Source organism: Mesocricetus auratus, unplaced genomic scaffold, assembly GCF_017639785.1.
Source record: "Mesocricetus auratus isolate SY011 unplaced genomic scaffold, BCM_Maur_2.0 Super-Scaffold_6730, whole genome shotgun sequence".
NCBI lineage: Eukaryota > Metazoa > Chordata > Mammalia > Rodentia > Cricetidae > Mesocricetus > Mesocricetus auratus.
In genome coordinates, this window is record NW_024429184.1 from 56045778 (window position 1) to 56117866 (window position 72089).

Genomic DNA, 72089 nt, shown 5'->3' on the forward strand with positions numbered 1-72089 from the left:
GGCTAGAATCCAAAACAAATGCCTACAATTGTCTGTATCTCTAACTCTAGGGGTAATTAATTCCTCTGGCTTTGGAGGGCATCTTTAGTCATATTCATAAAGACACACACACATATGCACAAATACACATATACACACTCACAATTAAACAATAAAGTGAACATTTAAAATAAATACAACTCATATTAATTTAATATAGGTGACAGTGAAATTATCTGAGCTTTTAAATCACTGCATATTTAATAAAGAGTTCTGTATTCTAGCTACATTTTATAGTCTATAGTCATCCACTGTGCTTAGGTAAGTGATCACATGTTGAAATCACAATAACCCTTTAAGTTGATCATTAGAAATTGGTATCTTCAGCCTGGTTGTGGTGACAGACACCTTTAATCCCAGCACTCAGGAAGCAGAGGCAGGTGGATGCAATTGAGTTCAAGGCCAACCTGGTCTACAGAACGAATGCCAGGTCAGGCTCCAAAGTTGCATAGAGAAAGCCTGTCTTAAACCCCCCCCCCAAAAAAAAGAATTGGGGTCTTCTCAGTTTACCAGGTAGGAACTGAGATTCACATGGATTGAATCATGTGCTAATAAGTGTAGAATCTGGTGGATGAATCCATGATGGTGAACGTTTTATCCCTTCTTATGGCCCAAAGGCAGAAAGATAAATGAAGAAGGCATACAGGAAAATAAAATATGTTATATTTATTTGTATTTGTTTCTTAATTTCTTTATTAATTGGATATTTATTTTTTAACCAAATTGAAGTTTCAAATCTGGAACTTTGAGTAAGAATGGTGTTGGAGATTATTGCCAGATTGGTGAGCTTAATTTACCATGAATTACATCGCATACATTTTCATAAGTTACAAAATAAGCATCCTTCATTGGTCTACCAACATAGAGACACTATGTGTGAATTCCTTATAAATTAGATCTCGCATATATTTTCTTCTCATTATAGAAAGGTAGTGAATTACGAGTGAAACTTTGCTTTTACACATTCTGTCAATGGGATGCAGAAAATGTCTGTGGCAATGGTACAGTGTCAATGGTGAATTCCTAGACTTTTCCATATCCTCATTACTTTTGAGTTTGTGAAACTGCCATTTATTCTACTTGCAAATCAAGCAGTTGGCTTTGATAGAAGCTGGTCTACTTTCATAGATCTTCCCTGATCCTGAATTTCAAGGCAGTTCATCCCAGGGAACTCTCCAATGTTTGAGAATATACTTTTACCTGCTTCCTTTTTCCCCTCCTCTTTTGGTTTGTCTATTTTCATTTGCATATCTGAAAATTTCAAATTTAGCAATTGCTATCTTATTAGAAATTAAAATATTTTGGGGCAATTTTTAAATCATAAGAGCCTTGCATTCTACATGTTTGCACAATTTCCATAAAACATTCCTATGTTTTAAATAAAAAATTAACAATAATTGTTTGGAAAAATATAGTCAGATGCATGTGTCTCTATTAGAGTGTTATGTGTGTCTGTGTATCATAATGACATTTTGCTGGTATTATTAGGGTTACAATAACTTTAGCAGTTCATCTTTTGAACAATCTTCCTGATATAGCAGTGTGTGGTATAGTTTGGATTGAGGGGTTGAAAGTGATGAAACATCTGTAATGGTAAATGCTGTCTGTCCTAAAGCAGAAATGTTGAATATGTCCCATTTGTGGTTACTTAAAATGCTCTGAATAAAATCATAAATGTGATGGTTTTATATTTGTTTTCTTTTCAAATATGTTCATAGAACAATATTACATCCATCCTGCTGGGTAGGGGTTTCTTTGAAAAACAGTTCATGAGTAACTTCTCCTGGGACTAAAGAATGACCATAAAAATAATCAGAGTATTAATTTGACATAGTTCAAACTTTTCTTTTCCTAACTGTGTCAATTTATTAGAGATTGTTAGTGAAGTCAAATGGTACCTCTCAAATACATTTACTCTCATCTATAACTGTCTTTGACTCATGAGATACAATAGATATTTCAATCAGAGTACCTGCTTACAGGAAGGATCCTAGATTTGCTTCTCTTATTCTAGCTGGCATTCTAATTTTCTACTTCCTAAACAACATTTTTGATATTTTTCAGATTTCTGTAACTTTCCTAAACAAAATGTTTGTCAAATGTAATTCTTACCTTTTGTGGGAAGGTATGACCTTTGAAGACTCTTGGGGATGACATGGATGCTTAATGGGGAAGCATGATACTGCTTTCGTATGGAGCTCTCCAGATAACCGATATTTCAATGTTTTGGTTTATGTGGGCCTTCTGATTGCTTCACCTTGCTTTTGACAGCAGCAAATTACCTGAAGACAGCTTTTCAGGCTTGCATGTAGAAATGCAGCAGAAGGTAGAAATTAAATATGCCATGAATGCACTATTCTAGGAGGAGCATAACTGTTCAGTGGCGCCACCTGCTATGCTTACATAGTCATCAATGTGTTGACTTTACTTTCTTTTTCTTTTCCTGGTCATTTTGGGAAGACTGCAGTAGTACTAAGCAGGTCCATCCCACTGAAAATCAAGGTTTATTTCAGCTACAGATTGGTCACGTAAGCCCAGCTGCAACAATCTGAGACTTGTGCTGCAATGAGCGGCTCCTTGTCCCACAACCTTCTCTCCATTGTTTCCTCCTTATGAGACTCATATTTACAGGACATTGTAAAGGATCCTTGGTGCTGCTCTGTCTCACAGGCATTTGACCTTGTTATTTTTGATCAGTGCTAACTAAGACAAGCAGTGATTACATCAGTCCATGAAAGGAGATGGTAAGGTGAAGATTTTCACAAAGATCACTGTCTGCCCTGTTGGCAAGAGGCACACTACACTAACTACTAATTGCAACATACAAAGCTGCGCATCAAGCTAAGTATTGTCAAGTATTTCTATGGCTCACATATACTGGTGGAGAAAGATGCTTGAAAATGTAAATAATTTAGGTGTGTTGTAAGAGATACTGTGAACGATGTATCTGCCAAAAAAAGTTTGCCAGCTATTGCTAGTTGCTATTGAGAATTCTCATAGAGATAATGGAAAATCAATTTCATTTGGCAAACAATTAAAAACTAAGTGTGAGAGTCAAAGTTTTCTTTGGCAGTATACCAAAGTACGTTAAAGGTAGAGATAGAACACAGAACACAGAACTATTAGAGTCATGAATTTCTGCATGTAGACCCCTGGGGATGAAATACAGAGATTCCTGAGATATTGTTTTATAAGGGTACTCATATTTTTTGGTTTTCTTTTTGTTCTTTCCAAAATCCCATACTATGTGATAACGGGAGAATTTTGGGAGAAGCTTCTCTTCAATGTGACGTGCTACCTTCTCAATGCTTTCCCTGCCACTACACTGGCTCTGATGATTATAGCTATATCTTGAAATCCCAAGACAACAAACACAGACACAGAGAGGACCTAATTAAGGAGATAAAACAATAAAATGAAATGAAAATGAAAATGGGAAAATCAGCCAGACTGCACTACCAACAACCAAGGACACAGCACTGGAGTTATATTTTGTAGGTGATTAAGCAAAAGTGTTAGGATAAAGATTGGTAAAAATACATTGACTTATTCACATTCTCTGCCACAGACTACATTGTATCACAACAGAAAAATTAAGATATTGGTTGTATTTACTTCCTACAGTGCTCTTGTAGGCATTGAAAATAGGATGACTAATTTTGACCTTCTGATGTGACATCACTGCTGTTAGTGCAGCTGATACCTGCTAATATCAAGGGTCAAGTTCATCCCCAGCTGCTTCAGCTAATAATCTCCACAGAGGTATATATGAATTGTGAGAAAGAGTTTGTCTTGTATGCCTTTGGAAACTCAAATAATCTGCTGAGGAAATTATGGAATTCCAGACCCATAGAGATAGTGATATGTAGAATAACATCTAAGCAGGAGCCTCATTTTGAAATCAGAAATGTGCATGACTGACTTCATGACCATGAAGGTAACTAGTTATGTCACGGTGTACCAGCTAGAAGTATCTAAATTCATACAATAATTGAATAGAGTGTTCTCCCCTCTCTTCTCTCCCCCCTCTCTCCCTCGCCCCTCTCTACCTTGTCCTTTTCTGTCCTTCACATTGACACGGGATCTCAGGTTTTCTGTGTAGCTAAGGATGACTTTTAGTTCCAGACTGTCTTGCCTTCACTTGTCAAGTAAGAGATTCCACTTTGTGTCACTACTCTCAGCTAGTAGAATGGTTTTTTAAGAATATAGATAAACCACTACCTTGGAGTCAATACTGAAAGAAGAGGCTGTTATCCATCAGGATACATAATATTAGTGTGCACACATTTTATACCTTTATTTACCCCTCAGAAATAATATTTGAATAACATTACTAAGACTTTCTAAAATAAAGATTGAACAATATATGCCAGGAATATGTTCACGTTTTTCCACGTTCAGAGGTTTTTAAGCAAAGTATAGCAGAAATCATTGTAGAGGACATTTGACAAGAAGACATATCTTGGAAATTGGAGACTGAGAATTGCTCCAGAATTGTTTGCTTATATTCTACTGTGTTAAATGAGGATATTTGTTCCTTACCTTTCCCTGAGGTATTTAATTTACCCTGCAAAGTGCATTTCTCTCTTCTTTCCCTTACCCTCTTCCCTACGCCATAACAACCCTATATGTAAATTTCATTTGTGTTCTTATATCTTTTGTAACAGTACACATGGAAGTCTAATTTTTCTTTTTATCTGTTTCTCCATAAGCCCTAGTGTAGGAAACTGGCCATGACAGTCCATCATTGTAATGTCTTGCTTACTTAATAGATATTTGCAATATTTATTAATATAAATGTAAAAGTCTTAATAGACATTTCATATTTGTTAGATTTCATATGAAATAAAAATACACTGGTACCTCAGAAAAATAGGGATGTATCTCATTCAAGATCCAACTATACCACTCTTTGGCATTCTACCACAAGACCCAGAAAGATAAATATGGTATGTATTCATTTATATGTAGATATTAGCTACTAAGTAAATCACAACCAAGCTGTAGACTCAGAGAGGTTAGGTGTAGAGGAAGGAAGAAGTGATCCACATGGACATCCCTGGGAGGGGGAAATACAATAGATTTTATGGGTGGACTGTCATGTGGAATGGACAGGAAAAAAGAGAATTAGGTGAGACAGGAAGGGGAAATGGAGTCAAGGAAGGGAATGTCAGAAGAGATAGCTAAAATTGAGTATTTGAGGAGTGTTATGGAAATCCAGTAGAGTGGAATGTTTCCTATAATATATGAAGAAGACCCTAGTGAAATTTCCAAATAATGGGGGAGACAGAGTGGTCCTCTCTTATTAAGTATGCTTCCAGATCTGGGACTAGGTTACATCCATTTGAATTGTTGGCTAATGAGGTTCAATAGAAATCCCTAAAGAAGTCTGACTCTCAACAAGATATTAGATTTCTCTCTGCAAACTGACATCAAGACCCCATTGCTGAAGTCAATACCCACAGAACTCATGGTGAGGTTGATCTGGTGCCTACATAAAGCCTACAAAGTTCTTGTATCTTTGGTACAGGAAGGTACTCTGCAGGCTACCAAAAGAGAAATGTAAACACCAACATAGCCACAAAGCCTTTGAACTACAATGCTGCCCTTTATGAAAAATATTCTAGGGCAAGGATGCCACAAAGCTTATGTGAGTATCCAACCATTGTTTGATTAAATTTAAGTCCCATACTCAACTCGGCTTGGGTGAACAAGAACCAGAGATTAGATAGTCCAGAGATCTGGACAAAACCAAATATTACATAGCTCTAAATGTGATGTTTATGTAAAAACCTCCCCCTCTCAGGGAACACCTCAGAAGAGAAGGTAGAAAAAATACAAGAACAAGAGGAGATGGGTACAACAAGAACACAAGGTCCACAAAATGAACTGAGCAAAGCTCGTATGAACTCACAGAGAATGAAGCAGGAAGCACGGGTACTGTATGGGTCTTCAGCATGTCCTCTGCATAACGACAGAGGTAGGATGCCAGAACAGCCATCATGAAAAACAAAATGTAGAAACTAAATTTAGAATTATGCCATGTAGTCTATCGATTTCACTATTCTTTATACAGTTACAGGAAACGAAAAGGAGAACATTAAAGATATGTCTTCATTCTGGTTATTGATGCAAGATTCACAATATCTACTTACATGGCTTCAACCTTATGGGATATATTTTGATATATAAAAAAATAAAACCCTGGTACTCATGGCCACCAGGATGCAGATTGGAGTCTAGATTTAATATTTATGTTTTATATATATATACATATATAAAGTGCATTTTTATTTATTTATTTGATGTTGCATGTGTGTATATGAGCCTAAATATTGTGTGTGTGTGTGTGTGTCTGTGTGTGTGTGCATGTGTGCATGTGCGTGCAGGGGTGTGCATGTGTTTATGCCATTATGCCATGGTTTGAATGAGTAGGTTATAGGGCAACATGTGGGAGTGGGTTAATTGATTGCACCGCGTGGGTCATGGGGATAAAACTCAAATTGTCAGTCTTGATGGCAGGTGACTTTACTTTCTGAACCATTTTCCCAAATCTAAATTCTGAATTATAAGAGTAAAACTAACTTTGAAACTGTAGTTGGTATTCAGTGCTGTGCATTGTTAAGGGAAAAAATGATTGCCATGTCTGGTCTGACACAATAAGAACAGGTGAAGTGCTTGAAGCTTCTTTCCTTGTCAAGAGACTTTACATAGCATAGCATTATCATTCTAACTGTACTCCTAAGGAATGAGAAGTGGCATTCTACCTAGGACAAGACGAAGGAAGGAAAAAAAGAAAAGAGAAAAAAATCTAGCAAAGTATAATTGGCAGTGTTGACCTTGAGTGTTAGATATTATCATTAAATGGATTGTTTAAAGTGTCCTAAACCTGTGGGTCCAATTCCTTTGGTATACCTTTATCTCCAAAATATTTACATTATGATTCGCAACAGTAGCAAAAATTACAGTTATGAAGAAGCAACGAAAGTAATTTTATGTTTGGGGGCCACCACAACATGGAGAACTGCATTAAAGGGATGCAACATCAGGAAGGTTGGGACCCCTGATTTAGAGGCTCCTGCTTCACTCTGGGAATTATTCACAGACATGCACGACACACACAACATACTGCCTCTTATGCCGAGTGACTTAATGATCAGCTCCTCTAAAGTGTTCTCGGTGCTTGGAGCTCATTGCTGTCACTTGCAAAGTTTTTAAAATGTTCCTGCTTGGCCCCAAATCCAGGAGATCCCAGCTCAACGTAACCAGCCTGACGGAGTCAGGGCATTAATACTTGTAAAGGGTTCCTGAATGTTTCTGAGTAGCCATGCAGCCAGAATTAAAACCAACTGACAAAAGTAAAGCACAGCTGTGTGAGGTAGAGGGAGATGATTGTTGCCCCCTTTGATGAGGGCAAAGGAAACTGTGTGTTGTCCACTTGAAGCCTTTGCTGAGGTTTAAGCAGGAACTATATTTTATTGGGTTTTTTATTGTTATGAGAGTTTGAATCACCTCTCTCACAATGATTTGTATTAGTTCTGTATTTACTTGGTTATGTGAAATGGTGTGTGTGTGTGTATTTATGCATCATGGAGGTTAGAGGACAGCTGAAGGAATTGGGAGTCTTTCTTTACTTCCACTTGAGTCCAGGGATTGAACTTGGGTCACTTGATTTTAAATTGCACTTATTATTTCTCCATTGACTAAATAAAATCAGATTATCATTTCCACTTACATACCTAAGCCATTCCTTTCAAGTGATAGATAGCCACAAAACACCAATCCTTATACCGTTGAATCCTTGTTAGGGTCTTCCAGTCTACATCCATTCTGTGGACACATCTTGAAAACTGGAACTATTTTTTCCTCTCATGGTTCTTTATTTTTCAAGAATGGAGGCTTATTTTATTCCACAAGGCTTTTAGTTTTTATACCCGATACAGATACAATTAGTAATTCTTAGAATAGCAAGGATACAGGCATGCATATCCCCCAGAACTAGGAAGGCAGATAAACTCTTGAGATGAGGCACGGGGAGACACACATCTCAGGGGATATGTGACTCTCAAAGCATCCTGCAAAACTCAAGAGGTGGGGGAAGGGTTAAATGGAGTGAGGGGCTTATTATCACTAAGAAGGGAGAAAAATGTTAGTGCATAGAGTTATATTTATGTGGTTCGTAAACATAGTGTAGAATTGATAACTGTAAAACAAAGAAGAAATATTAGAAGTGTATAATTAATAAATGTAAGAAAAGGAAGAAACACTGTATGCATTGGGTTTTGTTTCTGTTTTCTTGGTAGCGAAAAACAGCAATGCTGTGTCTCTGGCAACCAGCACACACTGGAAGGAAACCCGGTCTTTAATTCATATTAGCATTTTCGCAAATTGCTAGTGAATTCTCTCAACACTAGATCAAAGGGAGAAGGTAAGTGAGATCCTGAGATCCCGAGGCTGCAGCTTCTAGTAAAGATTAGGGCTAGTAGGTTACACTCTCCTGAGATGGTTGGTGCCTAGTCCTGCTGGTCAGTGGGGGCAGACATGAAAACTGTAACTTTTATTCATTTATTTTCACCCATTAACATCAGGTGATTAGTATTTTTTTCTGTTATTCTTAAATGACATAGGTACTGTGCTGTGTTCACAAGCACATGAAGAATTAAATCTGGGAAAATCGTTGGATATGGGGGTATCAGGCTATAGGGCTCTCTAGTTGACGCATTCACTGAGGCATGGTGCTTGAACATGGCTAATATGGCAGCTATAAGCTATGAATTTTAGTTTGTAACTTAGCTCCTTAAGACTTAGTAATCTGCTGCACAGCAGTCCCCACATGTTCTGTTTTACTTCATTATTCCTGAAAATATCATCCTGGTAAAAGGATGAACAATGTCAGCAGCAGGAGAATCCATGTCCAGGTGGTCGGCGGTCAGCAAGTGGCTGCACGCAGAGAGTGTGTCCCTGAGACATCAGCATCACTCTACATCAACATGTTTCTTGGATAGAACAGCACAATGGTTTCTAATCTCCTGTGTTCCACTCTTGGGTCGCTCCGTCATTTCATAGAGACTTCTGGTAACAATTAATACAGCCATAAAAGAGGGAAAATAACAAGGGAAACATGCACATAAATTGAAAGCAGATATCTGGATGCTGGTGTCCCACAAATTTAGATCAACCACATGTCTGCCTGGAAATGTGTAACTAGCATTCATAAGTGATGTTATCATATAAAGGCTGATGGAGAAATCACAATGGAGCCCATTTGTACATTCTGGAATTAATATCTATGTGCAGATAATTAAGAGAACAATAAAAACACAAAAAATGAATATACACAGGGGAAGATTGAACTGCACATCATCCAAATGTGTCATTTTGTGGAAACCTTAGGGGAAATAAAGCTTTATGGGATACTGGAGGGGAGTATTGCTGCTGGGACTAGGAATGTGAAGTGTTGCAGCTTGGAAATAAAGCTTTCAGCTAATAAGAATGTGTAACAGAATTAAATACACCACTCCTGCTATTATAGTCAGAATTCTTTGCCTGACTCCCATGCGCCATCCTGGAAATAGTTGTTACAAACTTCTCTTATGAGAATGCTCTCAAGAAAGCCATATCAGCATCAAATGAGGTCTAGATGAAGCCCTTCCTGGTGTTGAGGTGCACATTCTTCTAATGTTGCAAAGCTTTTAAGAGGCGCATTGGTTTCAGGAATGCCTTGGTGCATTACAAGTGAGCACATCTTAGTTTTTGACCTAACAGAAACATCTTTGAAAGAGGCAGAGGACACTGAACAGTGATGACAGGACAATAAACTGTGCCTTCACCACAGGGCACTTCCTGGTATTAAGAATCTGTGCTGAAGTGATATAGATATAAAGCCTAGACTGCCTCAGCGGTTTGAATGTTTTTATATACTTTACTGTATAATGCCGCAGCTTTGAGAAAAGCAAGGCTTGGTTTCCAGGCACAATTAAGTGCATAAGTCGCTCTTGGTGCACAATTCCCCACACTTTGCTCTCTTTTGAACATACTAAATTTCTAAATCAAAATGTTTATGTGTATGGCACAAATGTATGCCAATGTGCAACTATGCAACGGTGTATGTATGGAGTATGTAAGTTTACAAATGTACAAGTGTGTATGCATGTAAACTGAAAAGGAGCTCAGATTTGCTATGAGCTGTCTCTGTTATATTTTTAATCAACTACAATGAAATTAAAATGTGTGATGGTATTTATACTTGATTTTTCAAGGAAAATTTTAAAAATCCTTCAACACATTCCAGTTTCTGGATACAGCTTCTAACTACTTCCAGACTCTGCTTCACTTGGAGTGAGTGAGACAAAATGGAGTGAACATATATAATAGTATAGACACAAAGCTTTCAGCCACTAATTGATTTAAAACATATATTCTCAAATCATTTAATTAAAAAATTGTTAACAAAAGAATAAAAACACAGCTATCAGATGTGGGAGAGGAGTAAACAAAGTATCTTAACTTACATATTTTTAGAGCATTAATAATGTATTCTTCTCTCAAAATCAAATAAACCAAAAATAAAAATCAGCCATACCACCTCTGCAGTAGATCTTTCTTATTCCAGTCTTTGTCCTTTGCATTCTTATGATTCATGTTAGATTCATCTGTGTATCAGCATGAGGACCAGAGTTTTCCTCACATCAACAAAACTGGTAAGATGGAGAGTCTATTGCAGTAAGAGGATACATTCCCAAAGATAAATATTGTCAGAGTGTTTGCTTCCCATTATAAAATATAAAGAAATATAAAATATAAAAGAAAACCTTAGTGGGTTTGACTAATCTAACGTAAAGGAGATCCAGTCACCAGAGAAGAGTAGAGGAATGTCTTGTTCAGAAGCAGTAACCCAGAAGAACTTCAGGTCCTGGTTTCAGGGTGCTGGACCAGCCTCTTGCTGGAAAAATTTTCAGAAATGAAGATTTTGAACTCTGATGTGATCTGTGCCCTGATTAGATGTCTAGAATTGATGATTCTAGAAACAATGATTAAACATTTAGCTTATGACACACTCGTGGCAAAGTGGAGTGGTTTGTTATAGAATGGCCCACACTGTCTCTGCTAGGTTTGCTATGTACTCCATCACTAATGCAGCACTCATTTTCTGTAAAATAAATCATCTAAACTTCTGGGAACCAAGGTCACTTATCCATTGAATTTAGGGATTAACAAAACAAATTTCATTTCAACTAAAAACTCACTGTGACTTTCAGATATAAGGAAGGTTATCTGTGTTCATGTGTGTGAGCTGTCCGTCTGTGTCTGGCTTTGTTTCTGTGTGTGTGTCTGTGTGTCTCTCCGTGTGTCTGTGTATATATACGTGTGCATCACTCTCTCTCTCTCTCTCTCTCTCTCTCTCTCTCTCTCTCTCTCTCTCTCTCTCTCTTCTCTCTCTGTGTGTATGTGTTTGACAAAGACATTGGTTCCTTTGAGATAGAGCACACAGGATGGAGATAGCACATGATTCTATTTCCTTAAGAGAACAGTCCTTTCTTGCTTTCTTTAAGAGATTTATTGATTGCTTCCAATTTTTGGTTTGTCTTTTCCTCCATTTCTTCCATTTTTTGTTTGTCTTTTCTTCCATTTCTTTAAGGGAGTTTCTCATTTTCTCTTCAAGGGCCTCTATCATCTTCATAAAGTTATTTTTAAGGCAATTTTCTTCTGCTTCATCTGTGTTGGGATGTTCAGGTCTTGCTGGTGTTGAGCCCCTAGCCTCTGGTGGTGTCATATTACTTTTTATGTTGTTGAATGTTTTCTTATACAGTCGTCTATCCATCTCTTCCTCCACTGGGTTCAGTTGAAGCCTGTGGCTTAGGTGGTGGATCTTCTCCTTCTAGTGGGAGAAGGGGCCAAGGCTCCAATGGTGGGAGATTCAGTCCTGAGTGGTTTGGCGTGTGAGGAGGATGCCCCAAAGTGTCTGGGCTTTCTCTTCCTGTGGTGTTGTGGTCTAGGCTCCAATGGCAGCAGATGCACTGCTGGATGGTTTGGGGTTGTCACAAGATCTCTGGGGATTCTGTTGACAAGATAGGACGATATGCCCCAGTCAAGGTCCTCCAACAGGAGTGGTGGGGAGAGGGAAGTTTTTTTTCAAGTTTTTTAAAATTATTTTTATTTAAATTTTAAACAGTCTTATTTTACAAACCAATCGCACTTGCCCTCCCTTATGTCCTCCCATTCCCCCCACCATCTCTCCATTCTAACCCCCATCCATTCCTCAGAGAGGGTGAGGGCAGTCTTATCATGAGGAACTTTCTCAGATGAAATGTTGCCTTTCAGTTGAAATTACAGCAAAGCAAATAGCTAGCTGCAATCCTTTTCAGAGTATCTGTTTACTAGGGAATAGGAGATAGTATTTGCTCATTTAGTGATTTTTTAAATCACAATTCCTTTTGCATTGCAGGCATTGACACTCATAAATTATTTAAATATGTGAGCTTCCAGAAAGTTGCATTGTGTACATGTCACATTATACAGACTGAACAAGTTGTATTTATTTATTTAGGAATTTGTGTGTGTGTGTGTGTGTGTGTGTGTATAAAAATAATTAAAGAAATAGATGCTTTGAAGTTAAATTTGAACACAACATGGGAGGGCAACTGGGAGATTTTTGAGGCAAGATAAGAAAGGGAAATGAGCCAGGCGGTGGTGGCGCACGCCTTTAATCCCAGCACTCGGGAGGCAGAGGCAGGCGGATCTCTGTGAGTTCGAGGCCAGGCTGGACTGACAGCCTCCAAAACAATACAGAGAAACCCTGCCTTGTAAAACCAAAAAAAAAATTCTTGGTACATAAATGTTATATAGAATCAAAAAACGAATGTAATTCCTTATGTTGATAAATTCTGTCATCTGGAACAAAGAAGAATATGTATTTAAATACTATTATTACCATGTGATGTGATGTTTTTCCCTAGAAGTAGTACTAAGTACACTGAAAATATTGAAATGAGGCAATTCACAAAGTCGATAATATTTCACAAGATAATCAAGGTATCAAAAAGGCCCTTTATATGCCAAAATGATAGTAGGCAAAGGCAGGACACCAAGCAAAAATGTATTTCAAAGAAATGTTGACCTAGTTGGAGGATAAATAAATTAAGGGAAGACAGAAAAAAAAACAATAGAAGTAGCCATGAGGGGTTAGATTAGGTAGATGACTAATCTGCACATGAAAGTAGATGGATATTTTACATAACAAAAATGTATTAATGTAAACCAATAATAACCTTTAAAAAGGTTTTTTACTTTAATTATTTGCATACGTATGTGTCTGTGTTTAGATTTGTGCACATGTGTGCAGGTGTCAATGGAGTCCAGAAGAAGGTGTCACGTCCCTTGGAGCTGGAGTTATAAAAGTCTGTGAACAGTCTGATATTTAAAAAAAACACCAAAATTGGGATTTCTGCAAGAATAGTTTGGACTCTTAATTGCTGAGCCATTTCTTCAGTCACTGATCACTTTTTCTCTTATGAAAGTGCAAATGTTGTTATGCAGAAAGGTTTAGGTAAAAGAAAAAATGATGAACCAATAAGTGCTGATAGGTTTGGAGATTTTATTTCTGGTTTATATATATATAGACACAATCTTGGAAGAAATGAAGCAGCAGATTGTCAAGTATCCACTCTCCAGATAAGGGGCAGGCAAGACCAGTGGGCGCTTCACAGTGCTGGGAGGTGGTGGTTCTGCCTTGCATATTATCAAAGCACACAGAACACATCTCTAATACCAAAATGTCAATGGGTTGTCATTAATTCCAATGCAAAATGTGTTTATTATGGAATATCAATGGAGGTACAGGGGATAGTAAAAGTGTATACACAATCTTGTATTATTATCTAGACAAAAATTTCAGTAATTGTGACTTCAATACTGTGTCTTAGGCAGATATAAATAGCCTTCCCAGGTTCATGGGACTATAGAGTGGTCTCCGCACAAAATCAGTAATATACCATGTATAACATATTATCACATAAATGAGAAAAAAATTTTCCAGTCACAAACTCTGAAGTATATTTCATAAACAAAAGACCTTCAAAAATAATCCAAATCTACACCTGAGTTCTGAATCAAGAAGGAAATACAACATGACACTCATCCATTCATCACATACTGTCATATAATTGAGCACTACAAATAGCTTTATTAAACAGTGTACAGAAAATGAGTATAATTTAATGTCCATAATAAATTTTCAGACAAATAAGGATGAAAGGTGGACAAGTGCACATGAATATTGTGAATAAAAACAGTTAATGCTTCTAAATATACTCTGATCATTCTGATAATGTATGTTGTATGTCTTTCTGTCCATTTCAGAGCTGACAATTCATCTTTGGATAACCAACTAGTGTGCTATTTCCCAGAGAAGACTGCATCTCCCACTTTCAGCATTCTTTAATGATATGTAGTTCTTTCTGGAGGTTATATTTAAGAATATCTATCTATCCATCTACCTATGTGCATGCAGTAAGAAATAATAAAAAGAGATTATGATTTTGAAATAGAGCAAAGAGGGGGTATATGGGAGGGTTGGGACGGAGGAAAGGGTAGGGAGAAATGTAATTATATTATGATCTCCAAAATGTCTAAAAAACAGTTAATAACTTTTCTAGTTTTTGGCTTTAAATTCAGTAGTTGGTTAAAGTTTTAACATATAAACAATTGTATAGTGATAGCAAATAAAAAGTAGGTCTCAAAACCTGCTTGATTTGCTTTAATTCATAAGTCTAGGGTCAGGGAACCAATCCCTTGGACATATTTGCTTAATTATGCTGTTCTTTCTTCAGTGACACTAGGCTTCCTTCTACATTTCCAGAGGTATTATTTCTGGCAATATGGATGAGAGGCTCTAACAAAGTCATGTATTAAGATTTGGCATAAAGACCTACGCATACACAAAGTGTCATTGCTATCATTTTTCCAGAAAATTCTGGTGTCATTCATATAACAGATATTGTTTGAATTCATGCGTATCTCTGCCTTCTTAATATCCATTTAAAATTTTATAGTGTCATAATGCCAAAATTATGACAATTATGATAAACATTGTCCTTAGTTTTTTATGCTTTCCTTATTCATGGAAAGTTTAGTTTTATTCCAATATGTAAACTAAGCTATCAACATTTGTCTTTTAAGAAATAAAATAACCATTGGCATTCCTCTTATGTCTGGTTCTCACACTTAGGCTCAGCTCCCTTATGTTTTCTTATAAGCTATGGCATTCTCAAAGAATTAGCTGTGGGCAAGGAAGAAATCTTGACTCCGCTGGAATAATCAAGTGCATTCCCTCAGGATAGGCAAACAGGAGTGAAACAAGGACTTGAGTATTTTCAAGTGCAGACTTGGATTTGGGGCCCTTGTCCTCTTACACGAAGGGATTTTAAACAAAAAGATATCGGCTTACCTTAAGAAGTACAAAGTTTATTTAAGAGCCCCTGATTTCTTTAGAATATGATCTGAGTATTGGCAATGAACAGAAACACGTGATTTTTGCAACATGTGTCCACATGTGGCTCATGAACTCCACATGTGCTCTTTCCCTGGGTCCTGTGACCTTGCTGCGGATCACATGTGCTTTACATATGCTTTCTATGGTTCACATCTGCTTTCAACATTTCTCCCTGACAGTAGACACCCTTGTTATATTACCATTTGCTGTAATAATTAAATTCAAGGAACTGAACTTGAGAGGGCTTTGTGGGGGAGGGTGTTTGTTAGTTTTGATTTATATTTGGTGTGTGTTGAGTGATACCTATTATAACTGCTTATCGTTTCTTTGTGGGCATACTGTTGCTCCGTTTAACCTCACTGAAGACAGACTAATCCAAAGATGTCCTTAAGCTTCTGTGACTCATAAAGGTTATCATTTTAGAAGAGACCTTGAAAACTTATTCTGGATTTAAACCAAAAAGTAAATAAACAAGATGACATTTCCAAGAGGCAAGGTTTCTTTCAGTTTTATACTGTAGATACAGAACTAAGAGCATGTAAATATACACTCTGAATAACAGGATATTAACCACATAAAATGAAATTTAAAGGAGACACATTTACATTAGGTCCAAGAACAAATGCAAAAAAGTATTAACATAGGCATCTGCCTGCTTTATTTAGACCAGGAGAAAGTGAAACTCTTTGCAATTGAATGAATTATTTTCAGTTGGAATAAACATGCTAATTATCTTTTCTTTCACCTCCAGAAAGGATTTTTGCATCCACAGTTGTGTATAAATGTATGCTACCTATTAAACAGAGAAGAAATGCCTTTATTAATTACAGAGCATTTGTTTTCATCTACCTTTGAAAAACATTTTAAAGTTAGTCTTGCTCCCATGAAATAAAAGTATCTAGCATTTAATAAAGTCTAGGAAGCCAGGACTCCATTCTCTATCCTTGATGCATGGATATAATGCTCATTAACGTTAATAATACTTGGAAGTAAATGAAGTGTATCGGATTGTAGTCACCTTATCCATACCCAAAATAGGAATGTGGCGCCCCTTAGCCAACAAGTTACCTAATGCTCAGTTGGCCAAATGTTAAAAGAGATTTGGTGCTGTAGGCGATTAAATCCAGTCTGCCCCTGAGGACCATGCAGCCGTAAATAAGCATTTTAAAAGACTCTCAGGTTCTAATGAAGAACAGGGGAATTTTCAATCAGTAATCAGAAACAGCTTTGGAAGTACAGGCATAACGGTATGCATATTTTGATTTGGTGCATAGAACACGCATTGTGTGTGCGACATTCCAAAGGATGGATCTCGATGTGTTGCTAAATATCTAGTGGATTTTGAACATTTCAAGAATTTACAGGCAGCATGATAAAATAAAACAAGGACTTCTAGTGAAAAAAGGTTATGTCTAATTAAAGAGAAATGACAAAGGAAATAATGAGAGAAATAATAGGCACAGCCAGCAAACAAAATATGTAAAGTGCAAATTATGTCTATGATAATCCATGAAGACCTTGCATGTTGTTTTGTGTACAAGTAGAAACAATCTGGTAAATAAGAAGAAAGCATATTTTCTCATAACTTATACTAACAAGTGCATTCACGTAGCCTACAAATTGCTCTGGTTAATGAGTCTTCAGAATTCTCTGGAGGACACACAATTCCATTCCTAAGTGTTCTGTTGTTCAAAACATTAAAGGAAGCAAAACATTAAAGCAAGGGTAGGTCAGAGGTAGAAATGTGAAAGCTCCCAATAAGAGAGGAAGACTTAGACTGTTGGAATGGACATGATCTTCTCCAGAGATCATTTGTGTACTTAACTGGACACTCAAAACTAGCCAATTGTTTTGTTTCATTTTTTTCTCCTGTTCAGTGTCCATATCACCCGATACATCTTGCTGAGTGTGGGCTTAAAGATTAGTGTAACGTAGATTCAGAAATATCATGGGATACAGGTAATGGCCAAGTGTGAAGCAGTGGCACAAAATTGGAAGCAAGAGTTGATAAAGCATCTTTGACTTACACCATGGCTCACTTTCTGTTTTAGGAATACCTCTTGCAGCTCTGACAACACTGTCTCAGAGCAAATAGGAGTGAAGGCCTTAGTATATCACGTACTGTCATACTGAATTGCATGGGTATCATGAGGGACATGACCAAGGATATGAGGTCAGTGTTTGACAGTGATGGACAAGTAGAAATACTGTGAAGATCATGAGACTTCCCAAAGTAGCCTTCTCTCTTTAATATTGCAATAAATAAATAATAGCCATCACTAACATTTCCCATGCATCTGCTGCTTTAGTCACCACAGCAAAGAACTGCAATCCACCTAGATATCCACCAGCAGATGAATGGACACTGGAATTATATATATGTATGTATACATATATATTATACAATTATACAGCTATAAAGAGAAAGGCAATAATACAATTTGAAGGAAATCATGTAATTTAGACTGCATAATTTTAAGGAGAGTCATGCAAGCTCAGAAAGCCAAAACAATAAACAAACAAACAAAATGATCCTCCTCATTTGCAGAACCTAGCATAATGATAAGCATATTCACATGCAAACATATGAACATGTGGCACAGTATAACACGTAGAAAATAGAAACAGAAGGACTACGTATTAGAGGATGAGAAAGGACTGAATTTAGGTGATGAACATGATTCATGAGAGAAGATATATATATATATATATATATATAATTGTTTTTCTAGTTTTAAATCTATCATGAATTGTATGTGTTTTATGTGCTGTATAAGTGTATAAAATGCATTTGATAGTGAAAGTTTAAAATACAACGTGAAGCTCTCCATATTAAGAATGTCTGTTCTAATTGTATAGAAATTTAATGACATGTATAGACTTTATTTAGGTCTGATTAATTCCCATGTAAGATTTATTTTTACTTGTTTCTAAGGTTTGTTTTTTTATAACAAATGAAATTACTTTTTAAGTAGCCACTCAAAATCTAAAATTCATACCAGACTTCAGACTCTCTCAAATTCACCCAAACCTTACTCACCTATATTTTTGCATTGCCTTAAAACTCATTTATGTCATTTCAGATAATCATACCCAACTGTTGAGTTATTCTTAATATCTTTCTCACGTTCACATCTAATCTGTGAACAAACTCTGCCAGATTTGTTCTCAGCTCTGTAGAGATTTAACCCTAAGTCTTCTTACATCTTACTTTTTGAAATTCTTGTCCATGTTTGTGATTATTTCTCATCTAGCTTTCTATTATCTCATTTACTTCTATATTGCATTAGCACTCATCTTATAATCTATGTGCGATATAGCCACAAAATGGTTGCTATTCTGTTTTTTAAAAACCATATCTGATTATACCATTTTTTTTCTGTTCAAAATATTCTAGAGTTTCACCTTTCAGAGAGCATAAAAGTCACACTTCTTTCAAAGTTGTACCTGATCTCATTTTCTGGACCCTCACAATCACTTTTCTTAACTCAATTTGCTGCAGACTTTCTGGCTTCTGTGATTCCCCAAACACTAGGCATGATGCTGACAAGAGGGCATTAACACTTTCTGTTATCTTGACCCTTAAAAAGTCATGCTTAAGATCATCCTGGATTACTGGCCCTCTTCTTCTAGGACTGTACTCAGATGTCAACTTATTGACTAACTGACATTTCTTAGCTCTATAGTATTTTTCTCCATTGCATAAATCCACAGTACAGTATCCATGTGTCCTTGGTATATAAAACTGTACAAAACATAAAAGGCATCCAAGAAGTTAACTAAATTAATTAATTTTTTCATTATAAGTTTAAAATAACTGTGACAATCTAATTAAAATTTGAGGCATAAGATAAAGTGATAGGCTAAGAGGAGTGACAAAAGAATGATGAAAATAATAAAATGAGCAATTTTGGACTATATGGAGTATATTGAGTGGCACTATATGTAAACATAGGAGCAGGTATGTATCACATGCTTACACAATGACATCACTTTTTCTAAGTTCATGGACAATTTTACCCCATGAGATAAAGAATGTCACTACTTTCTTTTCAAAGAGAAGAACATCACTGCAGAGAAATATAAAATACCTGGGCAAGTTCTTCTGTTTGGACATATCAATCATGGAGCTCAAGCCAAAGCAACCTGTTCCTGGATGCTTCTTTGGAATGCCGTCAGGTATTACCTCTTTGTTCTGGGTACAGGACCTACATCTATCTGTCTTACCCCTGACCAAGTTGAACTGCTGAACCTTCAGACTTGAGTACTTAGTTCTGACATTATTCCAATTTTTTTGCACTGGATCTTCTTAGAGGTTAACCCGGGTAGCTAGTTAATAATAGATTGTAGAATAGCCTATGCATGTATATTTAAGCATTACATATAACTAGTTCATGAATATTCACTTTACTCATATATATTATTCTCAGTGAATACTACTATAAACTTATGGCATGTCTTAAATTTCTGTACTGAATCCATAGTTTTTCAAGGAAGACTGGATTGACTATTTCTTATAGGATTTAACAAGTTAGTTGGGTTTCAAGTGAATGGCATCTGGTGTTTAAGTCAAGTAGGCTATCACATAGGATTAGCATGCTGAATAGGCATAGAGATGCATAGAAAGTATCATTATGCTGTAGCTCATTAGTTTCCATGTATATGTGCACTGTGCCAGTAGATTGGGCCAGTAAATAAGTCCACTTGAAGTCCCAAAGTTATCTGGTATTGGGGGGCTGGGAAGATGAGTCAGGGATTAGAGTGCTGTCACATGCATAAGAACCTGACTTGAGAGACACTTAAATTTCAATCTCAGGCACCCACGTAAAAGTTGTGTGAAGAAGTATGCATCTATAAGTCAGTGCTGGTGAGACAGGCATAGGCAGATCTTAGGGGTTTTCTTGCTGATCAATCTAAGTGAAATGGTGAACTTCAGTCTGAAAATCGAAGACTCAGAAGACATGGAAAAAGATATTTTGATGCTGACCTTTGTAAACTCACCTGGAAGAAAAGGTATCTGGTTATTTAACAGGAAAGCAGAATTCCCCAATGTGTTGGTTACAATGTTACTTCCTATTCTATTTCTTTATGAATGAGCACAGAGAGGCTGGAAGCTCATGCTTATCTTAAATAACTACTTCAGGCCTCTCCTGTATATATGAGATTCTTTATGGTACCCTGGGGTCTTTTGCATCACTGTTAAATGTATCACATTGTTTCTGACACTCATTTTTATTTCCTTAATTTTTCACTCCTTATATACACATAAAATACAATATTGGAATATGTAATACTGAATACATCAAATGACAATTGACTATGAACTTGAGTGTAAGTGTGAATGTATACGCAGGTGAACAGATCTCATTAGCCAGGCTGCATCAACAGACGTTTCATATTCAAATAAATGTTGTGCTCTGGGTGTGTAAGACTTATCAGATGAAGATGAGTTGCATTGTTGCATTTTCCATGGTACATCAAAAGTGAAAATTTCCAGAATTCTCCTTTGGTTCTCCATAACAGTCCGTTCCAAATTGTTTCAGAGCTGTCTCTTCAAAAAGTCTTTTTTCTTTTTCTTTCATTTTCTCCTCTTTTTTTTGTTCATAAGCTGTGCTTTTATAATAATAGTTCACATGACATCCTTTGTGGATCAATAAATTTAAAACAAAAGCTGAGCAAAGCTTTTGTGAGGGCCAATTTATAAGCCATCTGCACTGTATATTAGCGAATATTTTGAGCTCTGGAGGGCTTTTAAGAAATATAAGATCTTAATGCAAAGATTGTTATTGTATTAAAAAGTACTGTTCTGTAAACTCCACGGCTGTATGAAACTTCTTTTTATTTATGTTTTGGTTTAGAAATTTTTATTGCACTATGGCATCTATGTTTTAGTATCACACATTTTGAAGCATAGTTCAGTGAGGTCTTATTACTTCCTTTGGCTAATAAACAGAGAGATGAAAATTGAGTAGCCGAATGAACCCCGAAACCTACTATTCCTGTGACTTGACTCAACCACCTGGCTGACTTCAAAGGACCTTGAACTTTGTCACAAATGCATTGTGGTGCAGATTAAATGACAAATAGCTGCAAGTGATTTGGAGGGACAGCTCTGCTTGACTTTGGGGTGTTAGTGACCCTAGTCCTCCGAGAGGCTTGGTTGATAGCATTAGACTTGACTTGTGGGAGATACCAATGTAAGTAAATGCTTAAAGGTCTGAATCTTACCCAGTCCATATAACATAATTTTATAATTTTGGAGTTTCTCTTTATCACAATAATAAAAGGTTCAGCAAAACTTTTGTAGCTTAATTGTTACTTTAAATTTTATACTGACCTATCTATTTGGCAAAAGATTTTATTATGTTTTATTCTTATGATGGGGAGTATGGCAGGAGATAGAATGATAAAGTCTGGTTCCTGTTTTCCATGAAGACTTTGTGAGCTGTGTCTGAAAGGCACATTGTAAGTATAGTATAGGTACTGCAGAAGGCAGGGTGCACCTAATGTTAGATATTTATCGAATTGTTGAAAGTCTTAAAATTTGTTTCTTAAAATTAACAATTGTAACAACACTTAGTTCTGTACTGTTAGTTGTAATAAAGCCATGCTAACAGGAATATTTACTTAGACAAGTGTATTTATTCTTGAAGTTGCTTCTCACTATTTCATGGACGAGAAATTTTCATTTCCTTGTCCTCAATAACCTCATGTTGAACACTCTGTTTGCTCAGCTCACCTACCAGGTGCCTTTTACTCTGTATGCACAACTCTATTTTTCTCTTTAAACATTTGCTTCAGCCAGATTGTTTTATTTATTAATTTCTACTAAGAAATTCACCATCTATTATCATCCACATTTCAAACCATGGAATGTGGAGTCTTATATTCAGATTTACTTGTAACCCCTAAAGGCTCTTCTCAATGCGCTTCATGTAACACAATCTTGGTAGTTTTATAAGGTGGAAAATAGAAAACAATGTACTTTAGGTCAGTCTTCAGTTTGAATCTTGTTTTGTGCCACTCTCTTGCTGTGTGTCCTCAGGCAATTGATTTAATCTGTCTTGGTGTCTTCTCCTCATCTTTTAATAGGGGTGCTAATAACCACTCTGCAGGGAGTTGTGAGTGGTAAATATATAATCACATTTCTTCTTAATGATGAAGAGGTACTGAAATTAAAACTTCTTAATTCATTATTTGGGTAACTTTTTCAAAGAGAAAATTTCAGATGAATTGTAAACCACCACGGCTAGACTCAAACTATAATCACCTGCCTGCTCTATATACATGCTTAGCTTTTCACACATGTGGCTATATTATTGCATATTTGATTTGCCCTCCTTAAGAGTGTCTGTGTTTGATATTTGGTGATTCAAAGAGGAAAAAATTCCCATTTGCAAGCATCATTAGACATGGTTTTCTCAAGGCCACATATTTGGATGTTTTATTCGTAATTGCTTGTAGCAAGCCTCTGCAGAATATCAATGAGATAAATGCCATCTTCCTTTCTCAGTGGCCATGTCTATATTATAGACTGTTGAGGTTACTCAAGAAAGTAGACTCACTTAAGTGTGCCACACAGCAGCATTTGCCACTTAGTGTTTCAAAGTTCACTCAGAATTTATAGGTCCTAAAACATGGGCTGCCACAACATGGAATTGTCACCTTAGGAAATCAAGGTGTTGACAACTTAACTGCTCCCACAGTGGTTAATATGCCAAACCTGGAATACAGTTCATGGACCTCAGTAAGAAATTATGTCTAAACAATACACAAGCACAATATTTTTTTTATTTTTCAAGACAGGGTTTCTCTGTATTGTTTTGGAGCCTGTCCTGGAACTTGCTCTGTAGATCAGACTGGCCTCGAACTCACAGAGATCTGCCTGCCTCTGCCTTCCTGAGTGCTGGGATTAAAGTCAATGCCTGGCTAGCACAAATTTTAAAAACATGGGTAAAATAAAAGTGTACTGCTGAATTGAGTGTGACCATTGAGCTAGTCTTTTCTCCTTTACCTTAAACTCCAGCAAACATTGGAAATGTACAATTAAATGTAAATAATTATCTAAGAAGTGCACAGCCCAGCAAGGACTCTTGAGGACTCTTGTGGGAGTTGATTCAGGAGGTTCCCTCCTGAGCAGGATAGTCCTGCTCAGGTCCAGGCTGAAACTTTGCATAGTGCACTGTGCTTCTTGTTTACTTCAACAGTCTGACTAGAAGCTCTGCCAAGGTAGACTAGGAATCACAGATACCAGAGCGAAAACATGTACTACTACAGTATAATGAAAAGCAGGCTTCTAACGTTCAGTAAAGAATGTATATTCAGAAATATTAAAGATCTTTATGTGGGGAAGGCATCTTTTGAACTGAGTCCCTGCAGGAAACACATCCCCCCTTGGGTGCTATGTAATGTAAGTGCACTTCAGGCTTGAAGAGAAGGTTTGGCAAGTTTAATGGAGGGAAAGCAACAACGTCTAGATATCCAGACTTGAAAGGGGTGCAGATGGAAAAGTACACTGTGGTCAAAGATTACAGAGCACTGTTCTCCTCAGGGAATCAGTTCATCCAAAGAAATAGTTCACAAGGTACTTATAACTCAATGATTTAAAATATTATTCTCTTTATAAGATGACTCAATGCTTCACTGACTGATAAATGCAAGGTATGATAATATAGCTAATAAATTCTTAATATTGACTTATCCCTTTATTACTATTTGTATGTATAGAGGATAATGTGCTGCCTTGATGAGAATAGCATGTTTTAATTCACCTATATGACAATCATCATATAAATTGGAAAAAAATACATCCATTTGTCCCCATATAATCCTTACTGGCAAGAATAATCATAGTGTACAGGGTAAGTATAATCACATCATTTTGTCTTTTCATTTATAAAATTCTGAAGGTATAGAGTACGTATTTCTAAGCATACTACTGTCAATGCTAAGGCACATCATATATTAAAACTGAATTTTTTCATGCGTTGATCTAAGCAGGAAGCAGTTTTTACTGCTGTCAATATGAGAATTACTGGGTTCTCCTTTAGAACATTTCCCTCCAAATAAACTTTCTTTATAAGTCATAAACAGCTAAACAGCATCCCTTACTGTTAGACCTTTATAGTCACATAGCAGTGTGTAGATATGATACCAATTTTCAGATTAACATTTGCTGTAGTAAAATATTATGAGAATAAAGAGATAGAAAAAGAATTTTGGAACAAAAATCAGCCCTTGATCCTTTCCATCAGAGATATAGAGACATACCAACATTCTGCCTTTGGTCCTGATACAAATTCCCATCCAAAGTAAGGAAGAGTATATCACAATGGATTTTCTCAGGAGATGATTCAGACTTTGTTGTCACCTCTGGCTTTGCATGTAGACAGTGTGGCCCGAGTGGAGAAACTGAGTTTGGAAGCAAACAGAAATTGAAGAAACTTTTTGTCATTGAAAATTCCTCTATGCCTATTACTCATAATCCTTTGTACTTAACAAGTTGTCATTGAGTTCACAAATGCCAGTGTTCTCTTGTGGTACCTTTGGAAGGCAATTTCCAACCGTCTCATCTTTTCCTCTCTTCTTTCATTATTGGATCACTGCTACTGATGTCATTACTAAGGTTATTTGCATAAAACCTTGAGAAACCAGTAGTTTTCTGACAGGCATAACATTCAGTTTTCTCTTGGTGACAACTTGTAGTACTGTTTATGGAAATGAGCACACAGAATAGGTGCCTGTCTGCAGCCTGTTTTCTAGCTTGTTGACTTCTATATTGAATCAAACACAATGGTCTATTTCTCACTTTTCCAATATGGACATTTTATATCTCAAACTTCCCCTGAAATATTCTTTCCTTTGTCTCTTCAGTGAAGATCCTAATACCTTTATATCACAACTATTTTAGATAGCTACTTGTATCATTTCACACCTAGTGTAACAATAAACCATTAGCAAATATACTGATTCTTCCATTCTTGATTGTAAGTGGGTTGTACATTTGTGTAAGCAAATGTATACAGTTGCTTATATTAATTAATTTTAATTATTTTACAGTAAAATATCAATTTCTTGACACCAGCGGGTTTTCTTTTTCTATTTGCTATAGTATCTTGTATTATAACTTTGATTTCACATTCATAATCTTGCCTTACTATTCTGTAACATAATGAAGTCATCTAAAACAACAATCCATTCTTACTGAGGCCTGCAAACCTTGCAAGACCTTCTATGAGTCTCCCTGTGTCTTCCTCTCCAAATGCATTCTGTTCTTCTCCTTATGCCCCATCATAAGAAAATGTGCATTTTACCCTGAACAGCTGCAAATGATTTTGATTTTATTTTTTAAGATAAGCCCAACATCTCAAAGACCTGTCAATTTCATCCCATTCACCTATTAATTCTTAATTATTCTTTTAAGATTTGAATGAGGCAGTCTGTGGAAGCCTTTACCCCTTGCCAGTGAAGAACATTTGTCTTTTGAGAATTCCTTAAACATTCTATGTCAGGGCAAGCATTTTATTGCATGCTATTTAAAAGTACAATGGGTCTAGGTGTCTTTTATCCCTAGTGGACAGTAATATTTTCAAGGAAGGAGGCCATGTTTTATCAATCTGTACCATGAATTTCTCATATGTCGCATATGCCAGTCACGTGAGGTGGCAAAAACTGAACCACTATAGTTTATAGTGTCCACAGCTTGAATTTAGTGATGTCTTTAGGAGGTTGACAAAAATGACCTGTAAAGTACATTAAGTGTTTTTAAAACTCTCAAATGTTATCAATGGTGCTTCCTTTTTTAATGACACATACTTAAACAATGGCCATTGACTTTTTCATCATTTATTGAATTTGATGCTCATTGTTCAGACAACTAATGATGAGCTCTTCCACACTGATGTTTCTTACTCACATGGTAGGTATCTTTCCCAGGGGCGATTACTGTCTAGGTAAATCCATACAGCGTTTAGTTTAGTGGTTGGCTTTTGTTTCTGTAAGGGAGGGGATCATTAATGTCTTTTCCAGTCAATTTTAGGTTATGCTGAGTACTTAACACTGTGTGTGAATGTTCTAAGTTGTCAGTGAGCTCCTGGGAGAACCATAGATTCAGGAACATTGCCCCGAGAGACAGTAAATGGAGGAGAGGACTTAATCAAACAGAATCATGAAGCAGTGTAAATAAGTAGTGTTAATGAGAAACATGATATAGCCATTTCTTATGGATTGAAAAACCTTCCTCCTAGGTGTTCTTAAAGATTACTAAAAATTGACCTTGGACAGTGTCTCTTGAGCTTATGTTCTCATGTGAATGTAGATGTAAAATGCAGATACTTACAAATGGGAGGGAGGAGAAGGAAATGTTTATTAAAGAAAATTGCAGAAAAATTATAAATTTTGAGGGAGACTCAATAATATAAATATTTAATGTAAAAGGAAAGTAAAGGTCCCAGTCCCAGTGCAAGGGCACTGGGACAGCTACCTAGGCAAGCTTGTCCTGGTATTTTTAAAACCTGCCATCAATTTGGGGGCCATGGTTTGTTGACTTTTACATTTTCACTGTTACCTTGATTGCAGAACTGATTGTTATATCTTGAAAAGTTGATGTTTATTGAAAATCCATGAGAATACTACATTTAACTTTACATTTTTCTTTTACTCAGTCAAAAAATAACTAAATCTGATACACTTAACTCATTTCTCTACTATTACTATTTGATTTTCCATTTATTCTAATAAACTAAGCTCCTGAATTCTTAGCTATTAATGAAAATAATTTATTACACTTAAAAAACAATACATTTCCATTTTCATGTGTTTACTTGACTCATGTGTCAGTCCATCATGGTGATTGGGGATTCATGTGTATTTTAGAATTTCTGAACATTACATCAATGATGAAACTATCACCTGGCTTCAGGGTTAAGCCTCTGTTCACTTATACTGTGATTAAATGTGGTAAAGTTGTGTTTGAATAATAGTCTTCTAGTCTCTCTACCAATTTAGATAGCAAATAGTGTTACTGGGTGGAAGTAGACCTGCAAAGGACATACTTTCTCCATCTGGGAGACCATGTTTTCCCTCCCAGAGATTGGATTTCAAATATGACTTCAATGGCAGAAGCCTATTGCCAATGTTTCAAACTTTGTTGTTCTTACAAAGCCTGTAAAGAGAGGATGCACCACTTCACTAGAAGCTACCTACAGGGAAATTATAGGGAATTGGGTGAGTGTCTTTATTGTGTCATGGGAATTATCTAAAGGGGATCTCTTCTAGGTGTTTCAACTGGTAGTTCAGAACAAACCGGGCCCAGGACATGACATGGGAATTAAAGGTAGTCACTGTGCTCTATATCTTTAGTCCATTTGGGGTGTGAAAGGCAATAAGATTAATTATTTGAGTCAGTTCTGAGTATTTTATAGGGAAGTGATCACCAAGAAGTAGTTGATGATAGTACATTTGATCTCACCCAAAAAACGATTGGAAAAGAGTATAGAATTGGCCACTGAATTCTGCTTCTGGAAAAACAAAAACAAAATGTCAGTTTCTCTTAAAGATCAGTGCAAGGAGACAAAAAAATTACCACAAGTACATAGATCATGCTACAAATAAGAGTGACAATGGTCATTAAATTTTCTTAAAAATAAGTTAGTGAGCCATACACATAAACTAGTTGTGTCTTATATTATTTACTGTGTGAATATATACATATTTTATTAATTACTCTTAGGATTCCATTTGCTTGCCTTCACTTTTTAAAATTATGCTTTATGCATTTCAATGATGTGAGCAAAATAAACTTATGTTTAGGTCATTGATTAAAGCAGTGAATTGAGACTATAAATATTATTATGAATTGGTCAATATGCCCAAAATTAAGTGTCATAAAGTCTGGAAATTTCCTAGATAATATCAAGGAAAAGAGTACCAAAACTTTTCAACTAAACCAGAATGAAATAGTTTTGGAATAATACTTAGTCATACAAACAGAAATATTATGAGTTTGAGCTTCACAATGTCTAAACACACTTATTGAAAATCTTAACACAGAATTTTGTCTTATTCTTGCTATCATTTCCTGTAACGTACAATAGGTTTTATAAAAGCCCTCAAAGTATAAGATTTTTAATGAATATACTTTATTGAATTGATAAGGCAATTTAAAATTCCTCCAAAATCAGCATACCTAATTAAAGATTTTTTCATAAATTTTAATATACATTTTCATCTCATACTTAGCAATTTTGAAAATATTCAAATAAAATGTAGTAGAGTCTAGATCTATTCTTTTTTGTACAAAACAAGGTTCAAATGGTGAAAAACACACAGATTTTTAAAATAAAAACCTAATTATATCACATAAATAATGAAACAAAAGCTATGTAGTAAACACACAGACATATATAAGAATAAACTCATTCACATATAAATAGCAACAGAGATATTAGTGTTGTATCATCATAAAATACTGCTTTTTTATAGAAATTAGTGCAAAGAATTTGTGACTTTGTTCATCACAAAGTTTTCTTGAGTAATCAATGAATTCAAGGTGTGGAAAGTACAACTATTCCATTTTTTAGGGACCTGAATAGCCTCACATGAAAATGTCAGAGCAACTGGAATGTTTTTAAGGAGCATATACCAGATAAGCCAGAAGCCCTCATTCTAAACTCTGGCTGCATTTTTCTTGAAGGCTAGAATAACTGTTCCTAGGTTCATTTTTTTGTTCTCTGTCATATAAAGCTACAATTAAACAGAAACTCTTGAACAAGTTTGCTTCCCAGGTACAGAGGAATTGTGGAGAGTTAAAGTGTCTTGAGAAAAAAAATTAAAGATGAATTTTCACATTAAGGTCAGAAACAAGAGCATAATGACCAGGAATTTCTTGGATGCTAATACTCGGGAATGGGAAAAAGGCTGGAGATAGGCTGGCCAGGTCAAGGCAATGAGCTCTTTAATCAGCAAAAAGTGTCTTGTATTCTAATGTCAAAGTCTTGATGTTATTCATGGTGATCATAGTTCATTAAATTATAAAATAGGCTAACCTAACTTTCCCAAAGGACTGTCATGAATTTTTAAGTTAAGAGCTCTTTTAACAAAGTGAATAGCAATGAAATATTACACATACACAAATTAGATATGGTGATCACTTCTTGAATTATTTGTATTAGTTTGGTTTTGCAGAGATGTCCTCCATCCAAACAGTTAAATACCTGTTACTGTTCTGTTAATTCTGTTCTACCTTTGGCCATCAGAAACACCTATTATAAATTTCTTAAGCCGTTTTGAAAAGAAAATGATAAATTGCATAATCCATCCAGAGAGTTAAACGGGAATAAAACAATGCACATAACAAATTATAAAATCAAGGATGAAAATAAGAAAAGTTATTCTGATATTTAAAAGTGATGCACAGTCCACATCAAAACTCAAAAATGAATGAAAGAATATTAAATATAATATATGGATATAATACTCATGTGTCTAATTATAAGACTATATAAATATTTTTAAAGCAAATCAACAATTTTCAGCTTCAAACAAATTATTGAAACCAAGTTTAGTCAGCATGATAGCCAAGTAAAATATGATAAGATATTAAAATAAACTGAAAAAATTTCCCCAAAGGTTTTAGTCTTTCAAAATTTTTCAAGCAAGTTTACTGAGCTAACTACCTACAGACTAGGGACAATCTTATAGCTTCTTCTTCATCAGCAAACTGAATTTTTTATACATTCATTATGTTGGTTTGGCTTAAATGTCAAATAATGAATATAAGTAAAAAAAGAATGTAGATATACCAAAATTCACATAAAATTTATATATCAGGTACACAGTTGATCATAAGACACTAGCAATATGAGTCTTTTTGCATTATGATCAACTTTTATTAGTTCAGCATTTAAAATAATACTAAAAGCAAATATGAGAGAATATCAGAGCATGTAATAAAAATTACTTGGGAACACTTAAAATGCAAATAGAGCCTTGAAATTCCAATATGACTTTGTGTTTGTTTATTTAGTTTTGGTTTTTTTCCCCCATAAAGAGCCATCTCTATCACACAACCTGATTTGAGGATATGAAAAGGCTGTAATTTGGACTGGTGACCATCACAATCATTTCATTACAGGTAGTTAGATGGGAGATAAAATCTAAGGTCAAGCAAAAGAAATTTTTAGGAATCTCTGTGACTTCTGTGACACATGAATACAATGAAAAATGAATGAGATCAAGTGAATTCTTTCTATAGTGGCAATTTGAGTTAAGAGATTCTTTCCCTCTTTCAGGCAAGCACAGACATGTTATCTGACATTTTAAGTCTTGATGAAAGACTTCAAATCCTGATCAGCAGCAAACTATTGCTTCTCTCTCTCTCTCTCACTCTCTCTCTCTCTCTCTCTCTCTCTCTCTCTCTCTCTCTCTCTCTCTCTCTCTCTCTCTCTCTCTCTCTCCTTTTTGTTTCAGCACAAAAGATTTGCCAGCATTGTTACTCTGAAGGGTTTCCATCTTGGGATTCAATGCATGTCCATCTCTCTTTTGTCTAAGACTGGGATTTTTGTTTCTAAGAAACAGAACAGCTGTAACAGACAGAGTGTTGAGTGTGGTCCAAAATGTCATCATTTGCGCAAAGAGAATAGAATAGTATCAGGGGAAACTTCATACTAAAAAATAATAGCACCGATTCCAATAATGATTCTGTTTTACATATGATTCCAATTAGGAAAATAGTTTTTAAACAGGCAGTGCAGCTATTAGAAACTACCTTTTACTTTATAGCAACAAACAAACAAAAAAAAACAATAGTAACTAAGGATTAAATTTTGCCAGGGATACATTAAACTGTGTATGTGACAAAGACTAGCTGTTTTACCTTGTCTACCATTTAGAAAACTGTTCACAAGAACAACTTCATTTTAAGTCTAAGAATTCATAATTGATATTATGTTTCCAAAAGGGAAGATATTTAGATAACAAGTGCATTTTAATCTGATAACCAAATCTATCCTGAAAGGTTAAAATGAAAATTCCTGTCAGTGTTGTTGGGTAAAAACCTAATCAAAGCTGCAATGCAAGAAACGATGCTACATGTTACAGCATGTAAAATAGAATTGTTTTTATTTTAAACCAGAAAATTCGAATAGTTCAATTCGTTTTTCTTTGAAAACTGATTCTTTTATTTAAATTAGAAACCAGCTTGTTTTACATGCCAATCCCAGTTCCCTCTCTGTCCCATCCTCCCCTGCCTCACACTGACCCCTTATCCCATCCCCTTTCTGCTCCCCAAGGAAGGTGAGGCCTTCCATGGGAGATCTTCAAAGTCTCTTATATCATTTGAAGCAGGGCCTAGACCCTCCTCCATGTGTCTAGGCTGAGAGAGTATTCCTTTATGTGGAGTTGGCTCCCAAATTCCATTCCTGTACTAGTACGATCCGCTACTAGAGGCCGCATAGATTAACCAGACCTCCCATGTTCAGGGGGTCTGAGACAATCCTATGCTTGTTTTCCAGCAATACATCTGGGGTCCATGAGCTCCCTCTTATTCAGGTCAGCTGTTTCTGTGGGTTTCTCCAGGCTGGTCTTGACTCCTTTGCTCATCGCTCCTCCCTCTCTGCAACTGGATTCCAGAGTTCAGCTCAGTGTTTATCCTTGGATGTCTGCTTCTGCTTCCATTAGCTACTGGATGAACGCTCTAGGATGGCATATAAGGTGGTCAGACATGCATGGTCTCCACCCTCGCAGAACGGGAAAGGGGCAAGATCTTCTAAGCTAATTGGGAGCATAGGGGGAGGCGAGAGGGAGTTAGGAGAAAGAGAAGGAAAAAAGAGGAGGGGAGGGGAGGACATGAGAGAGCAATAAGATAGAGTCACGGAAAGAATAGAGGAGAGCAAGAAAAGAGATACCATAGTAGAGGGTGCCACTATAGATTTAAAGAGAAATCTGGCACTAGGGAAATATACAGAGATCTACAACTAAGACCCCAACTAGCAATCTAAACAATAGTGGAGAGTCTACCTTAAATGACCTTTTCTGATAGTGAGATTGATGACTACCTTATATGCCATCAGTTAGTTTTTTTTAATCAATATGTACATTAAATATTCTTCATTTGGCAAAATAAATATAAGCAAAATGAAATGAAATCCTCACGTAGTCAGTAATTGTGTTAGTTACTTTTTGTTACATGGCACAAGGTGACTTGCAGAAGTATATTTTGTATTAGGGTTTCAGTGGGAGAATCTGTAGTGGGGCAACAGGGCATCAGAATGGGGATATGAGCTATCACACAGGAAGCCTGGAGCCCACACCAGAATCGGAGCTAAGATTAGAAACGCCCCCAAAACACCAGTGTTCAAATGTGTGAGCCTATGGGAAGCATTTCTCATTCAAACCACTACACCACAGCCATTGTTGTGAAAGTGCATATATATATATAAGTAGCAGCACAGCTAATGAAACAAAACAAGTAGGGGAACAGTGAAGGTGGAATCATCATAAATCCAATTCTGCCTTAAGCAAAGTTTATCAACAGAACAGAATCAATAGAAATACATTAATACAGGAGGCAGATTACAAAAGGTATAGATATATTTTCTTGCTTCACATTCACAACTTTAATACTTTAATTAAATGACAAATTATCTAAAATAATAAGGAATATATTATTTTATTGATACTTACAAATTAGAATGTTCCTCATGGGAAAGGAAGCAATTCAGTTTTCATGGGATTATAATGTCAATTCTTAAAATATTAATAAGGAGATAATTTTTAATATACCGAGGTAACAATAGCATAAGGACCATGCTCTAGTTTGGTACATCCTAGGAAAATATCATGTGAATTTCTGACCTTGCGATTTGTATCACTTTCCTGTTTGTGTCAGGTGTATTAGGATTTATATTTTCCATTTGATTAATGTTGAAAACTTTTATTTTCCAGAAACTATACAACAGTAATTGTAGTTATTGATAATTTGTAAGATATTCTCCACTTATTCTGTAATAAATTTTGTTTCTTAGCTAATATATTTTATGTTTACAAATACAATTTTTATATTCCTCAAACTTGTTAAATGCTTATCAATTTATTATTTTTATAACTGAAATGTGATGAGATCAAAGATCAGCAACATAGTTTGTTGAAATTCTGTTGAAATCACCACTTGGAAGAGTACAAGCCTCCTACTGTGTACTTTAGCAAATCACTCCCACACAAAAAAAGATCTCTGTATGACATTCTGAAAACTATTATGGTTTAACTACAACTTACTGTTCATATTTTCTCTCTTGGGTGTAGTGACTCTGTGACACAAATGAGAATGAACTGTAGCACTCTCTGAAATATTTTCTTCCTGTTTATTTCTTAGGTATGTGAACTGACCAAGTATTTCCCGTTGTCATTATGATGTTGTACCATACTATTATGAAGAGCTAAACTGCCTATTGAGAGTTGTAGCTCTGAGGATCAGCCTGTGAGTATGCAAAATAAATCATTTATGTAAACACCAGTGAATTTTGGGAAATCATGGTACCTGTCTGGGATGAGTTCAGTTTCTGTGTCAATGCTTTACATTCTCTGTATCTTCTTCATTCATTCACATTGTTTCCCTGTAAATTCACTGTTCTAGAAGTCTCTACCCAACTTCTTTTCAACTTAGAAATTATCATTCTTTTGTTCATTTATTCTCTTCTTTGTGTTCAATACAAAGTTCTATCTTATAATATTCATCTATGTAATAAATGAATATCTCAGAATAATAGTGTGTTCATTATATGAATTGTTGCAGTTATTCTATTGAGTTTGTTTTTTCTGACAGTAATTACGCTATCTCTTATAATGAAACTCTTTATAGTGTTGCTTTTCCTTAATTCTTTCTACCATCACCAGTATGTTTATGTTTAACTGTCACCTGAATCTACCTTTGAAAAACTGATGGAGGCTAAGATACAATATCTTCTGTGACTTATATCATGCGCCTTGCTTGCCATATAAATGGAGAAAAAAGAAAACTTGCTTTCTCTATTCTCTTTTAGAAGCAGGATGCCTAGGTCATAGTTCTCTGAGTCTGGAATCTCTTTAAACACAACAGTTTGTCATGCTGCCATCCTTCCACAGAATGTACAAAGTCCACCCAATTATCAGAAATTCTGGGTCCCAAATCTGTGTTTGTCCACGCATATGCATCAATGTGCATGTGAGCAAGCACACACTCATGAGAATACACACACACACACACACACACACACACACACAGAGAGAGAGAGAGAGAGAGAGAGAGAGAGAGAGAGAACATTTTCTTTGTTGCACACCTTACTCCATATGATTCTTGTTATCTCAAAGTAAGGCCTTGTTCTGCCATATAATATTTCTGTCAGCATATAACTCATTTATGGAACAATCCAGACACTGAAACTACCTGACTTAGCTAGCCAGTGGTTCTTAGTGCATTAATTTACTCTTACCCTTCAGATAAAATTTGAAAATTCTAAAAGATTCCATTTTAATAATAAATAACTCTTCTTTTTGAGTTATTGAGAAACATAAATTTAAATAATAACTAAATTGAATAATGATGATGATGATGATGACACAATTGTTTAAATTCTAATCTAACTTTACTGGGCTGTAATCTAGATGTTTCTGGCTTCTCTCAAGCCAGGTTATTGGAAGAGAAAAGGAGAAGTAGCTCTGGCTCCATCGTGTTAAGGCCCATAGAGAGGGGTCCATTTCATCTTGCCTCAAGATCAGAGAGTTCAAACTGTCCTTAGACCTATAGGTCTGAAGTTCTACTGGTGCAAGATGTTTTGGTCTTGGTAGCAGATGTCTTTATCTAAATAACAACACACTTGGGCTCAGGTGTGTTTACTGTTGACCCTGCAGGTTGAATGGCAGGTGTGAATACCTGGAGGATTAAGGGAAGTAAATCTGTTTGTCCCTTATACATGATAATAGAAACCTTCAGCCATTGTCCCCACTTTTGGCGGGATACTTAAGAATGTTGAAAAATAAACTTGGGGCATTCATTATGGACTGGATTTTTTTCCTCTAAACTCTATCCTGTATCTCCCTCTTTCTGTTAAAGTCTTTAGCTAGTCTTTCTCAATCCACACTCCCCTCCTCAGGTACAAACTGTACATGTCAGCTGACTTTGACTGCAGCCTTGCAAAGACAGCTTCCCACACCATCATAATCTAAAGATGAAGCATTTTAAGTACTATATAATTTCCAGTGACCCCTTCCTTCCTGTGTTGTATCTACCCCTCCAATGCAAAGTGATAATTACAATTTCCTTCAAACTGTGCCTCTCTTGACTTTTGGAAACATCCTTTAGTTTGGGACACTTCAAGTGTTTTTCCAAGACAATTTTCATTTGAAGACAACTACAAATGGCTCTCATGTGGGTCCACATCTGGTTCCAGGAAAACATGTCATCAGAAGAGAATAGCTTTCTGAACTTTGCATCTGTCTTTTGTCTGCCAGCTCAAGTCACTCACATGCTTAAATTTTGCCTTTTAAAGTCTAACATAGTCAGGCAAAACAAGTTGAGGGAGGACCAGGCCCTCCCCCTGCATCAAGGCTGAGCTATAGAGAATTGGCTCCAAAGAGCCAGTTCATGCAGCTGAGATAGGTCCTGGTCCCACAGTCCTCCATTTACCCCCACAACAGATAAAGTCATATTGCTGTCACCCACATTTGGAGGACCTAGTTCGGTTCCATACAGGTGCCCCAAAGACTTTGTTTACTCCCCAAGGGAGGCCTTATCCCCTCTGAGGAGTAGATGGGAATATATGGGAAGATGGTGGGAGGGTTGGAGAAGAAGAAGGAGCAGGAACTGGTATTGTTATGTAAAATGAAAGAAAAATAATATCTAACACCTATCCATGTGTTTCTGGTCTGAGAGCATTTAAATACTAGCTTTTTTTCTGGATGATGCCCTTCCTCAAAGCTCCTGTTGCTTTTACAAAGGACCCTGAGTCATATCTCTAAGGAATTCCCCTCTGGAGACCTCTCTCATCAATTCTAACTGCAGGTCAGTGAAGAAGAACAGTGGTAAAGCCTCCTTAAAAACTGAGAAATGAAGTTTTTGTGTTAATAATGACACAATAATGACAGCACCCTGACATACTCAGTGATTTCAAGTCTGGAGGGAGTATATATATTTCCAGAAACATTGCTACATGGTATTACTAACCTAAGAATGGGCTGCATTTCTGTATATAGCCTCTTGGTTACTCACATGACTCTGTATAGTCCTTAGGGCATTTGGAGGCCTCCTGAAACCTCTCACCTTGTGCTTTCCAGAAGTCAGCAAGTGATGAAGATAGCATACGAAAATACGTGAAAAATTAATCACTCTGGGACATACCTTTTCTCTTCATGTAGCACCTTTCAATTTCTTTGATAGTGTCCCAGATTATCCCATTGAAAGGTTCAGGCATTACGCTGGCCTGCCCTGTTACCTGGTAAGATGCACTCAGGCAGCATTCTGGCCAGCCCAGAGTTCTGTGAGAACCACACAGGTGCAAAGGACCCCTTTAAAGGACTCACCTCTGCCTGTTTACGCTCTCTTTTACTCTTGTCTTCCTCTCCATCTCATCTCTTCTCTCTCTCTCTCTCTCTCTCTCTCTCTCTCTCTCTCTCTCTCTCTCTCTCTCTCTCTCTCTCTTTCACTCTCTCTCTTTCAGCTCTGCATGGGTTGGTTACCTCTCACGCCCCTTTCCCTCCCTATCCACCAATAAACTCCACGTGGGATCGTTGAGTCACGGTTTGTGTCTTGTTATTGGGTAAACCTAGACATTTTTAACAACATTGGTTCCCTGACCAGGAACCTAGATATTTTAACAACACCCATCACATTAGGTACTCATTAAATCATAATGTTATGGTATAGGAAGAGGTCTCATGGACCTGTACACTGACCATGCCCGTTTGGGTGTGGTCACAAGTACATGGGAGAAACCATTGATAAAAGAGGGAACAGGAGGGGACTGCTCTCTTGGATTCCGGTTGAAGTTTGGAGACCATAGAGCGCTGACCCCAGTTCTCAGCTTCTTACATAAGTTACTTCTCTATATCTGAATAAATATCCAGCTACCTTTTCCCAGCATCCTTGGCGTGACTCATTTTCATTCTCAGTATGGTCCTTAAAAAACGTAATTACCTTTCACTCAAGATCTAGCATTGTATTCTGAAGATAGGAAGTGTTCTTGAGAATGTCACCTAGTTGCTTCTTTTCAACTCTCAACTGAAACAGACTGGGAGTGATTGATATTCATATTTTGGTACATTTGTCAAAACTTACAGTCTTATCTGGTATTCTACATTTCCACTATGAATATTTACTTTACTTTTGTGCAGTCTAAAAGAACTTCTGCTTATTTTCTGTACTGTCTTTGTTTATACATTATAGATATCAATCATTCCAAGGAATCTAGAGCAGGCAAAATACCAGTGTATATGGCCTTAGTCCATAATCAGAACTTGAAACTACTTCAGTGTTTTCAAGAAGGTTTTTGTTTTTAATTAGATTTATGGCAGACATGTAGGTGTATGGACATGCATTCAGGTATCCTCAGAGACAAAAAAGAGCATCTCATCCCAGGAGCTGTAGTTGTGAGCTAACCAATGAGAGTACTGGACTTAAACTGGGGTCCTCTGAATGAAAAGTACCAGCTTTCACTACAGACAAATTTCTCCAGTCACCTTCTTCAGTAGTTTATTGTTCATAGAATGCATTATTTTGTTTATTGTCTGTACCACTTATTTTAACCAATCATAGATCAATATTTTTAAGTGTTTGATGAATTCAACTTATTAAAGTATGGTACTATTTTCACTGTATCCTTTTTTTTTTTTGAATTACTGTCTTTTTGCTTGTATGTTTTCTGATATTCCGGTTTGATGGGGAATGTTCTTCTATATATATGTTTTTCTTACAGGTTGATGTATAAATAGTGTTTGGCTAATAGCCAGCAGAGGCAGGAAGATAGGCAGGACTAGTTGATGAGGAGAATACTGGGAAAGGTAGGCAGATGAGATGCCATGGAGGGACTGGGAGGGTAGGACCTGCCAGGTGTTCTCCAGTAAGATAAGGTCATGTACAAATATGTAAATTAGCAGTTATGGGTTAGTAGTTAAGACAGAACTAGCCAAAAGAAGACCTAGCCATTGGCCAAGAGTTTTAAAATTAATATAAGTCTTTGTATTTATTTTGAAAAGCATGCAAACAAACACTCCTTAATAATAATAAAAAAGAAACACATAGATGCACAAACATACATACACACAAAAACTAGTGTTGCGGGGGTTCTTGTCCCACAAGGTCCTGCCACTTTTGAGTTCTGGCTCCTACAATCTTCCCTCTTCTGTGGGTTTTCCATAGTGTTTGGCTGTGGGCCTCTGCATCCCTCCCATAATGTCGCACCTGCTGTGTGGCCTGCATCCGAGAATGTAGCGAGGTGGTCGGGATAGATGACACAGAGACCGGTCGGTTGCTTTAAGAAAACTTTATGCTTCCCAAGTCAGTTTAGGAGGAGACCCCAGTCCGCTTAGGAGAGCTCTCAGAAGAAGTCTCAGGAGAAGTCTCAGGAGAAGTCTCTCTAAGAAAAAGGAGCTTCCCTTTTTAAGGACTTCTGCCATTCATCTACACACCATTCTTTCCTCCTGGCTGGTGGTCTAATCTCCGGCCCCAGAATCGGGGAGACACCACAGGGAAACAGGAAGAGGTATCTAGCCGTAGGAGGTGTGAAAGGCATGGTATTTCAGTGAGCAAGCCCTTATCTGAGCCCTAAAGCACTGAATTGTTTTCAGTAAACATTACATAGATGCCTGCTCCCAGGCCGAAGGGGAAGTGGGTTTCTGCTCAAGGTCTGGTGTCCCCACACCATAAGCTGCTGGAAGAAGTGTCTCTGATGACTGTTGGGCTAGACAATGATCTATGAGTATAGCAGAGTATCATTAGGAATCAACTCATTGGCTTTCTTACCAGTTGTGCTTGGTTCTATCCTGGGTCTTTGGACTCTTCTGCCTCTCATTTCTGGCCATCAAGGCAGTGTCAAGCATGGGGCTACTTCTCATGGGATGGATATCAAGTTGGACAAGTCACTGGTTGACCACTCCCACAAGTTCTGTAGCACGATTGACCCCCTCCCACCTAGTTACTTAGCCTCTCTGGGTTTATAGATTATAGCATTTAACAAATTAATGTCCATTTATAAATGAGTACATACCATATTTATTTTTCTGGGTATAGGTTTTATCACTAGGGATGATCATTTCTTCTTCAATCCATTTGCCTGAAAATTTTATGATGTCATTTTTTAACAGCTGAGTAATACTCCAGTGTTCACATGAACTACATTTTCTTTATCCATTAGTTGGTTGAGGAACATCGAGATTGTTTCCAGTTTCTGGCTATTATGAATAAAATTGCTATGAACATAGTTGAGGAAGTGTTCTTGTGGTAAGATGGAGCATCCTTTGTCTATATGTTGGATTGGTTGAGGTAGATACAGCCCCAACTTTTTGAGGAATTTTCATATTGATTTCCACAGTGGCAGTACAAATTTTCAGGCCAAGCAGCAATGAGGGAGTGTTCCCCTTGGACATCTTCGCCACTATAAGCTGTCTGTCACTTGTGTTCTTAAATTTAACCATTCTGACAGGTATAAAGTGGAATACCAAAGTCATTTTGCTTTGCATTTCCATGAGGGCTAAGGATGTCAAAGATTTCCTTAAATGTTTTTTGGCCATGTGAGATTCTTTTGTTGAAAATTCTATTTAGATATGCACCACTTTTTAAAAATGGATTATTTGGTTTGTTAAGGTCTTATTTCTTGAGTCTTTATAAATTTTGGAAATTAGACCTCTGTTGGATGTGGATTTGGTGAAAATATTTTCCTATTCTGAAGGTTGCCAATTTGTCCTATATAATATGGTGTCCTTTGCCTTTCAACAGCTCTTCAGTTTCATGAGATTCCATTCATAGATTGTTGTTCTTAGTGCCTGTTCTTAGTGCTACCAGTGTTTTGTTCAGCAAGTTGTTTTCTGTCACAATGAGTTCAAGGCTATTCTCCATTTTCTAGTCTATTAGGTTCAATGTATCTGGTTTTATTTGAAGTATTTGATCCCCCTTGGACTTGAATTTTGTGCAGAGTGATACATATGGGTCAATTTGCATTTTCTACATGCTGACATCCAGTTATGTCAGCACCATTGTTCAAAATGCTTTCTTTTTTCCATTATGAATTTCTGGCTTCTTTATAAATAATCAGGTGTCCATGAGTATGCATATTTATATCTGGGTTTTGATATGATTTCACTGCTTAACCTGTGTGTATTTGTGCCAACACAATGAACTTTTTATTATTATAGTTCTATAGTAGAGCTTGAAATCAGGGACAGTGATACTTCAGAATATTCTTTAATTGTGTAAAATTGTTGTAGCTATTCTGGGATTTGGTTTTTCCTCGTGAAATTGAATATTCTTTCAGTATATGTGAAGATTAGTTTTGGGAAGATTTGATGGGGATTGCCCCAAATCTGTAAAGTATGTTTGGTAAGATATCCATTTTTTACTATGTTAATCCTATGAATTCATAAACATGGGAGATCTTTTCATCTTCTGATATCTTCTTCAACTTTTTTCTTAGAATTACCCAAAGATGTTTATTTTATTTGTGGCTATTGTTAAGGGCACTATTGATTTTTTAAAAATAATCTTATATCCAGCCACTTTGCTGAAGATGTATATCAACTGTAAGAGTTCCCTGGTATAACTTTAGGGGTCACTTATGTATAATATTATATCATCTGTGAATATCAATATTTTGACTTCCTCCTTTCCAGTTGTTTACCCTTGATCTCCTTCAGTTGTCTTATTTCTCTCAGTAGAACTTTAAGTATTACATTTTGTCTTAAGTACCTGCATTGTATCCAATAAGTTCGATATGTTGCACATTCATTTTCATTTTATTCTAGGAAGTCTTTAATTTCTTTATTATTTCTTCCTTGACAGAGTAGCAATAATTGAGTATAGAGTTGATAGTTTCCATGAATTTGCATGCTTTCTGTTGTTGAAATCCAGTGTTAATCTGTGGTGGTATGATAGGATATAGGACTTGTTTCAATTTTATTGTGTCTGTTGAGACTTGCTTTGTTACTGAATATGTGATCACATTTGAAGAAACTTCCATGAGGTGCTGAAAAACAGATATATTCTTTTGTTTTTGGGTGAAATATTCCATAGCAATCTGTTAGGACCCTTTGGTTCATAATGTCTACTAGCTCCAGCATTTCTCTGTTTAGTTTCTGTCTGCATAACCAGTCCATTACCAACAGTTGGGAATTGAAGTCTATCCTATTATTAATGAATTAGGGTCAAATGTGATTTAAGCTTTAGTAGTATTTTCTTTACAAATATGGGTGTGGTTGTGTTTGGGGGCATAGATGTTGATCATCTTGGTAGATCTTTCCTTCGATGAAAATGAAGTGTTCTTCCATGTCTCTTTTTATGAATTTTGGCTTGAAGTTTATTTTGTTAGATATTAAAATGACTATACAGCTTGTTTCTAAGATTCATTTGTTTGGAAAATTGTTTTCCTACCATTTACTCTGAGGTAATATTTTCTGTGATTTTGAGGTCTGTTTCTTGTATGCAGCAGCACTCTGTTAGTCTGTGTCTTTTGACTGAGGGATTGATCCATTGATATTGAGAAATACCAATGACTAATGATTTCTAGTCCCAACTATTTTGTTGTTTTTTTTGGGGTGGTGGTGGTGGTGGGGTGTGTGTGTATGTGTTTATATTTCTTTGTTGTGCCCAAATTCTGAACCCCAAAATCACCAAGAGGCCAATTTCAATGCAAAATCAAAGAGTCTTTTATTGTAGATGTTTAATGAGCTAACCCCATTAGGTTGGGCCCTTCACCCCGCCACCATGGCGAATGGCTGGAGAAAGACCCCAAGCAACCTCGAGGCAGGGATCTTAAAGGGCAACCTAAGGGGAGTGTCTAGGGGTATGAAACAGTCTCAGGATTGGTGCACTTCTGGGTTTGGGTGACCTGCACTATGTTGATTTGTCAACTGGTTGTTAGGCCCTCCCAGGGTGGTTGCTCTGTTCTGCATGTCACTGTTGTGCACTGTCCATAAAGAACACCCAGAACTGTAAAGCACAGCCCTGACAGCTAACTTCTGATTGGCTTCTTGTCACGAGGAGGGCATCTCACCACCTAGTGAACAGGACAGGAGCTGCAAGGTCATGTAAACACATGTTAGCCTGTAATGACTGCTAAAATGTGGAGGCTGGTCACTACATCTTTTCTTTTGTTTTTGCTGGTATGAGAATACATATTTCTTGTGTTTTTATAGCTGGGTTGGAGTTTTCCTTCTAGTATCTTCTGCAGATAGATATTTTTGAAATTTGACTTTATTATCATATCTTGTTTTCTCCATATAAGCTGAAAATTTTGCTGGGTATGGAAATCTGGGCTCGTATACATGGTCCCTTAGAGTCTGCAGGACATCTGTTCAGGTCCTTTAGAGTCTCTGTTGAGAAGTTGAGTGCAATTCTAATGGATTTGCTTTTATTTGTTACTTGACTTTTTCCCCTTGTAGGCTTTAATAGTCTTTTTTTGGTTTGTATGTTTAGTATTTTGATTATTTTGTGGTGAGTGGATTTTCTTTTCTATTCCAATTTATAAGCTATGTAGGCTTCTTGTACCTTTATAGACATGTCCTACTTTACATTAGTAAAATTTTCTTCAATGATTTTGTTAAATATTTTCTGGGCCTTTAAGCTGCAATTCTCATTCTACTATTATTCTTAGAGTTTTTTTCACAGTGTCCCAGACTTCCTGAATGTTTTGAGTCAGGAATTTTTTTAGATTTAACATTTCATTTGACCAATGTATCAATTTCTTATCTCATATCTTCTATGCCTGAAATTCTCTCTTCCATTCTTGCATTCCATTGGTGATACTTTGTGTCTGTAGTTCCTGTTTGCTTACCTAGATTTTCCACATCAAGAATTTCCTGTGTTTCTCTTTTCTTTATTGCTTCCATTTCCATTTTCAGATCTTTAACAGTTTTATTCATTTCCTTTATCTGTTTGATTTTTCTTGACTTTACTTATGGGAGTTATTTCTTTCTTCCAATTGTTTATTTGTGTTTTCCTGAATTTCTTTAAGATATTTAGGACCCCCAACACCTTCATGAATACTCAGCAATTGCTGGAGAATGACAGTTGGTTTCTTACAATGACATGTTGCCTGTGTAGTATATGATTCCTTTCTTATGCTGGCATCTAGGAATTTGGGTTTGAGGTAATTATTGTTTTAGGTGCCCATTTCTGAGTTTGTTGTTGCTGGATGGGTGTTCACCCTATTGGCTTCTGTTCCTTCTCCGATCTTCTGGCCTTAGTGGTCTGAGAGTCTAGTGTCAGGTGTGTCCTTGCTACAGCAGGCTACTTCCACTAGAGTTCTGGAGGCATGCATGGCCTCTAGGGTTCTGGGTACCTTTGTGGCCTCTGGTGTAGTAGGGAGCTTCTGTTGGTATTGAGGGCTTGGATGCTATGACAAGGAGAGGGGAGGCTGTTGGAAGTAGGCTATGTGGGCTCTGAGGTAATGTTGAAGGTCTTAAGGTAGGGAGACTACCTGGAGTTCTGGATATTGGAGTAGCCTCTGGTAAAGCATGGGACTTTCATCTGAGTGTATTATATATTATAGAGTATGTATTATATTTTCAGTATTGTAATATCATGGGATTGTGATAAATAATAATGTAATATGTAGATTCATAGATGTATATACACATCTGAAAATATTTCAACAGAATTGAAGAAAACCATGACCACTCCCAGCATGAAATACATCAGAAGACAGATACCTGTTTAGAGAAAGTTTACTAAGAAGGAAGTTGTACTTTCTCTTTTTACTCTTAATCTTATATTATGTGTAATATCATACTGCATATAGAATTAAAATTCTAGAATAACTCTCAAGTTTATATTGATGCCAGAACTAGAAATTATAAAAGTCAGGGTGAAATTGTTTTGTAATGGTAGTGAATATGATGCTATATAACTTTGCATTGACTCATGGGTCTTTGAAGATATTAGCTGAAGACCTTGATACTGTAGCTATACAGTAAAGTCAAAACTGAAACAAACAAGTAGAAACTCAAAATGAAATAAGAAACAAAATAAACAGGCAAAGAAAATTAGATGAGTTAAAGTTATAAGCAAAGTTACATCTTAACCTTCCTGGGCATTCTGAAGAATTTCTTAACCATTTCTGTCTTTCATTTGACCCTTGGTTATGCTTTTGTCAATAGAATGATATCATTGGTGAAGCAAAAACCTCATGCTTCTGAACTCATATTACTATGATTCATTTTGAATTTGTCTACTTCAAAATCTTTTATAACAGTGTGAAAGACAGAGCTAACACCAAAAGAGGACTGGAAGTGAATTTTGTTTTCAGTTTCAATTTTTTTCTTTTAAGTAGAAAGGAAACATTTACAGGGATTCAACTTCATACTCAAAATTGGGAAATGATCTTTTCCATTAGTAGTCTGGCAGTCATAATCACTTGCAAGTTTCCTGTGAGTTACAGAGTTGGTACACAGGACCTAGATGTCAGTAAGGGCCCAAAGAAACCACTTACTCATTCCTGGAACAAGGGCACTCCGGGAAAGCTAGCAAGTGGCTATTTCTAACTCCAGCCCCCATTTCATAGAAAAACAATAATGATAGCACTAAATTAAAACCCTCAAGTCCCCATACTACAGTGCTGAATTGCAATGAACCTGGCTTTAGTGCCTGTGGAGTGATGGCATTCCCCAGTCTCATTACTGGAAACTCTGCCTTGTCATTTAACATTTAGTGGAGCATGCAGTGTTGCAGGTAAAAATTTCCTATAGCTGAAATGCCAAACTGTAACAGCAAGTTGGAGTATTCTTTATCTCCGGGAAGATGGATAGGGGAATTCATTCATTTGTGCCTACTTTGAATAAATATTTCTTAAGTGCCTGCTGTATATCAACAGAATGTCATTTGCTGAAGGAGATGAAAGGAGTATTACTCATGATCCTGAGACCCTGAAAATGTTTTTGCTGGCCCTTCAATTTTATCTGTAGTTTCCCCAAACCTCACTTCTCACAGAACCACAATGAAAACAGACCCCAACTTTGACTAGTTCTAGTCACTACACTACAATCTTTACAAAAACCACTTCATGGACTGGAAGATCCTCTTCCAAAAGAAACACCCAGGTGGATAGAGTAGAACCCGCAATGAAAGAGGTTCACACCTCATCCAAAGCAACACAGCAATTAAGGAAAGCGACGCAACTGGTATGTACAATGGCAGAACTAGGACCTCAATTCAGATTTTTCAAATGTGATCCCTTAGTGCCCAGCCTACAACATAAAAACATATGTTTATTTAACTACATTGGAAGAACATGACAATAAAGCAAACAAAAAATAGTAAAACCAGGACCAAACACAACCAAACAGAACCCCAAAGTAAGATGTGCTTAGGTATTCTCATAGAATACTGGAAGAATTTAAGGGAAAATGTTGAGAAATCATACAACGTAGCCACTTCTCTCAGTTTTAACCACAACATCCTTGCACATCAATCAAGATCTTTGGTTGTGCATCAAAGTCTATGCAAACAGACTGAAAACCTTGAAATGACATTTTATGAGCTCTTCTTCGTCTAAGGTATATATGTGAATAAAGACAAGATCTACATATGAATGAATTTTGCTTTAGAGGAAAAAATATTTGCTGGTCCCAAGTATTTCTCCTAAAACGACAGGCCAGCTAAAATTCAATAAGTAAGAAAATGGAGAGGCAGTGGCAACCTAACACCTGTAGACAGCATCATTGCATCATGTCCTTCATGTCACTTTGCAGGCTACTTTCACTTTACATGAAAGGTTTTCACAACAGCCCTGTATTTGGATTCTGATATCTTGCAAGCTATTGATACAGGAGCAGGCATCCTTGGATCCTAGAAGCGCGGAATCCTCTGTGACACGAACTTTAAATGTGGGAAGATTCCACATGAAATGATTTGCCTTCCATTTGTGGCAGGGCTGTTGATTGGGGGTTACCGGGCTCATCTTTTTTTGTTTTTGTTTTTGTTTTTGTTTTTTTTAGCTGTAACATACTCAGGGCACTGGTATTGTAAAGGTGCCTCAGTAATTTCCAAAAGTAACTGTCTCCAAGAGTTCTATACATTGTGTTTCGGGTAATACCATGTATAAGGCTAGTACTATAATTTTAAGATCCTTTGGGTACTTTGGGGTGGATTAAATGAAGGAAAATAATTCATTGCTAAGTTTTCCCACAGCTGAAGGTATAAGGCTTAGTCAGGTGGAATGTGGTCACAGTCTGCTAGTTCCTGAAACTAGAGTCCTTTGACATTATTAAGAATCAATTAGGCTTTATCCCCCTGGGTATTGTTATGGCCGCTCAGCAATTTATCCTGGGAACATTCATAGCCTCTTTGTAGGTGAAGTACAAATGGGACTGATTTAGAACAAGGACAGCTTTAAAACTAATGAGTGGATCCCAAAGACAGACTAATGAAAAGCTTTACAGGGTATTTCCTCAACTGTCTTCTTCGTGTGTGTTTGACTTTAAAGCACTTAGCAGATCCCACTAAACTTATTCAGAACAAAGAAACAAAAATGAGAATCACATTTATTAGGAACCCAATAAATTTGCTTGGAATTATCTTAGTACAACTAAAAGTCCACAATTTTTAACAATCAACCTTAAATTTGCCTTTAGAAAAGGAGATGGTTTGGTTTTAGTATAAAAAATTATTAAAGCCATAATTAAAAAAATCATTGTTGAGCGTTTGTTAGAAGTAGATCATAGGTCTCAGCATTCAGTGAATTTATTCTGAGTGTCCTGAAGCCAACACTGAGAATTTTTACATTCTAATAAGTGAACTAAAAACATATATTTCAAAGCAAATAGCACTCATAAATTACATTTATGACACACAAGGTTGCTGACTGCTGTGCGGGGAGCATGGACTGATGGCGTTAATATGCTCTCTAGCTTGATTTTCTCAGTTCCCAACATGCTCTAATTCCACACTACAAATCTTTAAATGGCAGTTATATTTTAATTAATGTGATTATGTGCTGCCATTAGCAAACCCTCCCCCAGCACATTTCTCCTGCCAGACCCATGAATGCCAGTAAACCATTAACATAAAAGGGCTGTTTGCTTACTGAATTCATCCACACAAATAGGCAAGGGTTGCAATTGTTGATTTGCCACTGAAAGAACAGAATGAGAAGGAGTTGTTTAGTGCCTGGCAGTTGCAATTATCTGGTGTAATTAAGTCTAATTTATAAACCCCCCTTAAATGAGAAAGTAACAATTTTTGTTAATTAACAAGAGCATTTGTAAAGCTCGTTAACTCCATCATTCACAGTCTGCCTGGAAATATGGGAGCATATGGCTGTTATGAGGGGACATGTTGCTCATGTGTATTTGGGCATTAATCTGTTTGGAAGGCCTAATGATTGAAATGGGAGCGAGAAATGGATGTTATATTACTGAGCAAAGAAGATCTACTGTTTTCATTTATCTTTACAGCAATGTGAGTGCTTTGTCACTATCTTCTGCATAAGGTTTCATTATTCTGACACAGCTCTCCACATGGCCTCATACCATCATGCCCATATGCCTGCAGGGTACAAGAGCACTTATCTTTCCTGATGACTGTTGAATCATTTAAAACAAGTTATTAGTGAAACAATTAAAATGATATTGGTTCACAATTGTATTTATAGCTGGCAGGCATAATGGAACATTCTGAATAGCAGTCGGGGGGTCTGAGAATGGATGGCAAACGCTGTTAATCAGAGACAAGAGAAACCTCTAAAGGCAACCTAAATCGCAAGAGCGCGGTAATTGTATTGGAGCATTTCATTTAATTGAGAACAAAGGGAAGGTAAAAATCATATTATCAATGTTTTATGAACATGAAGAAATAGGAAAATTACCATGTCATTTGTCACATAGCTTCTTTGGAAGTGGAAATTAGAAAGGCGATGTTTAACTTTAACCAGAACAGGCAAAAGACATCCATGTCGGAAGACATTTTCAAAGGGTATTGCCAAAATAAAACACAATTAATTGACTCATAAATATAGAGAAAGACACTGGGCAGAAGACCCTACATCCAAGGCAAGATAGTTGGAATTAGAGATTGCTCAGTGACTGTAAATGCAATGAGAATAGCCCTAGCTCAGCTCCACTCAAGGGTCCAAAGAAATAACTGCAATCATTTTATCTGTAGGGATGTAGAAATACTTTATTTCTTTTTTTTGTGTTTGATGGTAGAGGCTAGTGGAATTTATGAAAGAAAATATTGGTAGACAGACATCAGGGTTCTACTTCCATAGAAGAAAATTATCTAAATATGCCTTGATTAGTATTCTGACAGAAATTGCCAGTCACCCCACAGTGTGTGTGGATGTAAGGGTAGGGAGTTGTTGGATGTACTAGAAGGAGGCAGAACTAACAGACCAAAGAGTTACGCTAAGGAACCATAAGAAGGGATAGATTGGGAAAAAGTGTAGGCTTTGTTGTGTCTCTAATAAAGCACACCCTATGAGATTTTGTATTTATCTAGCATAAGGCCAGTTCATTAAAAGAAGGTCTCGATGACTTCAAGTTGGTATATTTGAAGACTCTATTCAAAACCATAAATAAAAGTGGTTTGATGTCTATCAATGACTCAAAATCTTAGATGGAACTGCACTTAAATATAGAGTCAAGTAGCATAAAATTACCCTAGCCAGCAACCCATCACCGTGAACCCCACACAGAAATTTTAAAGATAAAAATACAGAGGAAGAGAAACAAATTGAAATCATAGCACCGTAACAATTATATGAATTTGAATGCATATTTTGAATAAAAATCCTCATAATCAAGCTTGAGTATTTAGAGAAGTGGATTGTAATAGTAATAATAAATGGCTTTGTTAATGGGTATGCAGAACAAGTACTGATTTAAACCAATGGATTTAGTGCTTTAAAAATAATATCTTACAAAAATAATGCTACAGGATATTATTAAACTCATTTTATTGATTAGAAAATTTTCACACAGAAAATTTATGTAGCTTGTGTATGATAAAATGTAGTCAATCACCAGTGGTTAGTTTTTGTTCAGTACCTAGACAGGATGGTTGCAATGCATTAAACTGAATGTTCTTTGGGAACTTAACACATACTTGCCTCTATTGAAAAATATACAATTTATATTACTGATAATTTCACAATATTTGTTTTTTACTTTTGAAGTTATAAAGTCCACAACTGAAACATATGGATGCAAAATAATTTTGAGTAAGCAGACCAAATAAACAATGTATTCTTAACTACAGTTTCTGACTAGTAACTGTGGGGTCAGAAGCTAGGACACAGGAAGACCAGGGGCCAATTAAGAGTTATCATCCCCCATACCTTTCTTTTTCTGCGTTTCTCCTGTTCCCACAACCCACCTGGATGCACAGAACCTTCTTTTTTTTTTTTTGCTGCAATCCAATTTTATGGCAGCCTATATGTCTTCTGCCAGTAAATTTCAATAATTTTAAGTTTGTTATTGCAAGTCTGCCTAACACATTTTATGGGTTTAATAAATAGAGTTTACTAATGGTTTCTAACATTGTATCTTTTTCATGCTAATTAATAAATACTGAGAATATTGAATCATTTTAGAAATCTATCATGTGGTATTTAAAGATGGTGAAAAAGATGTAGAAGTATGGATTAAATGTATTCATTTATAATAATTGTTTTAATTTGAATTTCAATGAGCTATTTATTATGCATGAGAAAGTAAGATTATTTAGTATTGTTTTCATAAACACAGGAGATAGAATACACTTTAAAGTCTATCTTTATTAGGCCTACATTTGTAAGAAAAAATGAACATTAATATTATGCCCAGTTTTATAGATCTATATTTTTATAAATATGTAATATATCTAGGTGGTTTAAGATATACAAATTATGCCTATACTGGCTTTTCTTCTTTATATGAACCAGCTGATTGCAATGCTTTAGCTTATTCCATATATTTAGATAAAATAATTAGTTATTGTTATGTATGTATATATATATGCATATGTATATAATTTAAGTCTCTTCAAAATGAAACATCTCAATAAACAAAATTCTACTTTATTAAGAATTTAATGAAAGAAAGCTAGTAAAATTATTTTTAGAGCTTGAAGGAAAGGAAAACATAGATTTAATTTGCCTATAGTCTTATTGAGCTTAATGCTCATAATGAAACAAGTGCCAAGATACAGATTTGGTCAGTTTGAAGACATGCTGAGTAAAGGGCTGGGCTTATGGCTCAGTGGGTAATGTGCTTCAGGCAAAAGCAATAGGAAACATGTTTGTCTCCCAGGACCCACAGAAGAATAAATGTGGCAACACACATCATTAGACCTGGTGCTGTAGAATGGAGTCTGCAGGATCACAGACATTTGCTTACCAGCCAGAAATGGGTAAGCTCCATGATCAATAAGAGGCACTGTCTGGAAATATATAGTGAAGTAGAAAAAGATAGCCATTGTCAACTTGTAGATTCTGTGGGAAAAAATGGCCCAGTGTAACCTCATTCATATGTACACACTCATACCCTTGTCACACACACATACAACACACACATAATACATACCACACACACACACACACACACACACACACACACACATATACACCCTTGCTCTCCCCCCCACAAAGAGATTCTGACTAAAGCATCAAGTTTTTTTAAGTAGATGCTGTTAAATACAGAAGCATACTACCCTGAAATGTTGAATTATCTAATCTGAAAACTTTAGTTCTGTGTATTAGCAAAATAAATTATACCATTAAGTGGATTCCTCTAATTCACTAGCTGAAACTTTTAACAAATGTCTATTTCACTATACATATAAAGAAATACTTATATGAAATATCTGATTTAGCAGCAAACAGCATGCTGAAGTTCACCTAAATACTAGGCCAATATGAAAGAAAATTTAACACTTAAAACTATCATTATAAAAGAGTACTGGGATAATTATTATTCTGACATCAAAAGGCAAAATCATGTGCCATTGATATATTTACTTGGATATGGTTAAAAAATCAGCTACAAGCAGGAACTTTCTATATTCACATATTTTTATTTTTCTCACAGAAAAAGCACATCACAGATAAGGCACCTATGTCAGATCAAATAGATTGCTTCACCAAAGTCTGTCTGGATAAGTGGTCATCTTTATATCTTTATTGTGGTTTCTAATAAGAACAAGGGTAGTGGGTTACTTAATATGAACACATTGCAAGGTAACTCCACCATAGTCTCCAATTACCTCCTCCTTATACAATCTGGGGTATGACCTCTGAAACTTGCACCTCTCTAGGCTTCCCAGTTTTTGGAAGTTTCAAAAACTTACTGAGTCCAGGAAACTTCCTTCTTCCCTCCAGATGGAAGTGTCACAACTCAGAACACCGGTAGTGTTATAGTCTAATGTAAAGGATAGCCAATATTAGAGGGGGACAGATGCATATGTGCTTAGTGATGATGTAAAAATATGATTTGCAAGACATACATCAAGAGTGCCTCCAACTCCCCCTCACTTACAAGAAGGCTCATGGAACTGCACAGTTGCCACAAAAACCAATTATAAAACCAAAGTCCACCAAAACTATGCTGCTTAAGACAGTCAAGATGACGTATTTGTAGTTGCCCTGCATCCTCTCAGCCCACGGAGTAGTTGTGCTTGAATCTGAACTGTTGCCATGATGGCAGAGGGCAAACTGTCTCCAGTGTCCCTGACCCTCTTGCTATCTCCAAGGACGCAAAGGCCTCAGGTCAATTGGTGAGAAATAAATAATAATGATACTGACAATAATCACTTTTTAAAAAATGTCCTCTTAAATATTGTATGTTTTCATGGTTTAAACACATGTCTTTTCTAGTCTAATGGCTTTAGAAGCAGGTCTGTGTCATGATCTTTCCTGATTTTATTTTAAAATTTCTGATATAAATGATGGAGAGAAAAGGAAAAACTTTACTTCTGTCAATGCTAAAAACCTGTCTGTCTCCTTCTCTTTCTGTGTAATAAGACAGAATGAATGGCAGGAAGCCAAAATCAATCAGGATTTCAGAAAAAAAGATCAGAACTTCCTTGCTTTCCCCAACAAACTTAAATATTCCTCTGGGTTCTCTGTAGCCAAAACAGCAGGGAGACATGAGGACATCAGAAGTGTTATTTAGCTATGCTAGTTAGAGGTCTTTCCTAAATGATAATGGAATTCAGTGTGGTTTTATAATAGAACCAGTTGAGTTGAATTTGTTGTCTCAGTCTTATGAAATTGATGTCAGAGTTTGCTGTCTGTTTAGAGAAAGTTTCTCCAGAGTCTTGGGTATGCACATGTGCTACCAGAATCATTCTTTTCTAATGTACATTGAGTAAGTTCCCCTTTTTCATTGGAATATAATACCAATTATTATATTCTAATTACAGTCTATTGCATTAGGCCTATGTCCAAGTGCTTGGTTCCCTATCAGAGCTTGTAGGTTCTCTTAGTTAGGATTTCTATAGCTGTGACACCATTGCCAAGAGAATTCTTATAAAGTAAAGAATTTAACTGTGTCTGGCTTACAATTTCAGGGGTTTAGTGTGCAGGCAGACATGGTGCAGGAGAAGGAGTTGAGAGTTCTACATCTTGATCTACAGACAGCAGAAGGAGATTGTCTTACTAGGCCTAGTTTAAACATATAGACTTCAAAGCCCACCTCCACAGTGACACGCTTCCTTCAGGAAGGCCACATCTACTCCAACGGTGCCACACCTCTAAATAGTGACAATCCCTGTGGGCCGAGCATTTACACACATGAGTCTATGGGGGTCATTCCTATTCAAACCACCAAATGTATGTCCCAGTTATTTTCCATCATGTTTCTTCTTCCCATATTACATATTTACTCTTATTGTTTGTTCATTTCACTTTTCTGAACGTTCTTAAAAATTATTATACAATATTATACAATTCTATATTTCTCCTTAGCTAGTTATTTACCATAAAGTTTAAAGGCAAATGGAAAATGTTAGCTCAATTCCCACTTAACTTTTACACACTGTGTATGTGCACGTGTGTGCGTGCCTGTGTGCTTGCGCACGTGAGCGTGTGTGCATATGTGTGTGTGTGTGTGTGTGTGTCCTTCTACCTGGGCATACCATACTGCCTGTGTGTAGATCAGAATACAACTTCCAAGAGCCAGTTGTCCCCTAAAATGTGGGTTCTAGGGAATCAAATTCAGATAATAAGACTTGGTAAAAAGGGTCTTTACCTGTTGAGCTGTTTTCCTGATAGAAAATTCTATTTTAAAAAGCATATTGCATGCATTAAGGTTTACACTGCTTTCAACTTATCTAATTCAGAAGTTAGCAAAAGAGTTCGGGCTCTAGGGAAAAACACAATGTTTGCTTTGTATTAGAAGAAAGAGTTTGTTTCCACACCACCAGAAATTTCCCTGGCTCTCAGAGCAATTGAAGGCTTTCTGAAGAGAATGCTGTTGTTCTTTTTAGATAAAGGTGTTCTTTGGATGGAGCAGTCATAAAGCATCTTCAGTGTCGGGAAATGCATACAGTTGGAGTGAAAACTAAACAATATAGTTACTATAACAAATTACCTTCCAGTACACTGAGGTATAGGAGATATGGAAATTGTTTATTTTTTTACTAACTCATTTAATTTGGTGGTCTGTGTTTTTCAAATACAACATTTTGGCTTCTATTGATTGGAACAGATTTCTTTTTATTATTTTTGTTTTGTTTTTTGAGGCAGGGTTTCTCTGCATAGCTTTAGCCCTTGTCCTGGAACTTGCTTTGTAGAATATGCTGGCCTGGAACTCAAGGATCTGCCTGCCTCTACCTCCCTAGTCCTGGGATTAGAGGTGTGGGCCACCACCACCTGGTCTGATTGGGACAAACTTCTTTAGTTTGTTCTATATCCAAATTGTTTATATAATTTCCCAGTGTTCTTTTAGCTACCTACTTGGCTCAGGTACTAACTGTTTCTGACTCAATATCAGGGGCCAAGAAGACACAGAAAGACTTTAGTTGTGGCCAGGCTCAGGAAGAGAAAGTAGCCAGCTGCCTGTTGGAGCAGATGGGAACAATATTGGTTCAACATCGTCACAGGTAAAGATTTCTCTTAATGATGTTTGAGCAATATCCTTTCAGCTACAGAGAATGCACAGCTTAAGCCTTTGTTGTTTCAAGTATGTGCTTACTTCACATTTCTTAAACACAGCAATATTAAATTGTACCAACTCCAAGCTAAGATTTAAATACATAATTTTGGTACTTTTACATTATTCATTCAGGAAGCCTCAACAGCAGTGTATTCATTAAGAATTCTGTTTAAGTTAAGTAGAAGAAAATTCCTAAAATAGTCCTAGTGTGTAATATTGATTAATTTGTTATATGTCCCAAAACAGTGTAAATCCTCTTAGCTATTTTTTATTATTATTCTTACTACTATTATTATTATTGTCACCAATTGCTTTTGCTTGGTTCTCTCACAAACTGTGACAATGTGTGTATCCATCTTGCAATATACTTCTCATCACAAATGTAGTAGTTCTGGGCTTTTAAGATGTGACACACATTTTGAGTTTTAATACTTTGATTTTATCTTTGTCCTTACTTCTTCTTTTCTTCACCATCATATATCTTTTAGGAACAATTGAATTTGGTGAAGTGGCTTTTATCTTAGTAGTTTCTAACAAGATTTTAGATCAAGATTCAAGATATTAAAAATTATAACTTTTTCAAGTTTCTTACTTGATCACTTTAGTTATAACATTGTTGATGCATCTATAAAAAATAAAAGATAAATCATTTCAGCTGGTGTGGGAAAAAAGACCATGCAACATTTAATTCAAAAGTGAAGTTTCAGATCAAGGCAATAATTATATCTAGGAAATTATACCATGTGGCTGGCCACTGCAAGAAAACATTGTCACATCAGCCTCCTTAGCTACCCCAAAATAGAATGTCCCTAGTGTCTGTGTTTTAAATTAATGGGTACACATACAGGAGCAAATAGCAGCTTCTAGTAAGGTTTCTGTGTCTCTATTGTTAACAGAGAGCAGAGAGTGAAAAGCCTATATAGCATGCCAAGACCTCTCCGTTCTTCAGAACTGACTGTTCCCTTCATGACCCTCCGATCCCACTTCTCCACAACATAGCTTACACATCAGTTTACAGAGACCTCAGAATGAAATTTCTGTTGTTTATTTAGGAAATTAAAGAGATTTGTAGAAATATGGAAATTACAGCCTGTCGTTTGCAGGACCGCCTCTTTGTCTCAGACATGCAGAGGAAATAGGCAAGTGCTACAAACAACCTAACAGTAAAATGTTTGCAATGCCACAGTTCAGAGAAATAATAAAACACAATTGATGGGCTTAGAAATGATGAAGGAACCATTGTTTGTTTAGGGGTTTCTGTGCTGTAATGTTGTATTACTAGAATAATTTACTTTTATTTCTGGTGCTGACACAGAAATCTGTACATTGCTGGGATAAAATAAAGTTAGGCATTTTAAAATATATTTGATGCTTCAAGGACAAGTCAGAGAAGGAAGCTTTCAGTGTTCCTAAACAATTCTGAATGTCTTAGATTACTCTCTATTCAAAGAGCAGACCACAATCATTCAATGTACTGAATTAGGAATTGGGTGCTTAAGTATTATTTGGCAATGCTGAGCATACACCCCACGCTGAATGACTTCCCAGGTATCAGTGGTTGGTTGCACTTTCCTGGCTGATAGAGGCCAACATATACTGCTCTGTAAATCACCCCTACTTTAATATTCAGAGTCCCACTGAAGGGACCTGGTTGATAGGATTCTAAATCCAAGGCTGTCCCTGTTGAATTTGTTCAGCTAGAAAAATGAACATGTAACAGCCACTGGCAACAGATGTTGCTTACATGGGAAGTTCTCCTAGCCACGGCTTTAACTCCAGTGACCTTTTCCCCAAACATTTAAGCCAACAAAGAACTTGGCAATGGGGCAGAGAAAAAAATAGCTTTAGAATTTTGGTTGGCAGGCTATTGAGACCACATGACTTCTGTGGCAAGAGTCTCTCTGTGATCAATGAGGCTGACTCCCTTGTTGCACACAGATACCACTGATAATAATACACTTGAAATTGGAAATAAGATTTCTGATCATGATGTATAAAACTGCTCAAACATTTTACCCTCTGAATTAACAACTTCTTTAAGGCCATCATCTCTACAGACACACAATTCACTTCTCTTTTCAAATACTTCTCTGTCACTGAACACAGGATGCATATTTTCAGGAAGCACAATGTTGGACTGCAGAATTCCATCCTTTCTCATTTTAACCACAGTGAAACATAAGACTAATCTGAGAATCTCACGCATACTCACAATAATGGCTGCTTTCCTGCTTGTCCTCATTTCAGGGGGTGAGAAATAAATAAAACTTCACTTTCTGGTGGACTGTGACCCTTACTTAGTCTCTTCCACCTGCCAGAGACAAAGAGTCAAGGTGGTACTATTTTCTAGAACCAGCAAGGATATAGAATCCTTGAGACTGGAGAAAGGTGCTTGTATTGTTCTGTATCACAGCTCTGGAAAGTTCTATATGTACAGTGATCCAGCAGAAGGTATGTAAAGATCAGTAAAAATAATTCTGTATTCACCCTCTCAACAATGCAGTAGATGGAAGGGAACATCATGTTCATGGGTTAGATGCTTAATCTTACTACTGCCTGTGCCACCCAACAGAGTCCACAGCAAAAAATACAAACCAACCAACCAACCCTCTCATTCTCTGCTTTTGAAAGGAAATCTGTTTCTTGGGCTTTGAGTCTTAAAAATGAGTTTGGACCATAAGATGAGAACAAGAAACTCTTTACAACCTGGAAAGAAAAGCATTTATTTTTAAGGGGTTGCTTTTTTCTAAGTTGAAATAAAAATGATATATAACTTTGTGGGGGGAGTAAGATTTAAAAACCTCTTTTTCTATAATGTGGAAGGAAATATTCACTTGATTCTCTGTTCTTTTGCTTGTTGGTTTCTTTGTTTAAGTTAGTATTTTCCATATGTATGCATGTTTGTGCCTGCTTGGATGTGTGTGAGCATGAATGTAGAGGCCAGAAGACAAATTCAGATGTCAGTCAGTAGGAGTCATCCACTTTGTTTTTCTAGACAGGGTCTTTCATTGTGTTGGTGTTTACAAAGTAGGCTGAGCTGGCTTGTCATCAAGCCACAGGGATCTGTCTGGCTTTGCCTCTCCAGTATTGACTAGCACATGCATATGATTATAACTAGTTTAATCCCATAGGTTCTAGGGATTGAGGTCAAGCCCTCATTCTTGCATAGGAGCAATTCAGGGATGGAGCTATTTTCCCAGATTGCCCTCCCTTTTCGACTTGCTAATTTAATTCATATTTATTTGACTTTCATTTGGAAGAAAATACTGTATAAAACCTAAACCATTTTAGGTATATGCCAATTTAAAAAGCTGCCAGCTGATGAATTGTAAGGATACAGAATTAGAGCTGCTATAAAGTGCTTCCTGGCAAACATGTAGATCACAATTTGATCTTCAGACTCTTGGGTTTTACTAGCTAACCAGTCTAGCTTGTTCACCAGGCCACAGATCCCAATGAGAAAATGTCTCAAGCAACAAATGAACAGCTCCTACCATAAGGTTGCCCTTGTTCTCCATAAAAACATGCACCTGCACACACACACACACACACACACACACACACACACACACACACACACATACACAACTGCGTGCGCATAAATGCATACACCAAAAAAGTTGATGATAATAATCCTTATAGTTGTAATGTTCAACTGAGACATCATGCAACATCTTGTGAAACATTTTAAAAATTAGAGTACTTAGGAGGTAATGTCAACTCAGGTTTCACTCATGTGTGGTGGCTAAAGGTATAAAATGAATTAAGTATTTCTATATTTGAAGGAACATTCGGTTACTGAAAATCTAATTTCCAGAGCATATTAGTTTCTGACATTTCTGATAAAGTACTATGTTATTATATCCAGTAGCCATGGCAAGCTCACTTACACAGGGAAAAACTGGAATCATCTCAACTCAAAGTAGCAAGAAACACTGGTGATCAAGGTGACGGGAGGAAGGTGGCTCAGTGATGCTCCCATCCTCACTGTGAAGAGCCGTGAAGTGTGGAAGATTTGAATCATTTCCCACGGGGTCTTTCCTAAGGAGCTACTTCCCTAGTGTTTAATAAGAGTGGATGGAGCTGAGACGCAGACAGCTTTTAATAATTATAATGATATTTACCATAGACCTATTATTTTAAAAATGCAAGAAATGAGAGGAGTGTCAGCTAAATGTTCTGTCCTAGAGGTGAGCTGGACATTAAAGTGATAATGTCTTAATTGGGAAGATCACAGTCATAAATACAGCAGTGACAATTTAAAGAGAGAATAGCATTTCAGGATAACTGCTTCAAATTAACAGCTCAAACTTCCTAGGCCTCAATTGCAATCTATCATGTTGAAGATAGCTGGTTTACGTTCAGGGCTACCTCTTACATTTTCTAGGATTTCTTGGCCTTATTAATTCAAATCTTGCTCTCAATGCATGCATGTAGCCAAGATAATTACTAGAAGGCAAGATCAAAGCCAGCATATTATAGTCCTATTCCATTTTCTGCTGATGTGAGTGATCTGGCTCTCCTTTGATGTTGTATGCTTCTACAGCAAAAGTACAGAGGATAAAAATACTACACCGTGTAATCTGGCATTTATCCCATGAGAGCAGAATTCCAAATTGTGACACATGTCAAGAAGTTAAAAAAAATAACTTAAAAGAGACCTATGCTTTATAAAGTGACATACTATGCATTTAAACACCATCAAACATCATTTTCCATTACAAATTTAGTCCCTGGTATAAAATTCAAAGAATTTTTGTAATTTTAGTGGAAGAAAATAGTTACCATATTTACAAGCAATTACATGAAATGTGTGCCTGAGCCTTTATCCACCTAATTAGGGCTTTTGAGAGGAAGCAGAAATATGGTGCACTCATGTAGATGTTTGTGTGTGTGTACAAACACTGGAGGACTCAGACGTGCTCCCTGTGCACTGAGAGTCACCTGGTTTCAGTTTCATGACTTTTTTCTCATCTTAGATCCTGTTGTGGAACCACTCTACTAAGCCTGTGCTTTTTGTTCACTAAAAGAAAAACATTTCTTCACTGATAACATCACTTCTAGCTTATATATCGGCTTTTTACAATACACGTATAGCAATATCGCATTCGATGTCTGTAATGTTACTGTTCTCATTGTACTGCATCTGACCATGTACTGTGTTGTCTTCCCTTCGCTTTTAAAAGAATACAAAATGCGTGTATGTTTCTTCATGTCTGGATGCACACAAACGTGCATGCCACTGTGGTTGCTTACATATGAGCTCAGCAACTGCAGGCTGCAATGTTGCATCTAACGTTACCTTTCCCCATAATTTAAATTGAAATCTTGCCCTCCTGAAATAAAGTGACATTTTTCAATAATGCCTCAGTTACTCCTTGATTCCAGTTTGTCCTGTTTCAGAATTAGAGCCCTCCGAGGTACACAATCAGACCTACGTGTTTTGACAGGAAAATGGAACTTTGTGTGGACTTCATGGCTGTCACATTTTAAGCACAATGACAGATATTGAGAAAAGTAAGTTTGATGGAATGTGACTTCACTTCAAAAAGAAATCAAAACCAGTTTTTATTTTTAAAAATACTGTTTTTCCTTTTTCTCATTAACTATATTTTCAAAGACAGTCAAGTGCCAAAAATATTATAAGGCATGATAGTGAGCAAGAAGTAAATATCTACCATCTATCAATTCATCTGTATATCACCTATCAATTACCTATTACCTATCAATCACTTTTCATCTATCCTCTGTTTATCATCTCTCACATATTAATACTTGCTAATCCATTATACATTATATATTATCTAACTATCTATCATCTTTCTGTCACATATTTTTGAAGTTATTGCTTCCTTCTTATTTTACCATTGATGAGAGTAAGTTCCAATAATAAGATAAAACACATAGTAACTATCACTCAGCATAGTGAGAGACTAAACAAGATGTGGAGAGTGATACCTCTAGTCTTCTTTGGCATGGCTGTATGCTACTGAATTCAGAATTGCTGGAACACTAAGTTTATTACATGCCATGGTGCTGAGCACTGACAAACATCAGTCACATTACTATGAAGCATATTTTCAAAAAATTGTCTAGAAGGCATGATTAAAATAAAGAGTGAGAAATCGTATTTTGTTGCCAGAAGTGTCCTTAGAACTATTCAATCTGGTACTTGGAACTTGAGCTGGAGGTAAACCACTAGCCCCTAACCCTTGAACTGGGTTTTTCTGAAATCTGTTTGTTCAATAGTTATTCCTTTTTGCTTCCCATTACTGAATGAGGTCTTTATATTCCTTACTTGTAAACACTGCTGTTCTACACATACCACTTTTTACTGATATCCACTGACTAGATATTATGGAGTATATTTGTGAACCCACAAAGTTTACATACTGAAGCTCTCGCCCTCAGTGGTATATGAAGCTAGAAGGCTGTCTTTAGAGATGTCTGTGGTTGTTAGGTCTTGTGGAAAGAGCCTTCAAGATGGAGTTAGTGGTCCTTGTGAAAAACAGAGACCCAGGGGCTCACCTCATCTCTTTTCCATAGTAGTAAAACTATGAAGACCATTTGAAATGAAGAAGAGGGCATCTTACTAGATACTGAGTTTGATGAAATCATGGCTTAGGACTTCTGGTATCTCAAACTGGGTACTACTCTCCTGGTGAGGAGTAAGTTGTCAAAGTCATACAGAGTGTGGCAATCTGTTAGAAATCCAGATGGGACTAAGATGCAGGTTGGCATCCTCAGATTTACATACCATCTCTAAAGTAAGGCTCCCGAATCTCTATCTCCATTCACAATCCTCCCCACAAAGCTAGGTTCATACTAACACCAGCCTCCTCTGGGGGTCCCTTAGTCAACTGCATCATTCTGTCTTTCTCAGCCTCTTGAGCCACCACTGTGCTCCAGGCATACTTTGAAAGGCTTCATATGTTTTGACTTATTAGTCTTATAATGACTCCATCTGGCTGACTGCATGAGAGTTCCAAATTACAGAGGAAAATGTAACGCAGCTACTTGTTCAAGCTTAAATAGACAGTAATATGTATCTTAGAGTTACTGTGTCTCAAACTGGACTTTTGATTTTCTGATCTCGTGGTACTTCCCCACGCCAGAACACTCCCACACCCAGTCTTCCAGTTTCTTCAAGTCCTGGATCAACTCAGCTTCATTGCTTTACATGCTGTATCAAAACCATTATCAAATCATAGACAACGTCACCAGCTGGACCCCTGTAACATTCTCCTAACAGGTACTTTCATTAAAGCTATCCAGACAAACTGTTTTCATAAAGGAAAATAAATGTCATTCCATGCTTCATACCGTCTAATGGCTTCCCGCATCACTAAAGTCCAAGTTCAGTCTCCTTACGTGTGATGAAGAGAATTCTCATAATCTGCATCCCAGGGTGCCTGAAACTTCTCCTTCCACGTGTTTTTACCACACCTTTTGGGACTTTCTTTTTTAATTAACTTTTTTTTATTCTTTGGAAATTTCATATTATGGACCCCAATCCAACTAATCTGCCAGTCTCTCTGTATATGCCCCTCAGCCCTGTAATACCCTCTGAAAGGAAGCAAAAAAAAAGTAAAGTAAAATTAAAAACAACAATACAAAACCATCTCACTTCTCCATCTTTCCCATATCTCTATCCAATCTTCATTTGTCTTAGTGGCATTGGAGGCTGTGTGTATCATGCAGTATAACCCTTTTGTCCAAATAGCTTTAATTGCAGATGCTCATTGTGTAATATATTGTTCATCAGGTTCAAGGCCTCTGTCTTCTGGTATACCATCAATACTGGACCCTCATCAAAATTGCTTTCAGATATCCTGCTGCTGCCCTGACTTATGGAGGCTATAGTTCCTTACGATCAGTCCCTTCATGCACTCCAGAAGGTCATAGATGGGGTAGATGTTGGGTTGTACCAGATCAAAGTCCTGGGTGTGTGCCTGGGTGGCATCTGAGTTGGTCAGTCCTGGCTACTGGGACCATCTGCCTCAGGTGAAGTGTAGAGCTAGCTCTCTCATGCTCTTGATAAGGGGTGGGACCAGCTCTCCTCAAATGTGCAGGGGCCACTCTCCCCAGCCAGTGAGGGGTGGGGACAACTCAGTTAGACCCTCATACTTAAATTCATGGTTCAACACATGGTTCTTGTGGGCCTCCATGGTAACGTGGCAATGGACATCAACACAGACCCTGGGTGTGGCAGGACCCTGGACCCAGATATGGCCAGCAGCAGCGGCTCTAGCCTAATGTCAACATGGCCCCAGGTAGCAATACAGGCCACCCTCATCTGCATGGTCCTGCAGCAGTATGATCCCTGGGTACCCACATTGTCTCATGTGTTAGATGGCAGCACAGGCATCTGTATTGCCTTCATTGGTAACCCAAACCATGGACATCGACACAGACCCTGGCAGTGATGGATCCATGGACTCAGACATGCCCCCCCCCCGAAGAATGGGCACAATGGAAACCTTGGCCACAGATGGAAGCCCAGAGCTTGGGCATCCCTGTGCCCTTTGATGGTGACATGGACCATGGAAATCAACACGGACCACTGACCATAGACAGTCCTTAGCAGGAGCCTAAGTCCAGATGTAACCATGATCCCAGAAGGCAACAAAGGCCTCTTAAATTAGCGTCATCCCAGCTGCAGGTTAGCCCTCAGACACCAACATGACCCTAGATACCAGAACCCAGGCATACTCATGACCCTCAATGGCAACATGCACTATGGATATCAACACAGACCCTGGCTGAGTTAGGGTCATGGATCCAGACATGGCCTTTGGTGGCAGCTCAAGATCGAATGTCTCCACATCCTTAGGAGGCAGCCTAAGCTACTCATTTTGGCCCCTGTGTTGACATGACACTCAGGCACCAGTGTGGACACAAGTGGTAATCCAGACCCTGGGCATCTTTACTGCCTTCAGTGGTAATAAGAGACATGGACATCAGCATAGACCATGGCTGTTCTGTCCTCTGTTTGATTCTTTTGAATATTTTCTTTAATGCCTTTTCTTACTTTACCAATTAAATTGCCAAAAATACTTAACTTTCTCCCATCACCATATGTTCTCATTTTTCTTAAACATCCCTAATTTTCTTTACAATATGTTTTACATTATATTGTATTATTTTGTATACTTCTTCACCACTATACTTAAAGTTGCATAGGAACATAGTCTTCTGCTTCTCTCTATTGTATTTGGAATACCTAAGTTGTGTTTTATGCTTATAAGTACTATGTAAATATCAGTTGGTTACATTATTTTGAGAATTGACCAAAATTTATTAGTCATTATTTATGTAGAAAGGATCAGAAATTGGGAAAGTTGGTGAATTTACCCAGTAACCTGTGAATGTGTATGGAAAAAGGAATTGAAATATAGTAAATTCTTTAATAAGTAATTAAAATTGCTCCAAAGTGTTTGAGTTTGGTTACAAAGGCAAATTAAGTTAGCAACACAATTCCCATGAAATGATTGATTTGTATATTTCCAAGTGTTCTCAAGAATAATCTTGTGTTGTCCCTAAATTTCACTTTGACACCATTAAGGATATTTTTCTTTATATACATTATGCTTCATATAATAATTATAAATATCCTTGGGTTAGCATATTTTCCATGACATGACTATATGGTGTTAATGAGAATCTTACTCTATATTATACATTTTTTCTTTAGCCTCATCAAGAGCTGTCTGATATAAAATCTGCATTTTTCAGTCTTCCATAAAAGTAGCTGGGGTTTTATGACTCCGTTGTAAAATACATAATAGAGTTGTGTATTTTTCTGTAACATGTCTTGAAGCGGGATCCATTTTTCTAAATGTTAACTAATTTTCTATAATATTAAGTTCACGTTATGACACTGTATAACCAATTTCAGTCTCTTTTGAATGTAACTATGGTGTGTCATCTTTAAAGTCAGGATCAAGACACTTTGCTTGTGTTCTTCTAAGCTCTCCTCTTCCCATAAACTAAAAGATCAATGTGTTTTCTCAGAGGCAGCCAAATGGATGGAAGTTGTTTAATACTGTCTTCTTATTTGTAGAGAAACTAGCCTACCCATCTTAATGAATACATAGAAAGACAAGAAAATTGTTCATTCTCTAATTGTGTATTTAGATTTACTCTGCATTAGAAATCTAGGCAGGGATCTCTAGAATCACAGAACTTATGTAATGAATCTGTGTGTGTGTGTGTGTGTGTGTGTGTGTGTGTGTGTGTATTGTAATGGCTTATAGGCTGCAGTCCAAAAATGGCTACCTATGAATGTAACGTTCAAGAATCTAGAGTTTCTCAGTCCCACAAGGCTGGGTGTCTCAGATGGTCTTCTGTATATCTGGAATCCCAAAGAAATAGACTCCAATTCCAGTGCTGACAAAACAAAAGCAAGCAGGTGAAGAATGAACACAGCACCTTCTTTCTTCCATTGTCCTTCTAGCAGAAGGTGTGGCCCAGATTAAAGGTATATCATCCAACCTCAAGATCTAGATTAAAAGCATGTTGCCTCAAGATCTGGATCACAAGTGTGCCCTCCATTTCTAGATTACAGTTCAATCAAGATTGACAACCAAGAATAGCCATCACAACTTAGGGGTTTTGTTTGTTGGTTGGTTGGTTGGTTGGTTGGTTGGCTAATAGGGAAATTATCCACACCCTTCAAACTTCCCTCTGTCTACACTGCAACTTTAGTATTGAAAATTAAATGTTATCTCAGAGTGTGATTGACCCAAACAGACTGATGAGAAGAGACTTATATTACTTACATTTCTGATACTTATTGAAAAGATTCTAATATATAAGTGTTTATATATATATATATATATCCTCAAACTTACATGAAAATGAAAAATAATGGACTTGTTTAACCACGTTTTAATTTCTCTCATTTAAGCTGAAACTAATTCTACATAATAGATCATGATGCATTCACCCTCAACAAAATCATTTGAATCAGTTGCAAAGCCAGTTTAGGTGTATTTCTGCCTTGGCCAAGAGGGTTCTCCCACGCATGGGAATTACCATGTTGATTATCAAGAGAATGCCCTTCTTCAGGTGATCCTTTCTTGTGAGCTATTTCATCTATCTAAGTGAGCAAACCTTGTTGCAAGTCTTTGATATAAGGGTTTTCGTTATCACATTTTCATTTATTTACCTTGTGGATGAGTTGATTAGTTCTCTTCTGTCATATTTTTGGAAGGTAAATTTGTTTCAGTGGGGTAAATAACATAGACTCTTACTGAGAGAAGCACAGATAATGATTCAGGTCAGTTTAAAAGTATATTTTAAGTCCACCCCTTCCCATTATCAGAAGAGGTCAAGTAATTTTCAGTGTTAATAAATATTTTTGACTATTATTGTAAGGTAATCTGGTAGAAAATTATGCCTGCAATTTTGTTTTTCTTTCAGGTCCACAAAAATCAGCATAACCTCAAACCACATTACTTCTTTCATTCCTTTATGTGGATTCTCTAATGATATTGAACATTCTGCACTGCCAAGACAAATTTATTTCTTCATACATTTGTAAAAAAAAGCTTTACAGTTCAGTGCACTTCAGAAGAGGTTCCTGTCATCATTGTAAAGCCAAGGATAGAAGAAATCACTATTAAATGGCATTCTGATATCTATCTAGAATAGCCTAATAAAATGCATCTTTCAATTTTGTGTTTTTTCTAAAGTCATAGGCAATTAATAACTTCCTTAATTTGAAAATAGTAGTGATAGGCAATGGTTATGGATGAAAATAATTCAATCCTAATGTGGATGATTACAACTCATGTTTTGTGGTGCATAACATAGTAGATGGTAAAGGACTTTAAAAGTAATGTTCTCATGTTTGCATAAGGCAGGTTTGACGTGTCATCATACACTTGCTTAGGATGCTGTGCTGAATGCTTCATTGACGCAACTGAGAAAGTGACAAATGGAAAAACAGATTTCCATATTCCAGCATGTGCCATTCTTGCATTAGGCACAGATCATACGCATTAAGAACAAAATTTCTATTGGATAGGTTGTTTCAATGCCTGATTTTGCACATGCAAAAATTGTAGCAATTTATGTAAGGAAAATGGGATAAATATGAGCCATGTTTTATAAGCATCCTGTGTGCTTCACTCTAACAGTGTTCAATCATCAAAACATACCTAAAAATGAAGAAATGAAAGGTATTCAGGGTGGGCTAATACAATTAAGTTTCTCTGATATTATTATTAAAGCAAAATTTTGTTTTGCTCCCAAGATAATCAAGGGCAAAAGTTTGTTCTAGGCTAGATAATTTATAATTACTAGCATGACAGCCAAGACTGTCATTATGAGAAGTATATCATCTGTTTTACTTTATGGCAGAAAACCAGGATTCTGCATATTTTTAAAACTGAAAAATATCCTAATTGTTTCACAATCATAAGAAAAGAGAAACTCAGAGTTTAGTACCAATTAAGAGATGGATGAGTTCTTGTTCTTTATCCTCAAGCCCCAATCAAGCATTTCCTTTTATTCTGAGGGACTCACCCCATGAGAGGCAGGTTCCCTGAACACTTTGAGCAAAGTGCCTGTTCATCATTATACAAAGTGTTCATTGCTGTTGTTTAACAACAACAAGAAGAATATCCCCTTGGCATTGTCCTTTTCTTGATAACCTTAACACTGTATATGAAAAGCTCTTTTGTCTTCATAATTTTTCCTATAACCTGTGAACTGTGATTTCTTACAGGGAAACCAACCCGTCTGATGTGATGTCGTGAGCCTGTTTCCTTAACTCAATATGAACACAAGGAATGGTAAAGGTCACTGAAGCATCTCCGAGTCCCCTCTAAATATACTTTTAACAATGGATAATTCTTCTTTTCCTTCAGTAAACTACATGGAAGCCTAGAGAAGTGGTGCAGACTGCTTTCATGATCAGGCCCTGAGCTACCTAAGTGGTCACCTCTGCCTTCATGGCCACACAGTGGCACCACAGACATAGCAAAACAGCTACAAAACAATGCGCATGATTTTATTTTTATTTTAATGATCTCTTGAGTAGTTTCACAACTATCTACTGATTTTTAAAAAGTGCCTAAAATGCCAATTTTATATGGGAGAACACAGCAGGCAGTATATGTGTGACTCCTGCCATCATCCACTGCAAAACTTCTCATATAAAAACTTGGGGGTCCCTGGTTTCAGTGAGTTTTCCACATACAGGCTTCCTTGTTATCAATTAATTCAACTTACTTCTTCATCAATTTTCTTCCCTTTCAGTCTTGATGGTTTTATGACCTAGACCCTGGCAATACCCTTAGGCGGTGCATGTGATAATTGACACATTTTCTAACACGGCATAGTGATGCCCAAGTCACTGCTTTCAGGCCGTGACTGGTGCTTATTGGAGTCTGCAGCAGGGGCTCCTTTTATCCTCATTCATCAGAATCCACTGACAGCTCTCCCATACAGGGACTGCACTGAGCTCTCCCCTAGGAAAATATATGCAAACACCTCCAGAACATTGAAATGGTTGCTAGGCATCACAACGGTGACATCTTTATGATAAACACACTATGCAAAAGAAGGTCTAATAAAAGAATAACAAATTATTACATCCAGAGGGCAATTTTACAAGATTAACTGGTGTAATAAATTATTACCAGAGTCAGAATACCACATTACCCTTTAAGGTATTTCACAGTAGAGACAAAATGAACTGGCCTGTAAAAACCCAGAAATGTAGGAGAGAATAACAAACTGCCTCGTCACATTTCTGAAAGATACTTGTCGAAGGCTTGTGGAGCTCAGCAAGCCCATTGTAAAATAAATGAATGGATAGTATGATGACTGTGCGTAATAATTATTTTTCATTCATCTGCTGCATGCTCAGGAACACTGCAATCTATATATGATCACCTTAATAAAACACCAGTGATATTTTATTTCTAAAATGATTTCAAACATAAAATGATAGGTAGTACATGCAAGAACTCAAAATTCATATATATAAAGATATGTACAAAGACATTCATAGATAGATGGATAGATATTCTATGTGATGCAAGAACTCAAAATTCATGTCTATTTATAAATCTATAGATAGATATTCTATATGTGAATAATATTTATTGTTTGCTTGTATGTTTTGAGACAAAGGCTCATTCTGTAAACTAGGTTGGTCTCAAACTGGTAGCAATCTCCCTGCCTCAGATTTTCTGTACTCAAATTATGGCATAGTGTAACACACTTGACTTTAAATGTAATTTATAATAACAAATGAACTAATTGCTTTCTTGGATTTGATCATGTATTCAAAAATTTAAAGCAGTCATTTCCATTGCTAATTTATATTGCTTATTTATTTAAAAGTGAAAAACAATACTTTTTCACTTCTGCTTACAGTGTACTATAATAATTAATTCTGTGACTTGGACACTAGTAATATAACAATATAATGACAGTTGTTGCTTCTTTATTTTGTTTGGATAGGTTTTTAGTCTTTTGCTCTGTGTGTGTGTGTGTGTGTGTGTGTGTGTGTACTGTGTGGGTGTAGGGGAGATGGGATGGTGTGGGTATTCCATGTGTTCATGGAAGCCAGAAGAGAACATTGGGTGTGCTGCTCTATTACTATCTGTTTCAAGTCTTCTGAGATAGAATCTCTTACTGAATGTGTACCACCTGGAGCTAGGCTGTTGGCCAGGAAGCCCAAAAAACCTTCCTGTTTTCAAGCCAACCATGCTAACCATGACCAGCTCTTTATCTGATGTGATGGCTTGAATGAAAAATGTTCCCCCACCTCATGTCAGGTGTTTGAAGACTTGATCCCCAGTTACTAGCACTGTCTTGGGAGCTATCGCATTCTTGCTGGAGGAAGTATTTTACCAGAGGTATTCTTTGAGTTTATAGCCTCAGTCAATTTCCATTTATGGTTTCTGCTTGGTGTTTGCAGTTGAAGACAAGGTCTCTCAGCTGCTTGGTCACTTGCTGTCATGACACCCTCTGTCTTAAATTATTTTCATCATGATAATTATTTTCAGCAAGACAAAAGTAAATGGTACACCAGATTATGAAGGATCTTAACTACATTCTCCGTATGTTCCCAGTCCTCACACATCCACACTGAACTGTATATCCAGTCCTGTTCTGTTTATATTTTCCGGGCTAACTATTAAGATATTTACATTCATCATACTAATTTTAATTTATATAGTTAAAACTATGCTTTACAAAGAAATGAAGAGAACCAGAGGGGATATAGAGAGAAAGAGTGAAGAGAGTAAAAGAAAAATAAAGAAATGAGAGAGACAGAGACAGAGACAGAAACCTTAACATTCAATTCAGCTTCCTTATTTATTAATGACGCACATTTTTTCCTTTGCCTCTTCCTCACTACGCACTGCCTTTGTAGTGTTTCCTCCCATGGTGGCTTCTATACAGCAACCCTTCAGGGGAGGACTACTTTATAAACTGATCAATGTTTCCATAGTATTTTACTTCAACTCCCTGACAGGAGTTGACTAAGTGAGTAATTTTACTTTACTTGGATTCACTAAGTTAAGATGTCAACACTGTCAGAGCACTTGTAGGTACAAAAAAAAGTGACTGACTTTGTTCCTGAAATTCCTGGGCATGGGCTAAAGGGTTAGGGGTGAGAGACAAGGAGACACTAGAATCATTAAGAAAGTGTACATTCTCTTAGTGAAAGCTTGTACACAGGGGTGTGAATGATAACATCGAGTGTTTGCTCATTATTTGTCAAGTGAGTTAAATTTAAAGTTATTGGTTATACAAGAATTTATTTATTAGTATGTGTTGCTCTAACTTCTCTTGGGTATATCTAACTAAGTCCATAACCTGTATCATTTGCTTCTTTTTTTAAGAACTTTTGCAATATTTTGTGGTCCTTCAGCTAGAAATGAAAGTTTTTGTGAAAATGAATCACTTCTGAGAACAGATATTCCTTTTTAAAAGTCTTTCTTTTTGCCTTTTGATAATTTCCTATGGTGAAGAATATTGGTTAATTTCAACCTTTAAGATATTTTCTTTCCTCTTTATGGGGTGATGTTTAAAATGAGAGTTGAGCAGTGATTCTCACTGCTGTTTGTCTTTGGTTCCTTGTGTGCATTCACCCCTAAGTGGCTTGATTCAGAAACAAATTTTTGACTTTTTCCTCCCCTAGTTTTACATGTGTGAGTGACTTACGGTATTTATTCTTTGGTTTCTGTCATAACTCATGGAAGTTTCTCGTCTCCTTTTCCCTCCCACCCTCCTTCTCTCTCTTCCTTTCCCTCTTTCTTCCTTCTCCCCTGTAGCTACCTCCCTTCTTGCTTCCCTTCCATTTTAATTTTGATATTTATTACCCCTTTTATATTCAGTCATTTTGAAGTTATAATTTTGTAAATTGTAAATGTTGTATATCCGTTTTTTTGTTCACTGTTTTCTCAAATAATTTTTCCATTCATCATTTGTATGACTGTACTTTTACTTCTGTCATTTCATTTAGATTTTTTAAAAGCATCAATATATCTTTATCATACTCAGTTTTCATGCTCATTTTATTTTTTGTTAACATGGCATTTAAGTTATAAATAATATTTTAAATTTTCTATAAAAATTTCCCACATCTCTGCCATATTTTATTCTTGTCCAGAAGTTTACTTTCTTCTTGAGATACTGCTTTTTGACATAACTTTTATCTAATCTGTTGAATAATAGATACAGAATGGAAGGGTGGTGGGTGGATTTGAGATGTATGACATTCTCAAATAATAAACTTAAAAAAGAAAAAGTCCATGCCTTAAATTAGATATGATACACAAGTTATGAAGATGGACTTACTATATATTGCTAGAGGGTGCATGCTCCTGTAACTAGGAGTTGGGCCAGTTTTAATATTTGCTGGGCTGTAATGTTAGACTTTACATTTTCTAGTGTTCATATTTTCTTTTTTATTTTTCTGTGTTGTCTTTGTGATTTACAGGGTTTTATAGACCAAGTGTCCTCTCTGTGCTGTAGTCACTGACCTGGTGTCCACTGTGGTCTTGTAGTTTGTGCAATGTAACTATGCTGGATGGAGAAACTTCTACAATGTTATGGTGATATCTCAGGGCACTAGTGGATCTGTGCCATTGTCTTGTGACATTCTCAAGTGAATTTTTGTCAGACAGTTTCTCCTGTCTGCTGCTAGATATGGCAGATTATTGAGAATCAGATAGAAGTAATATTATTTCAGAACAAATATAACAAGAGCACAAAGAGCAAACACAAA